The sequence below is a fragment of the Coregonus lavaretus genome (assembly GCF_964263955.1).
Source record: "Coregonus lavaretus genome assembly, chromosome: 19".
Lineage (NCBI taxonomy): Eukaryota > Metazoa > Chordata > Actinopteri > Salmoniformes > Salmonidae > Coregonus > Coregonus lavaretus.
Window position 1 is genome coordinate 20,953,399 of NC_140006.1, and position 72,089 is coordinate 21,025,487.

A 72,089-nucleotide genomic window follows, 5' to 3' on the forward strand; every position below is an offset into this window, starting at 1 on the left:
GTGTGTGTGGTGTGTTTGATACCATTCCAGACATTACCATGAGCCCGTCCTCCCCAATTAAGGTGCCACCTGTGATCTGTACCTTCAGTGTCAGAAATGGGTTGTGCTGAGTAGTGACATACTGAACCTCTCGGTAGCAGCAATACATCATGCAGGTGTATAGCCTACTGGAAATGGAAAACAATACTAAATAAATGTGCGCAGGCTGGTCTCATAGGGCGTTTCTCGTTTGGGCAAAAGTCTGTCCTCCATCCTTACTCCTCCGATTAGTGGTGGAGGAGTGTGTCATTGGGTGTTTGAGTGGTAAAGCGAAAGTAGCCGACTGTAGATTGAATGTCCACATCACTACAGCCTGCAGTGTATTTCTTTAATTCTCAACCTTTATGTTGCTTTTGTCAGTAAGCATGTAAAGAATAGAATTTGATTCAATCACATAAAGGACAAAACACTCACTGTACAGAAAAGGATTAGACTACATGTACATGAGTTCACATAAGTTAGTCGGTAAACAACATGCCAAGCAATATGCCAAGCAGTCAAATGAAATTGGTATTAACCCCACGACTGGTATCTGGGGTACTTGCTCATTAAGGGACAGTTTCCCGGACACAGATTAAGCCTTAACTCCAAACCTCACCCCTACTACACACTGAAGTAGTAGCATGAGCAGTAGGTTTACTAGACGGCATCTTAACTGTAACTTTAGCTTTTTTTATCTGACCTTCAGCGACAGTAGTCCATCCAATATTCTCATTAACTTCTTTCCTAATTGTTGCTGGCGTCATCGGATTCAAACTCGACATCTTCATTCATCGTCCTCAATCCTGGATAGACATAACCATTAGCATCCACATCACTTTCACTATCGGATACACTATCAGAGGCCATGCACCCTCCATTACTCTCAACCATTTAACCTAACTCCTAACCCTAACCTTAAGCCTAACCTTGTATAACGTGAACGTCTAGCAACCCATAGGTTGCATGTTCGAATCTCATCACAGACAACTTTAGTATTTTAGCTAATTTGCAAATGTGCAACTACTTCCTACTTTTTAGCTACTTTGCAACTATTTAGCATGTTAGCTAATCCTTCCCCTAACCTTAACCCTTTAACCTAACTCCTAACCATAACCTTAACCTTAACCCCTAACCCTAATCCCTAGCCTAGCTAACATTAGCCACCAAGCTTTGCTACCCGACACAAGCCCGACAGGCCCAGACATTATACATTTTACATTTTAGTCATTTAGCAGACGCTCTTATCCAGAGCGACTTACAGTTAGTGAATACATATTTTTTTATACTGGCCCCCCCGTGGGAATCGAACCCACAACCCTGGCGTTGCAAACGCCATGCTATATCAACTGAGCTACATCCCTTCCGGCCATTCCCTCCCCTACCCTGGACGACGCTGGGCCAATTGTGCGCCGCCCATGAGTCTCCCGGTCGCGGCCGGCTGCGACAGAGCCTGGATACAGGGGTTATACATAGGGTTAGCGCCAGGTAGAGCCTGTTTTTTCATCAATAACCAGGGTACAGGCAGGACTCCGGTATCACTAAATTGATCACTGACATTTTGAAGCTGAACCATTTGCACATGCTCTGCTGTGCAGTAAGTACAGGCATATCTGACTAAGATCATAACATTGAAGTGCTTCAACCTCGTCAAATATAAGACATGAGAGATTATTTCACAGAAAATAATAATGTTCCTTGAGTTTTGTCGGAGTTTAGAGTGACGAAAAGTAGCTAACAGCTAACTGCTCTCTTATGTCTCTTCATTGAACAGAGCAGCCCAAGCGGAGCCGTTGCTATGGATACTCACAGACTCAGAGCGCCATGAGCAGAGCGCATGCAGAGCGAGCTGCACGCAGGGAGCGAGTGACAGACAGAGAGGAGCAGCTTACTAAGATTTCAGGCAGGGCCGGCCTTAAATTTGGCAGAAGCAATCGGGCCTGGGTAGGGTAGGGCCTGAATGTCGTGGGCATGGGTAGGGCTCGGTTTAAAATTCATGCCCATGCAGGGCTCTAGTTAGCATTAGCCACCTAGCCACCTACCTAACATTAGACACAACAAATTGGAATTCGTAACATATCATACATATTACAAATTCGTAACATATTGTATGAATCGTAATTTGTAACATACATACGAAATGGATGATGGACATCCACAAATTAATAAATACCATACCAAAGATAAAATATCATACTAATTTGAGAGTCTCAGTTCTCATTTACTATGTCTACCCCTGAGTCCAGGTTGATGTTCGTCCCAATGACTGTATGGTGCATCCTGAGTTTACATATAAAATAACATATATTTTCTTATATAGAAAATACAATTTGTAAGAAAATCTTCCTCTGTGCGACATGCATTCTGTTATGCTTTCTGGCCTTGCTAAACATGGTAACCATTTACTGTAGCTGTCAAAAAATAATGGTGTATATACCCATTTAAAAAGATCACACAGTCTATTATGACTTTTCCCCTTATTAGAATGCTATATCAAATCTTTCCTCCTCTGTGGACTTTAAATATTCATTGCCATTGTGACCCTTTTCCTGGGGTTTAGTCTCATAACAGTCCAGTAACTGCTGTAACCCAGAGGCATATGCATTTTCATCACTGCACTACTGTTGCAGTAGCATAATGTTCTCCACGAGAGAGCAGCATTGTTACATTATGTGCTACAAAAAGACCAGCCCCTTTTGATAATTTTTTTTTGCTAGAGAATACTCTTTCTTCTATGATGGGAGTGAACAGCTCCCAGACTCTCAGGATCTGCAGTGTGGCAGATAGCCTGGTCTTGGATGTGTTTGTACTGCTTTGCTAACTCCTATGGTTGTTGTGACCAAAGGAGTTGGCAAGAGAGCACAGACAGATCTGGGACCAGGCTAGGTGGCAGAGGCTTCAGGTGTGGTTCTTCTCCTCCCAATCAGTGAAACCTCTTATAACCTGTTTCAGATGGTTTTTACACCAATCCAGCCTCTGGCATAATCAGTGCACTCCCGGCAGTGACTCCTGGCTCTAAGACCTCTCAGGAGATGTGGAATGCAGAAAACATGAATATTTCATAAAGGCAGGCACTCAAGCAATAAAAAGCTACACTGACATGGTGATGCAGTCCCTTCAGAAAGTATTCATACCCCTTGACTTATTCCACATTTTGTTGTGTTACTGCCTGAATTCAAAAAGGATGAAATTTATCTTTTTTCTCTCACCCATCTACACACAATACCCAATGTAAGTGAAAACGTTTTTAGAAATTCTTGCAAATGTATTGAAAATTAAATACAGAAATAAATAATTTGCATAAGTATTCAACCTTCTGAGTCAATACTTTGTAGAAGCACCTTTGGCATCGATTACAGCTGTGAGTCTTTCTGGGTAAGTCTCTAAGAAATTCCCACACCTGGATTGTGCAACATTTGCCCATTATTCTTTTCAAAATTCTTCAAGCTCTGTCAAATTGGTTGTTGATCACTGCTAGACAACCATTTAAAGGCCTTTCCATAGATTTTCAAGTAGGTTTAAGTCAAAACTGTAACTCGGCCACTCAGGAACATTCACTGTCTTCTTAGTAAGCAACTCCAGTTTAGATTTGGCCTTGTGTTTTAGGTTATTGCTCTGCTGAAAAGGGAATTAATCTCCCAGTGTCTGGTGGAAAGCAGACTGAACCAGGTTTTCCTCTAGGATTTTGCCTGTGCTTAGCTCCATTTCATTTCCTTTTTATCCTGAGAAAACTCCCCAGTCAACAATTACAAGCATACCCATAATATGATGTAGCCACCACTATACTTGAAAATATGGAGAGTGGTACTCAGTAATGTGTTGTATTGGATTTGCCCCAAACATAACACTGTGTTCAGGACAAAAAGTTAATTGCTTGCCACATTCGGTGCAGTATTACTTTAGTAACAGGATGCATGTTTTGGAATATTTTATTTTTTTACAGGCTTCCTTCTTTCCACTCTGTCAATTAGGTTAGTATTGTGGAGTAACTACAATGTTGTTGATCCATCCTCAGTTTTCTCCTATCACAGCCATTAAACTCTGTACCTGTTTTAAAGTCACCATTGGCCTCATGGTGAAATCCCATAGCAGTTTCCTTCCTCTCCGGCAACAGAGTTAGGAAGGACGCCTGTATCTTTGTAGTGACTAGGTGTATTGATGCAATACCTTCACCATGCTCAAAGGCATATTCAATGTCTGTTTTGTTTATTTACCCATCTACCAATAGGTGCCCTTCTTTGCGAGGCATTAGAAAACCTCCCTCGTCCTTGTGTTTAAATCTGTGTTTGAAATTCACTGCTCGACTGAGGGACCTTACAGATAATATGTGTGGGGTACAGTGATTGGGTAGTCATTCAGAAATCAGGTTAAACACTATTATTGCACACAGAGTGAGTCCATGCAACTTATTAGGTGACTTGTTAAGCACATTTTTACTCCTGAACTTATTTAGGCTTGTCATAACCAAGGGGTTGAATATTTTTTATTAATTTATTAAAAAAATTAAAAACATAATTCCAATTTGACATTATGGGGTATTGTGTGTAGGCCAGTTACCAAAAAATCTCAATTTAATCCATTTTAAATTCAAGCTGTACGACAACAAAATGTTAAAAAGTCAAGGGGTGGTAATACTTTCTGAAGGCACTGTATATCTAGCTAGAGTTATTGAGGGGGGGGGGGGGGGGAACAGTATTAGTGGACAAAATTAATTACTCAATCTAAAATTCCATAGTCCAAAGGTTTTTATTAATGGTGTTCACAACCAAAGGAAATTGATATTCAAAAATGCTCAAGTCAAAAGTTGTGACCATAATCGTACATACATTTACCATATTGTTGAGATGACATTTTGCCTTTGGAAATGAATACAGCTCATACTATTTTGGGCATCTCGGTCTGAGTGAAGTCTGACTGGGTTCCTTGACCAGATACATTTTTCCCCCATCCCATCCCAACACCAAGGTCATTTGAAACACATTGGTCTCCACTGAACACTTGGACACATAGACTTTCCTTCTTGTCCTTGGTATGACCAAGTGAGTGTTGAACACACCGATATGCAAATGAGAATGATGGTGCAAAAAAGAGCCAAGTCTCATACAGTTGATGTTGGAAGTTTACATACACCTTAGCCAAATACATTTAAACTGAGTTTTTCACAATTCCTGACATTTAATCCTAGTAAGAATGTCCTGTTTTAGGTCAGTTAGGATCACCACTTTATTTTAAGAATGTGAAATGTCAAAATAATAGTAGAGAGAATGATTTATTTCAGCTTTTATTTATTTCATCACATTTCCAGTGGGTCAGAAGTTTACATACACTCAATTAGTATTTGGTAGCATTGCCTTTAACTTGGGTCAAACGTGTCGGGTAGCCTTCCACAAGCTTCCCACAATAAGTTGGGTGAATTTTGGCCCATTCCTCCTGACAGAGCTGGTGTAACTGAGTCAGGTTTGTAGGCCTCCTTGTTCGCACACGCTTTTTCAGTTCTGCCCACAAATGTTCTATAGGATTGAGGTCAGGGCTTTGTGATGGCCACTCCAATACCTTGACTTTGTTGTCCTTAAGCCATTTTGCCACAACTTTGGAAGTATGCTTGGGGTCATTGTCCATTTGGAAGACCCATTTGTGACCAAGCTTTAACTTCCTGACTGATGTCTTGAGATGTTGCTTCAATATATCCACATAATTTTCCTTCCTCATGATGCCATCTATTTTGTGAAGTGCACCAGTCCCTCCTGCAGCAAAGCACCCCCGCAGCATGCTGCTGCCACCCCTGTGCTTCACGGTTGGGATGGTGTTCTTCGGCTTGCAAGGTACCCCCTTTTCCTCCAAATATAATGATGGTCATTATGGCCAAACAGTTATATTTTTCATTCATCAGACCAGAGGACTTTTCTCCAAAAAGTACGATCTTTGTCCCCATGTGCAGTTGCACAGTCTGGCTTTTTTATGGTGGTTTTGGAGCAGTGGCTTCTTCCTTGCTGAGTGGCCTTTCAGGTTATGTCGATTTAGGACTTGTTTAACTGTGGATATAGATACTTTTGTACCTGTTTCCTCCAGCATCTTCACAAGGTCCTTTGCTGTTGTTCTGGGATTGGTTTGCACTTTTCGCACCAAAGTACCAAGGAAATTGATATTCAAAAACGCTCTAGTCAAAAGTTGTGACCATAATCGTACATACATTCCTGAGCAGTATGATGGCTGCGTGGTCCCATGGTGTTTATACTTGTGTACTATTGTTAGTACAGATGAACGTGGTACCTTCAGGCGTTTGGAAATAGCTCCCAAGGATGAACCAGACTTGTGGAGGTCTACAAAATATGTTCTGAGGTCTTGGCTGATTTATTTTGATTATCCCATGATGTCAAGCAAAGAGGCACTGAGTTTGAAGGTAGGCCTTGAAATATATCCACAGGTACACCTCCAATTGACTAAAATGATGTCAATTAGCCTATCAGAAGCTTCTAAAGCCATGACATCATTTTCTGGAATTTTCCAAGCTGTTTAAAGGCACAGTCAACTTAGTGTATGTAAACTGCTGACCCACTGGAATTGTGATACAGTGAATTATAAGTGAAATAATCTGTCTGTAAACAATTGTTGGAAAAATTACTTGTGTCATGGACAAAGTAGATGTCCTAACCGACTTGCCAAAACTATAGTTTGTTAACAAGACATTTGTGGAGTGGTTGAAAAACTAGTTTTAATGACTCCAACCTAAGTGAATGTAAACTTTCGACTTCAACTGTAAGTGTTTAAAAACCAAAGCCTATCATTGAGAGCTCCTCTAAACTGCTTGGAAATATAACACACTGCACTCCCCTTTAAATATTTCTTATGAAGTTGTTAAACCAACGCCCTTCAGTACTTATGGAGAGTCTATGAGAAGACAGCACAGCATTCCCCAGTGGAGACACTAGTCAAACTCAACTGCATGGTTTACACAGCCATTAACAATATAGTTCACATTGGTCTTTCATGTTGGAAAAAAAGCCTAAGTGTCTGTAAATGCGATACTAACTTCTCCAAGGCATTTAACTATTTTGGTGTTATGGTTAGCGTACTTGCCTTGGGGACCCGGGTTCAATCCCCACAGTGGATGTACCTACTTCCACCGCTTCCTGCACACATAGCCTCTGTGTAACATTCTAGTACATAGCTCCCAATGCCAGGCTTCTAGTGTTGTTAGAGACTGGCTGGCTAGTGAAAGTGACTTCAATAAACACACAACAGGCACACATCAAATCCACCTGCCTGTACATCCTCCACAAGATGCTGACGAGAGGTTTGATATTATGTGATTAGTCTGAACTGCAAGCCAGGCTGAGTAGCAGGAGATGGTGTATTGCAGGGGTGTCTAACTCATTCCATGGAGGGCCTAGTGTCTGCTGGTTTTTGTTTTTTCATTTCAATTAAGTCCTAGACAACCAGGTGAGGAGAGTTCCTTACTAATCAGTGACCTTACTTCATCAATCAAGTACAAGGGAGAAGCAAAAACCCACAGACACTCGGCCCTCCGTGCAATAACAGTTGCTATCAGACAGCTGAACAGCAGTAGAAGTGCTTTTGTTGCTCTGTGCAGCTAGCTAGGCTACATCTGTAAATCTCCCAGAATATGGGTTTCTCTACCAAGTAATGAGCACAGAAATCAGTCCACCATATCTGTCTCAACTCCTGAATAGTATTAGTCTGCTGATATACCTGCTTCATCTACTGAATGGTGCAGTGGGGATGGGTTGAGGTGCAGAGCGAGAAATGTGGTCCTACTCTGTTTCTGTGGAGTAGTCTGGTAGTTTAGTGTTTCTGTTCCTGCTGTAGTGTGTCATTGGCAGTCTAATACAGCAGGTGCAGAGGTCCAAGGATGTGGACGGTATTGACATGGAAATTAATATTCACCCACTACTCCACCACCAGGGACACGAGAGGGAGAGAGAGAGAGAGAGAGAAAGAGAGAGAGGGGTGTGTGGGGGGAGACATGACAGATCCGTAGACGTGTAGATATAAGGGAGAATGATGAGGGAGGGAAAGAGACAGGAAGCGATATAAAGGGAGGAACAAATCAAAATAACATTTTGTTGGTCACATACACATATTTAGCAGATGTTATTGCGGGTGTAGCGAAATGCTTATGTTACAAGCTCCAACAGTACAGTAAAATATGACAATACACAACAACATTTACATTTACGTCATTTAGCAGACGCTCTTATCCAGAGCGACTTACAAATTGGTGCATTCAACTTATGATAGCCAGTGGGACAACCACTTTTTTTTTTTTTTTTTTATGAGGGGGGTTGGGCGGGGGTAGAATGATTACTTTTATACTATTCCAGGTATTCCTTAAAGAGGTAGGGTTTCAAGTGTCTCCGGAAGGTGGTCAGTGCCTCCGCTGTTCTGGCGTCATGGGGGAGCTTGTTCCACCATTGGGGTGCCAGAGCAGCGAATAGCTTTGACTGGGCTGAGCGGGAACTATGCTTCCGTAGAGGTAGGGGGGCTAGCAGGCCAGAGGTGGATGAACATAGTGCCCTCATTTGGGTGTAGGGTCTGATCAGAGCCTGAAGGTAACGAGGTGCCGTTCCCCTCACAGCTCCGTAGGCAAGCACCATGGTCTTGTAGTAGATGCGAGCCTCAACTGGAAGCCAGTGGAGTGTGCGGAGGAGCGGGGTGACATGAGAGAATTTGGGAAGGTTGAACACCAGACGGGCTGCAGCGTTCTGGATTAGTTGTAGGGGTTTAATGGCACAGGCAGGGAGCCCAGCCAACAGCAAGTTGCAGTAATCCAGACAGGAGATGACAAGTGCCTGGATTAGGACCTGTGCCGCTTTCTGTGTAAGGTAGGGTCGTACTCTGCGAATGTTGTAGAGCATGAACCTGCAGGATCGGGTCACCGCTTTGATGTTAGCGGAGAACGACAGGGTGTTGTCCAGGGTCACGCCAAGGTTCTTTGCACTCTGGGAGGAGGACACAATGGAGTTGTCAACCCTGATGGCGAGATCATGGAGCTGGCAGTCCTTCCCCGGGAGGAAGAGCAGCTCCGTCTTGCCGAGGTTCAGCTTGAGGTGGTGATCGGACATCCACACTGATATGTCTGCCAGACATGCAGAGATGTGATTCGCCACCTGGTTATCAGAAGGGGGAAAGGAGAAAATTAATTGTGTGTCGTCTGCGTAGCAATGATAGGAGAGACCATGTGAGGATATGACAGAGCCAAGTGACTTGGTGTATAGAGAGAATAGGATAGGGCCTAGAACAGAGCCCTGGGGGACACCAGTGGTGAGAGCACGTGGTGCGGAGACAGATTCTCGCCACGCCACCTGGTAGGAGCGACCTGTCAGGTAGGACGCAATCCAAGAGTGAGCAACGCCGGAGATGCCCAACTCGGAGAGGGTGGAGAGGAGGATCTGATGGTTCACAGTATCAAAGGCAGCAGATAGGTCTAGAAGGATAAGAGCAGAGGAGAGAGAGTTAGCTTTAGCAGTGCGGAGAGCCTCCGTGACACAGAGAAGAGCAGTCTCAGTTGAATGACCAGTCTTGAAACCTGACTGGTTTGGATCAAGAAGGTCATTCTGAGAGAGATAGCAGGAGAGTTGGCTAGAGACGGCACGCTCAAGAGTTTTGGAGAGAAAAGAAAGAAGGGATACTGGTCTGTAGTTGTTGACATCGGAGGGATCGAGTGTAGGTTTTTTGAGGAGGGGTGCAACTCTCGCTCTCTTGAAGACGGATGGGACATGGCCAGCGGTCAAGGATGAGTTGATGAGCGAGGTGAGGTAAGGGAGAAGGTCTCCGGAAATGGTCTGGAGAAGAGAGGAGGGGATAGGGTCAAGCGGGCAGGTTGTTGGGTGGCCGGCTGTCACAAGTCGCAAGATTTCATCTGGAAAGAGAGGGGAGAAAGAAGTCAAAGCATAGGGTAGGGCAGTGTGAGCAGGACCAGCAGTGTCATTTGACTTAATAAATGAGGATTGGATGTCGTCAACCTTCTTTTCAAAATGGTTGACGAAGTCATCCACAGAGAGGGAGGAGGGAGGGTGAGGAGGAGGAGGAGGATTCAGCAGGGAGGAGAAGGTGGCAAAGAGCTTCCTAGTGTTAGAGGCAGAGGCTTGAAATATAGAGTGGTAGAAAGTGGCTTTAGCAGCAGAAACAGAGGAAGAAAATGTAGAGAAGAGGGAGTGAAAAGATGACAGGTCCGCAGGGAGTCTAGTTTTCCTCCATTTCCGCTCGGCTGCCAGGAGCCCTGTTCTGTGAGCTCGCAATGAGTCATCAAGCCACGGAGCAGGAGGGGAGGACTGAGTGGGCCGGGAGGATAGGGGACATAGAGAGTCAAAAGATGCAGAAAGGGAGGAGAGGAGGGTTGAGGAGGCAGAATCAGGACATCGGAGGGAGAAGGATTTAGCAGAGGGAAGAGATGATAGGATGGAAGAGGAGAGAGTAGCGGGGAAGAGAGAGCGAAGGTTGCGTCAAAGGCAGACGTAGGGAGGTTAAAGTCACCCAGAACTGTGAGGGGTGAGCCATCCTCAGGAAAGGAACTTATCAAGGCGTCAAGCTCATTGATAAACTCTCCAAGGGAACCTGGAGGGCGATAAATGATAAGGATTTTAAGCTTGAATGGGCTAGTGACTGTGACAGCATGGAATTCAAATGAGGAGATAGACAGATGGGTCAGGGGGAAAAGAGAGAATGTCCACTTGGGAGAGATGAGGATTCCTGTGCCACCGCCGCACTGACCAGATGCTCTCGGGGTATGCAAGAACACATGATCAGACGAGGAAAGAGCAGTAGGAGTAGCAGTGTTTTCTGTGGTAATCCATGTTTCCGTCAGCGCCAAGAAGTCGAGGGATTGGAGGGTAGCATAGGCTGAGATGAACTCTGCCTTGTTGGCCGCAGAACGGCAGTTCCAGAGGCTGCCGGAGACCTGGAACTCCACGTGGGTCGTGCGTGCAGGGACCACCAGATTAGAGTGGCAGCAGCCACGCGGTGTGAAGCGTTTGTATGGCCTGTACAGAGAGGAGAGAACAGGGATAGATAGACACATAGTTGACAGGCTACAGAAAAGGCTACAATAATGCAAAGGAGATCGGAATGAAATTAACTAAACATCTGGGAAAGCGAGAGAGCGGGTCCAACTTCCACTTTAGAAATTATAATTGTTGTAAACTACAGAAGGTTCAATGTTTTCACACAATCTCTCTATATATATATACACAGTTCATTCGGAAAGTATTCAGACCCCTTGACTTTTTCCACATTTTGTTACTTTACAGCCTTATTCTAACATTGATTAAATAAAATACAAATATCATCAATATACACACAATACCCCATAATGGCAAAGAGAAAACAGGTTATAAGACATTTTTGCAAATGTATTAAAAATAAAAAACTGAAATACCTTATTTACATAAGTATTGAGACCCTTTGCTATGAGACTCGAAATTGAGCTCAGGTGCATCCTTTCCATTGATCATCCTTGAGATGTTTCTACAACTTGATTGGAGTCCACCTGTGGTAAATTCAATTGATTGGACATGATTTGGCAAGGCACATGACTGTCTATATAAGGTCCCACAGAGACACGGCGGTTGGAACCAAAAATCTCCAATTTGGACCAAAGGACACATTTCCACCGGTCTAATGTCCATTGCTCGTGTTTCTTGGCCCAAGCAAGTCTCTTCTTCTTATTGGTCTCCTTTAGTAGTGGTTTCTTTGCAGCAATTCGACCATGAATGCCTGATTCACAGTCTCCTCTGAACAGTTGATGTTGAGATGTGTCTGTTACTTGAACTCTGTGAAGCATTTATTTGGGCTGCAATTTCTGAGGCTGGTAACTCTAATGAACTTATCCTCTGCAGCAGAGATAACTCTGGGTCTTCCATTCCTGTGGCGGTCCTCATGAGAGACAGTTTCATCATAGCGCTTGATGGTTTTTGCGACTGCACTTGAAGAAACTTTCAAAGTTCTTGAAATGTTCCATATTGACTGACCTTCATGTCTTAAAGTAATGATGGACTGTCGTTTCTCTTTGCATATTTGAGCTGTTCTTACCATAATATTTGGTATTTTACCAAATAGGGCTATCTTCTGTATACCCCCCCCCCCCCCCCCCCCCCACCTTGTCACAACACAACTGATTGCCTCAAACGCATTTAATAAGGCAACCTGTTAATTGAAATGCATTCCAGGTGAACTACCTCATGAAGCTGGTTGAGAGAATGCCAAGAGTGTGGTTACTACATGATTCCATATGTGTTATTTCATAGTTTTGATGTCTTCACTATTATTCTACAATGTAGAAAATAGTAAAAATAAAGAAACACTCCTTGAATGAGTAGGTGTTCTAAAACTTTTGACCGGTAGTTTAGCTAGAGTAATGAAGCAAGGTCTTACAGGGGAGAGGGAATGGTTCCAATCCTAATTCACGTGCAGTGAAGTATAAACCCTACAGTCAGGGCCTCCGTGGGGAATTGTTGGACATATGCAGCTCTTTGAAATAACAAACATGTATTTTTTTCTCATTCCAATTCAGGCTTTGTTAGCAGATCATACAATATACTCTGAAAGGTAGAATTCAAAATCTTTGCTCTGTGAGTTCATATTAATCTAGAATGAGGCCTGTGAGTTTAATATCCAAATAAATAGTATGTCAAACCTGCACTTCTGAGTTTGATATTCCTCCAGATAGACTGTTCTTCCTTCCTGCATCTGTTCTCAGTGTACCGTTGCTATGTGGGCACTGAGACGAGAGAGAGCAAACACACCACCACTGAGTTGAGCACAGCAACAACACTCACCGGTAGGCTGACGGCTTGGCAGCAGCTTGGCAGCAGCTTGGCACACGATGGCCCTCTGGGAGATGCATAACAGGTAGGTCTCTCTCTAGCTAGGTCTCTCTCTCTCTCCCTCACACACACACACACACACACTTGCTCTGTGTATCTATAAATCTCTAATTTGTAACTCTCTAGCTACCGCTGCTCTCCTTGTTGTCTACTCCCTCTCTCTATCTCTCTCTCTTGCTCTCCCTCTATCCCCCCCTCTCTCTCCCTCTTTTTTTTGTGAATGGATTGCTGGTTCCCAGAGCTCAGTCGTTCCCTCTGGCCTGTGATGACTCAGTCGAAGTTTAAAAGCTATACATGCAGCTCTGCTCTGGATCTCATGGGTGGGTGGCATTGATTTATGTAACTGCTTACACCCAGGAGTTTTCATGGGCGACAGAGCACTCTGCTAAGTCCCAACCACAATTATGCTAATTGCACAGGACTCCAGTTCCCGAGGGTCCCAGGGAGAACAAGGCAGAGGGGGGAGACACGGAGGGGGTGGGGGATAGGGGGGTGGCAGACGGCTGTAACTGCTCCCAATTTAATGCTGACACAGCTCTACAACACAATGTAAAGTATCGAGCAATTTCAACCTTGCTTGGTGGAAGTGAAGTAGTAGTGTGTGTGGAATTCCAGATCAGTATACTGCCTGCCCTGATTCATGCATTGCTCCAGGTAAGAGCGTCATATGCAAAAATGAATATAACATTAAGCACTTAATCCAACCTCTATTGCCTTTTACTACACCCACTCATTTCCTCTTCCTATAGCCTACTGGTCAGGCTTAATGTGGACTTACATAACTGTCTGAATGGTGGGTACATCATTTCCCGTAATGATCTGTCTTAATAGGGGAGCCACACAAACCACCACCTCAAATATGTCCCATTCTCATTGGCTGCTCTAGTTCTGCCCCATTGAAAACACATCTGCCCACTGGGCACAACACATCATTTCAAAGTGGATAATTGGGTAATATTTGGTTGAGACGTTGATCAATGACATTACATACTATCTTCACTCACTCAAAAAGTTAGTTGAATTTCCAATGTGTTATCTGTATGCTTTCAACCACCTAAAAGCACAACCAAATTCCAATGAGAAATCTGATTTATACAACAGATGAATGTGTTATCACTGTGCTTCATCTAATAGCAGACCTGGATTGCAGTAGAGATTACATTAAAAGTACATAGTGCAAGTGATGAATTATATTTGAGATACTGCACAGATTATTACAGTAACTGTGAAGATCTCCACAGACCTGCAACAACCTATGTCTGCTATCTTGAACATGTAACATTCTCGCTTTATATGATTACATAAGAATAAATGTGTAGTTACAGTAACCTCAAAATGTGGTCATGGATTTGTTTTTAAAAATGTACCCCCCTTTTTTCAATCTTGTCTCATCGCTGCAACTCCCCAACAGACTCGGGAGGCAAAGTATTGCGTCGCCAGAAAACATGACCCACCAAGCCGCGCTTCTTAACACCCGCCCGCTTAACCCGGAAGCCAACTGCACCAATGTGTTGGTGGAAACACCGTTCAACCGACGACCGAGGTCAGCCTGCAGGCGCCTGACCTACCACAAGGAGTCGCTAGAGCTCGATGAGCCAAGTAAAGCCCCCCCCGGCCGAACCCTCCCCTAACCCGGACGACGCTGGGCCAATTGTGTGCCGCCCTATGGGACTCCCGGTCACGGCAGGTTGTGATACAGCCTGGGGTGGAACCCGGGTCTGTAGTGACTCCTCTAGCACTGCCTTAGACCGCTGCGCCACTTGAGAGGCCCTAGTTATTCATTTTTAGGTTGAAATATACATACAATTGTAAGAAAGCCTTAAAGGCTATTTGCTGTATTACAAAATGTATATTGAATTGTGTTTGGTTGACAACACAACCAAATATCAACATTTAAAGGAGATGTATCTACTGCTTGGATAGTTCCATCTGAGCCACTGGCTTAATCCCATTCTTTCACTTTTATTTTTGGTTGAGTTGGAGACATGAATTCAACATATCATTAACATCTCGACATGTTAATAGGCTATTTGTTGTATTTCAGAGGTTTATCTTCTGCTTGGATAGTTCCATCTGTGCAACTGACTTTAATTCCAGTTTGTCTACAAATTAATAATTGATATGTTGGATTCACATCTCCATCTCAACCAAAAATCGAAGTTAAAGAATAGGACTAAGTAAAATAAATTCAAACTTTAAATGCACATTAAATAAAGTTGGATTTGATTTAGTCCTATTCTTTAACTTAGATTTTTGGTTGAGATGTAGACGTGTATCCAACCTACAGTTGAAGTCTTAGCCAAATACATTTCAACTCAGTTTTTCCACAATTCTTGACATTTAATCCTAGTAAAAATTCCCTGTCTTAGGTCAGTGAAATGTCAGAATAATAATAGAGAGAATGATTTATTTAAGCTTTTATTTATTTCATCACATTCCCAGTGGGTCAGAAGTTTACATACACTCAATTAGTATTTGGTAGCATTGCCTTTAAATTGTTTAACTTGGTTCAAACGTTTCGGGTAGCCTTCCACAAGCTTCCCACAATAAATTGGGTGAATTTTGGCCCATTCCTCCTAACAGAGCTGGTATAACTGAGTCAGGTTTGTAGGCCTCCTTGCTCGCACACGCTTTTTCAGTTCTGCCCACAAATGTTCTATAGGATTGAGGTCAGGGCTTTGTGATGGCCACTCCTATACCTTGACTTTGTTGTCCTTAAGCCATTTTGCCACAACTTGGGGTCATTGTCCATTTGGAAGACCCATTTGTGACCAAGCTTTAACTTCCTGACTGATGTCTTGAGATGTTGCTTCAATATATCCACAACATTTTCCTTCCTCATGATACCATCTATTTTGTGAAGTGCACCAGTCCCTCCTGCAGCAAAGCACCCCTACAGCAGGATGCTGCCACCCCCGTGCTTCACGGTTGGGATGTTGTTCTTCGGCTTGCAAGGCACCCCCTTTTTCCTCCAAACATAACGATGGTCATTATGGCCAAACAGTTCTATTTTTGTTTCATCAGACCAGAGGACTTCTCTCCAAAAAATATGATTTTTGTCCCCATGTGCAGTTGCAAACCGTAGTCTGGCTTTTTTATGGCGGTTTTGGAGCTTCTTCCTTGCTGAGCGGCCTTTCAGGTTATGTCGATATAGGACTTGTTTTACTGTGGATATAGATACTTTTGTACCTTTTTCCTCCAGCATCTTCACAAGGTCCTTTGCTGTTGTTCTGGGATTGATTTGCACTTTTCGCACCAAAGTATGTTCATCTCTAGGAGACAGAACGCGTCTCCTTCCTGAGCGGTATGACGGCTGCGTGGTCCCATGGTGTTTATACTTGCGTACTATTGTTTGTACAGATGAACGTGGTACCTTCAGGCATTTGGAAATTGCTCCCAAGGATGAACCAGACTTGTGGTCTACAATTTTTTTTTCTGAGGTCTTGGCTGATTTCTTTGGATTTTCCCATGATGTCAAGCAAAGAGGCACTGAGTTTGAAGGTAGGCCTTGAAATACATCCGCAGGTAACCTCCAATTGACTCAAATGATGTCAATTAGCCTATCAGAAGCTGTTTAAAGGCACAGTCAACTTATTATGTAAACGTCTGACCCACTGGAATTGTGAGACAGTGAATTATAAGTGAAATAATCTGTCTGTAAACAATTGTTGGAAAAATTACTTATGTCATGCACAAAGTAGATGTCCTAACCGACTTGCCAAAACTATAGTTTGTTAAAAAGAAATTAGTTGGAGTGGTTGAAAAAACGAGTTTTAATGACTCCAACTTAAGTGTATGTAAACTTCCGACTTCAACTGTATAAATTATTCATTAGTAGACTAACTGGAATTAAAGCCAGACTAAGTCTGTGGCACAGATGGAACTATTCAAGCAGTAGATACATATCCTTCAAAATGTTGATATTTGGTTGTGTTGACAACAAAACACAATTCAATATCACTAAATATCATTACAGATCTCTTGACAATCATTCTCACGATAGCACATTGGTAATAGTCAGTAACAAGTAGCTAAACAGGGCTGGACTTGGTTAAAACTGTGGATGGGAGACCAAGGGGTAGCTGTAGATAGATCATTTCTCCAGTAGGAGGTGCTTCCCAGACTTTTTTTCTTCTGATAGTGGATATAATCAGAAGAAAAAATTCAACATATATTAAACAAGGTTTGTCTATGGTGAAATTTGGTTACCATGATGGCATAAACCCGTGGTTGAAATTTCACCCTCAAAACAACAGTTTACGTTTATGACATTTTTCAAATCCAATGTATTTTCCACAGATTCCACATCACAATACGTTGACAGATGACGTTGAAACAATGTTGATTCAACCAGTTTGTGCCCAGTGCTTGGAATCTACTCTTTGGTCTGCATGGGCTAAATGTGGGTTCCAGTGTCATGGTTCAGACAAGACAGGGTCTGGATTCAATCAAACCATGGCTACCATGGTAATACCCATGACTATCCATCCACACGTGTCTTATTCTTACCCAGAAGCATCTACCTGTAAGAGTACTGTACCTGTAAAAAATAATGAAGCAATTTCACAATGGTAAAAAAAAAGTGTAAATACTGCAGTGTAGCTTTGACTGATTGGATGCCAAGGTTACTGCTGTACACTACACTCTTAGATAAAAGGGTTCCAAAAGGGTTCTTTGGCTGTCCCCTTAGGAGAACCCTTTTGGGTTCCAGGTAGAACCCTTTTATGTTACATGTAGAACCCTCTGTGGAAAGGGTTCTACATGGAATCCAAAAGAGTTCTATCTGGAACCAAAATGGTTCTACCTGGAACCAAAAAGGGTTCTTCAAAGGGTTCTCCTATGCGGACAGCCGAATAACCCTTTTAGGTTCTAGGTAGCACCTTTTTTTCTAAGAGAGTATTGCATTGAGAGAGTTCTGTCTGCGAGCTCTCCTCTGCCTGTCAGCAGAAATATCATAAAGAGCTGGTGGTGTGCAGTGGGAACAGTAGTGCGATACTACCAACAAGCAGTTATGCCATTCCCTCCGCATTGTTTCACAACAATGCTGCCTGCCTGCACCAACTCCAACAGAGATAAATTCACTGCGCTCCACCGGGCTTTCTGCAGATTGAATAAAATAAAAGGAAAAGAGTGTAGGAAAAGAGACACTGCACTCCTCCACCTACTCCAGGCAGCATATTGGCTTTTGGCAGTGGTGGAGCTGTCATTGGGATTCAACCCCTCCTATCCCCCCACCGTCCCCCCCCTACCCCCTTACCCAACGTTCTTCCACACTGACTATAAATATGATTAATAACCTCATTGTCACGCAGCTTTCCCCAGCTTGGAGAGCTTTTGCAGAATGCATTATTTCACATGGGGGATGGGGGGTGGGGGGTACGTGGAAAGCATATTACAGCTAGTCATTCCCACACTTCAGGAGAGAGAGGGGGAGGGCGATAGAGGGACAGAGAGAAAAAGAGACAGAGAGAGAAAGAGAGAGAGAGAAAATAAGTGCAATCTCTCCAGGCCTTTCATGGTTGACATCTGCCTGTCTCCTTCTTTCATCTGAAGTGGAGGATGATGGGAGATCTCCTAGTCAGGTGGTTGGTTCTGAGGGTTGAAAGGAATCGTAGCACCATTAGTTGCCTCAGTGCAGCACAGCTATACAGCTATTTTCAATATAATATTCATGTTTTATTCTGAGATTTATGATACAGTATGGTACAACCTGTGCTGATCCAAATGGATTGGTATAAGAATAAGTGTGTTGCATGTTTGTAAAATGTGAGTGTGCGTGTGCGTGTATGTGTGTGTGTGTGTGTGTTGAGGGTGTAATCTCTTGCCACTTTGTTGAACATGCTTTATAATAGTCTTGTGTATTGTTGCCAAACAGCTAACACACTGCAGGTTCAGCAGAGTCCATCCTGGCACCACGCCAAAGCAATCAATCTCAGATGCACTGCACCTTAACTGGAACAGAATCGGCACGTTAAGACTGACGACTGACTGCAAACGCTCCCAGACAATCTTGACCTTGCAAACACCTCCAGAATATATGTTTGAATTTGTACTGGGGCTAAAAAAGAAGGATGCTAATCTTATCCGGTTGTGGTAGGAGTCGAAATGTAAAGGGTCATTAAACTCCTTAATCCTTATGTGGTCCTCTGTAGCTCAATTGGTAGAGCATGGCGCTTGTAACGCCAGGGTAGTGGGTTCGATCCCCGGGACCACCCATACGTAAAAATGTATGCACACATGACTGTAAGTCACTTTGGATATTATTATATTATTATTAAACTGGTGGTAAACTCAAACTGTCATCTCTGTTAAAGGCATAGTTAAGTAGACACCCATGTCCAGGATGCAATGACTACTGGGTCGTTCTTGAATTGAGGTGGCATTTGCGTCCCTTGACTTTGCAACCATGAAAGATACTCTAAAATTAAAACATTTGTTTATATTGAACTGTTTATCAATGATAAAACATAATCATAGTCCTTTATACTGCAACATTTTATGTTTATGCATTATTTAAAGTACTTAGGGTAAGCAAATTGACTTGTCCCAGTAGTGTAGTTACATGTTTTGGGGATTTAGAGATATATATTATTATCTATTATTTTGAATGCTAGAAAGTGAACAAAAGTATTGAATATATTGTATAGAGATCAATAAAAACAAATAAGGCTTTTTAAAAAACAATTTATAATGTCTGACCCTCAGTTTTATGTCACTGGTGTTACCGCCTTGAAAATCACTCATTACAAAGATGGAATGACCTTGAGTATTCCTTCCAGTGTTTTCAGGGGAGGAGTCTATATTAAACACAATTATTTGCTAATTACACCCTTTTAGTCTGTAGAAAATGTCAGGATTCCATAGACAATTTGGTGTGTTTAAATCCAGTGTCACTTGGTGTTACTCAATTACTCAAGGGAAATAACATTGTTAGCCAAATTATTAATCATCTAACTTTAGTAAATTATTTTTAAAGGGTTAAGGACTTTAGATTTGCGCATCTGTGGCATCCTTTTAAGAAAATCCTCAATAACCAAACATCTCTCATAGGTGTTACCATCATTGGTGTTACTACTCCTACTGGTGGCACAATGTTATCATAATGGTCAAATATATTTAAAGTCATTAATCTGCCATATTAGTTGATGTAGAATGGGAAGATGTACCAAAATGCCGCCTCAATTCAACAACCGCCCTACTACAGTGCATTCGGAAAGTATTCAGACCCTTTGACTTTTTCCACATTTTGTTACGTTACAGCCTTATTCTAAAATGGATTAAATAAAACATTTTCCTCATCAATCTACACACAATACCCCATAATGATGAAGTGAAAACAGGTTCTTAAATATATATTTCTGTGAATATATATTTAAAAATATATATATTTTAAAAAATACTTAAGTACTTAAGTATTTACATAAGTATTCAGACCCTTTGCTATGAGACTTGAAATTGAGCTCAGGAGCATCCTGTTTCCATTGATTATCCTTGAGATGTTTCTACAACTTGATTGGAGTCCAGCTGTGGTAAATTCAATTGATTGGACATGATTTGGAAATGCCTGTCTATATAAGATCCCACAGTTGACAGTGTATGTCCAAGCCATGAGGTCGAAGGAATTGTCCGTAGAGCACCGAGACAGGATTGTGTCGAGGCACAGATCTGGGGAAGGGTACCAAAAACATTCTGCAGCATTGAAGGTCCCCAAAGAACACAGTGGCCTCCATCATTCTTAAATGAAAGGAGTTTGGAACCACCAAGACTCTTCCTAGAGCTGTCTGCCCGGCCAAACTGATCAATCGGGGGAGAATGGCCTTGGTCAGTGGGTGACCAAGAACCTGATGGTTACTCTGACAGAGCTCCAGAGTTCCTCTGTGGAGATGGGAGAAGCTTCCAGAAGGACAACCATCTCTGCAGCACTCCACCAATCAGACCTTTATGGTAGATTGGCCAGACAGAAGCCACTCCTCAGTAAAAGGCACATGACAGCCCGCTTGGAGTTTGCCAAAAGGCACCTTAAGGACTCTCAGACCATGAGAAACAAGATTCTCTGGTCTGATGAAACCAAGATTGAACTCTTTGGCCTGAATGCCAAGCATCATATCTGGAGGAAACCTGGCTGTGGGGATGTTTTTCAGCGGCAGGAACTGGGAGACTAGTCAGGATCGAGGGAAAGATGAACGGAGCAAAGTACAGAGAGATCCCTGATGAAAACCTGCTCCAGAGCGCTCAGGACCTCAGACTAGGGCGAAGGTTCACCTTCCAACAGGACAACAACCCTAAGCACACAGCCAAGACAACGCAGGAGTGGCTTCGGGACAAGTCTCTGAATGTCCTTGAGTGGCCCAGCCAGAGCCCGGACTTGAACCCGATCGAACATCTCTGGAGAGATCTGAAAATAGCTGTGCAGCGACGCTCCCCATCCAACCTGATAGAGCTTGAAAGGATCGGCAGAGAAGAATGGGAGAAACTCCCCAAATACAGGTGTGCCAAGCTTGTAGCGTCATACCCAAAAGACTTGAGGCTGTAATCGCTGCCAAACGTGCTTCAACAAAGTACTTAGTAAAGGGTCTGAATACTTATGTAAATGTGATATTTCAGTTTATAAAATGTTTAATAAATTAGCAACAATTTCAACAACAACAAAATTGCTTTGTCTTTATGGGGTATTGGGTGTAGATTAATGAGGGGGAAAAAACTATTTAATCAATTTTAGAATATGGCTTTAACGTAACAAAATGTGGAAAAAATGAAGGGGTCTGAATACTTTCCGAATGCACCGTATATGAAACCCTTCCCGGCAGTGAGGCAGTCAGACTAACCAGGCACACGCGAAGTGTATGACGTAGAGGAGATAGATCCGCTCAGGGTAGACCAGAGACGGCCTCAAATAGAGATCAAATACAGGCAGCCTTAAAACTGGGAGTGGATCTTGTCTGGTCTGGTCTGGCCGGTGGTTATGTGATGTGCTTCCCTCTGACACACTATCATTTCCCCAGAAAGGCCCAGGTGAGACAGGAAGATAGAGGGTGGCGTTGGATGGGCTCTGTCCTGCCGCCCTCCACCATCCGTCTGGCTGTATTGATTGTACTCTCTGGGACAGGAGTGATTACAGAGAGCAGGAGGGAGGGAGGGGGGGAGGGAGGGAGGGAGGGAGAAAGAAGCAGGGAAGGAGGGAGGGAGAGAACTCAACATTACTGTCCCTCAACTGCAATATGCTACTGCAATGGGCTTGTAATGCTTATACACTTATACCAGGCATCTGGGAATTGGAAAGAATGTTCCCGTAACATTGTAAAGAGGTTGTCCGAAATTTTGGTGCTGAGGAAAGGAGTCATGTGTTAAATGGAGTGTGTGTGTGTGTGCATGCTTGCGTGAATGTGTTGCATATTTGAGTGTGTTTGTGAGCGTGTACTGCATGTGTATGTGTATGAAACTAGCTTCAAATTCATGTCCCCTGCAGCCCATACAGGCTATTTACATTCAGCCCATGTCCTTTAATGGAGATCTAGCCATCAGTGTCCCCTGTCCCACGCCTCAGTCTGCACACACAGCATTCAGCTGCCCAGGACAGGATAACTAACTACTGCACAGTAGGCCACCCCTGTAAAATGCACAGTGTATCACAGACATTACATTACAAGATAAACCAAATACTGTGTAAGACAGATCAACAATGAGGATAGCCATCCTATATGGAGTGTACAAAAGATGTGATTAAACTAAACCAAAAACAGATCAAATTTAATCACACACAGATGAAAGGCTCCACTGTCTGATTTGATTTTTTTCACAATACTAGTGAAGTGGTATTCAAAGCGGGGGAACTGCAGTGGGGTCGCCAAAATGTGCAACCGCAATATGTTACTTTTTGGGCGACCGACAAAATTCACATAGAAATGTGAGTTATAGATCTGTCATTCTCATTTAAATTCTTAGAAGCAGTAGATCTGTTCTATGTGCACTATTTCTATGCTTCACATTTGATACTTTTTTTTTTTTTGCCTCTTTTACTTTTGGTTTTGTACACCAGCTTCAAACAGCTGAAAATACAATATTTTTGATTATGGAAAATATATTTCATAGCACTATACTTGCTTGTTTTGTCACATAAACTGAAATTAGGCTAAATATTAGAATTTTTGCGGGAAATGGCGGAGCAATTTCTGCATAGTGCATCTTTAAGAGTACAGATTATTGTATGGGACAATATACAAACATTTTTGAGAAAGATAATTTGATTGAGTAAATGTACTTATTCGTTTTAATAAGGGGTCCCCAGAAATTCTGGTAGAAAAAAAGAGGGTTCCTGCTGAAAAAGGTTGAATACCACTGCTGTAGGGGTCAACAGTCAAAGCTACAGTATACCAAATATGTCTGTCACACAAATGCACTCGCACGCGCACACACGCACACACAGAGAAAGTATACATCTCTTTCCATCTGACCTCATTTTAGAGAGCCAAAGAGCACCACTCACAAAGGTAAGGTTCATGCCTTCCACAAAACACTGTAACAGCCATCTGAAGGGAGCACTGACAACCAGTACATCTGAACTTAAAACACACTGTGTGACTGTGTGTGTGAGATAGAGAGGCAAAGGAGGGCTTCAGTAAGTGAAAATGTTTGAGAAAAGATGACAGTATGCTAGAGTTTGACAGAGAATGAATGAGGAGAAATAGAGGGGAGTGTGTATAAGGAAGGGAGAGGTGTGTGTGTGTCTGTATGTGTGTGTGTGTGAGAGAGTGTGTGTGTCTGTGTGTGACAGGGAGATAACAGATGTGACTGTTGTTAAGCTGTGCCTGAGTGATGAGCAAACGAAACAAACTAATCTAATGAGAGAGCTGCTGGACTGACGAGCAGGCAGGCAACACACACAACACACACACACACCGTCGCGCACACACACACAGATATCGTTGCAAGCACACGCATGCACCCACGCACACAAACATGCACGCAAACACGCATGCAAGCATGCACACACACACACACACACACACAAACACACACACGGCTCTCACCCAAACATTCACTTCGCAGCCTGCCATACTAATCCTTCATTTGCTTGTACTGGATTCTATTCATTCTGTGTTTGTGTGCACAGTGTGAAATGGAAGTGTCAACCAGCTTCTCTGGTTAGCAGTAATTTCCTGTTGGGATGGTTGATTGAAATCCTGGCTTCACCTTGAGTTAAGTAGTCTGACAGATGTAGTTCCAATCGCTCAAAGCAGAGCCATGTATAGCTTAGAGATACATCCGTACATGATACATACTCCTTTGGAATGGTCACCTGCTGCTCTGACAAACCTCCAAGAGGGTGGCATTGTTGGGATTTTCGACCGTCCCATAGGGCTCTGGTCAAATGTGGTGCACTATTTAGGGAATAGGGTGCCATTTAGGACTCACCTGTACAGCATCACATCACTGGGTGCTTCATAACAGTGAGAGACAACCGGGCTTAGCCTAGCTGCTGTTTCTAACAACAACAGAAACCTCCACTTTATTAAAGATGAACTCACATGGCAGCCAGCAGCATGACTCAGCTCAGGTTAATCTAATCAAAGAGACCAATCAAATTAGCCACACAATGCTAAACAGGCCAATTCAATATACCTACAGTACGTCTTGTCATCCTCAGCCCTTACTGTACTCACCCCTGATTCAATTATGGGGTAATTCCTATCATAAAGTAATTGGATGCTATGGTGCTATAGCCTTGCAGGACTGGGCTAGCCTCATAGCAGAGACTACATGAGCCTACTGTATGTGACCCTGGGAGAACAGGGATCCAAATGTTTCAGCAGTTTCAGTTCAGAGTACAGAATAGAATTGCACATGCTGGTTTCTTCAAGCCATACATGAAAAATCGTTATTATGTTGACCCGGGATCAACACGTTCATCAGCCAGTCAGACAATAGAGTGCCTTTGGAACTGTGTCCTCAGATAATTGTACTGTTGTCCTCTCAGAATGTTGTGTCTGTTGGAGTTTGTGTGTGTGCGTCTATGAGTGTGTGATATCTGACACCATATTGTGATCTGTGGTGTCTGGCGCAGACAGATTTGTGGTCATATACAGTGGAATATAGATTAGCAGAATGCTTCAGGCCTATTCCAAGAATCATGTAGGTGCTGGTGGGGTATAGTGCAGCTGTCAGTAGTGCTGGTCCCCATTCTCCTGGCCCCTTTCCACTAAGGCCACCTCCCAATACTGGCAAAAGGAGGACTGAGACATGCAAAGTCATAACCCTCCCAGAATGCTCCCCTCCACGGGCCGACAGGCTCATTAGAACAGGTTCTGGTTACCTCAGGGCTCATCTGGGCCAAATGGCTTGGTGACCTTGTTTCCACATAACAGCTCTACTTGGCCTCCTGCTGGCCTCACACCACATGGAAACACTCTGTTTCTGTCTTGCTCTGTTTCCCTTTCTCTCTCTCTTTTCATCTCTTTCTACCTCCCTCCATCATTCTCTCCCCACCTCTCTCTCTATTTGTCTCTTCTCTCTCTCGCTCTATCTCTCCCTTCCTCCTTCTCCCTCTCTCTCTCCCTCCCTCATGGCACACCCATATTACAATAGACATAATCAGGGAAAGCATTTAGCCTACCTGATGTGATTGGGGTCACTGTTTTAGAAGAGTGAGGGTAAAGTAACCTGCTCCAACTCATTCGTTACAGATCATAGTAAAACATGTTTTAGGGCAAGTCAAAACACAAGATAGTAGACATTTCCAAAATACATCAATAGCCTGCAAAGTATTTATTTCCAAAACTATGCAAAGGACTACAAGCTGGTGTGCAATATTGTGTGTTAACCAACAACACAGTAAAGCCAATCTTAACACCATCGGGACTGATGCTGCAGTTTAGTCACAGCAGAATTCACAGTGTGGGTGTGACTGGAAAAACAAATGCAATTCGCCTGGATGAGGGATGGATGATGATCAAATCAGAAATGTAGCAATCTGGTTTGGTTTAACAAAGTAGAGCAGATTAAGACAAAACAAGCACCTAAAAGAAAACAATCAAATAATTTACCTTAAGTTATTCGAAGTCTTTCCACGTACGCAACTGACGGGCAAACTTGCCTATCTAGCAGTTTCAGCACCACAGCACAGTGGCCAGCCAGCTCCGGCCGCGTGAAAGAAGCACCGCAAGACTACTGAACTGATGCATTGACTATTTATCAACTAAAACCGTGCAAAAGGCTCCGACACTATCTATTTATGAACATATTCATCATGGCAATCATCCAATCCCACATACATTATTTTGCATGATAACGAAATAAGAATAACTAGGGTATTTGATTGGAAGGCTACATTTGGCTGCATTTGGTTCAGGCTGTATACTATTACAATGCAAAACATATGAATGTCTCGTGGGATAACAACTGACTCAGCCCGAAATATGCTAAGTCACCATGGTAACAAGGAATGCAATACACCTAGGCGCGCAGAGGGGAGCAATTTGTGCACGTTTCCCACAAGCCATAAACAAAATCTAATCATCATCCAATACATTAATAGTATCTTACACTGTATGTAATAATGTGGATGTAGCTAACATACATCGGTGCTTTAACAGTCAACACCAATCTGTTCTCTGTCAGGGATCTATCCGGTGTGGCCTAATCCTGAACACCTTGCTGGTGACTACGATCACGTTGGGGCTCAGATTGCCATTCGAATGCTTCTCTATTATGTAACTGAATTGAATTAATACCTAATGCCGTTCTCTCACGAAATCAAATCTCACACGTTGAACAATAACCATAAATCTTGTTCTTCTTCTTACATAACCTAATCGCAAATGATCAATTCGCTGATCAGACAATTCGATTGATATTATAAACTTGTCCAAAATGCTACCAAAATTGCAAATGACGAAAAACCAAAGTTCCACATTACAGGCTACATGCACTAGAGCCCACTGGCAATAGTGCAGATCGAGCACAGTCTCAGTAAAAAAAATACTATCAAATATAATGATGTGTTACAAAACCGTTAGTTTACAATAGGCTAGTAAGGTTAGGTGCAGTTGCTTTATCGGCTACGCTCTGAAAACCAATGGCCAAACGTGAGAAGCAACCTACCTGTGTGCAGGTTGAAGGAAACTCTGGCTTCGGCGAGGTAAGGGGTATCGCTCTTGGACCGGACTCTCCTGATCGGCCGGCGGTCTACATGGTCCTCCGGAGAAGCCGCCATCAATTTGAGCAGCGTCCAGTGACGACTTGCGTGTTGGGACAGACACAGAGCCACGGCCGCTCACGAGGAGGTACTGATGGGGAGGGAAAAAATTGAATGAGGAGAGACGGGAGAGGGAGATGTGACTTTTGAAGCGAGGTGGAGCCGCTACTACAAAGCTCCTTAACCCAACAGCAGACAGATGGGAATGAGAATGGAATAGAGGCAAAAAATAATTTATAATCAAGTAAATGGCCTACATTTTCAAAATAGCCTATCCAATGCCGACTTGTGGAGTTAAATTATAAATATAGGCTCCTGTATGGATGTATCAGCAAGTGGATAGAAAGAAAGAAAGAAAGAAAGAAAGAAAGAAAGAAAGAAAGAAAGAAAGAAAGAAAGAAAGAAAGAAAGAAAGAAAGAAAGAACACAAATCTTGTCTGAGGTCGAGAGAGATAAAAAAAAAAAAAAATTACACCACCAGAGGGCACTATAAACTAAAGTAGCCTACAACTTTCCCCTCAGTAGTGGATTTTGGAGCGGAATCTTCAATGCTTTGCGACAGCAAGGGAGTCTTTACGGGTTTTCAAATTAAATACAGTAAGAAAAGTAAACAAACTTTGCCTCGCCATCTGGTAACTGCTGGGTATGTATGAACTCGAGTTATTCTGAACAAGGCAATTCAATGTAGTGATCGTTGTACAACTTATTTGCCTGCATGTAACATTTTTATCCTGACATTTGGAATTTAGCTACTTTTAGAATTCAAGATGGCTCTTCTTTATGTCCCTGTTTTCAAAGTTTTAGAAATGTAGGCTGTCGTTGAGGAAATTATATATTTATTTATTCAATACTCCGTTCAACATTTTTATAGAAATATTTGATTTACGAGCCACAGCTGATTTGAATGAGTTTGCTCAATGACAATCAACTTGTAAAACTTATTGTGTAGACTGTGCTGGTTGGGACACGTTGTAGCCTAAACACCATTCAGAATGCAAAAGCCTATGCCCACGCAAAACGTGTTGTTCAAATGCAAGCCTGTCATGCACAACAAGTAAATATTTATATAGCAGCCAGTTGACATTGATCAGGCACTGGTGACAATTCTCATTCCCACATTCAAACAACTAAATGACAGGATGAGGGTACATGTATAAATGACCGTGGCCTTAAGAGTTTATGAATGCAAATGTGTAATTATATAGTTTGTCCATCTGACTTCCAAGGAAGTCAGAAAATAATTATCCTAACTTTCTGTCTTCTCTTACAGAGCTGTAGTGACAATGATTCTTCGACATCTAGTTTCAATTGGACTTGGTCCTCGCGTGACTTCTCCAGTGACACGTGGGCCTTTGGTAGAGATGACCAGGTCTGCCAGTTCAGGTAAGGTCCTACCACATGCATGATCTGAATTCAGAAGTTCCTCCTTTCCTACTGGCATGTAGTGCTCTCCATACATTGGCTTGACATTCTAGTGTTAAATAGTAGGCCTAGGCTGCTGCTGCTGAGTGAACAGTCTTAAGCCCGTGGATAAATTCCCCCCCAAAAAAATAAATAAATAAATACATTTGGTTGGGCATCAGCAGTTTTTCTATTGTTATGTCAGTCACTGACAGTCACTCAATTAGCCCATGTCAGCTAAACATTTTTAGATTGCTAATTTAGTCTAGCCAGCTGTCTAAACTTGTAGTAATCATGGTCGAATTACCAACCAGGGGGCCCCAATTGATTTTGTTAGTCACTCTCACTCAGCTATCATATTCAAAACTGCAAACATTTCTCTCTGCCCCATGGCAAAATGAGTAAAATTGCATGAAATGTGTTATAAAATTGCTAAATCTTCTCTCCGCCCCATGGCAAAATGTATAGAATTGCTGGAAATTAACTCTAAAACATTTTTTTTTTATTTCCGCTGTCAAGAGTGGGGCCGAGAAAATGTTTTGTTCCCAAGGTGGGCGGGGCGGGCCCCCCCAACAACATTTTACTTGGGGCCCCCAAAAGGCTAGGGCTGGCTCTGACTGCATGTGTGGGTTTGCAGACCCGCGAGCCACTGCGGCCCCTCATGATGATTTCAGGTTTTTGTGGCACCCCACCCCGTCAATGTTTCCCATCCCTGCTCTAATGGCTCTTGTTAATGTATTAATTTTTCTCTTCTGTAGATATGTCAGAATTCCGAAATATCTTCTCTAAAGCCAGGCACATAGCCATCATTACTGGGGCAGGTGTGAGTGCAGAGAGTGGGGTGCCTACCTTTAGGGGTGCTGCGGGCTACTGGAGGAAATGGCAGTCTCAGGTAATGTAAAACAGACATATATAGACCTACAGGCTTTAATTTCACAATCTTGTCATGCTCATGGACACACAGACATTTACATAATTGTTGACTTCGGCGATGTCATTTACAAATTAGCCTCCAACACTCTACTCAGCAAATTGGATGTAGTCTATCACAGTGCCATCCGTTTTGTCACCAAAGCCTCATATACTACCCACCATTGTGACCTGTATGCTCTTGTTGGCTGGCCCTCACTACATATTAATCGCCAAACCCACTGGCTCCAGGTCATCTATAAATCATTGCTAGGCAAATCCCCGTCTTACCTTAGCTCACTGGTCACCATAGCAACACCCACCCATAGTCTGCGCTCCAGCAGGTATATCTCACTGGTCATCCCCAAAGCCAACACCTCCTTTGGCCGCCATTCCTTCCAGTTCTCTGCTGCCAATGACTGGAACGAACTGCAAAAATCTCTGAAGCTAGAGACTCTTATATCCCTCACTAACTTTAAACGTCAGTTGTCAGAGCAGCTTACCGATCACTGCACCTGTACACAGCCATTCTGAAATTATCCCACCCAACTACCTCATCCCCATATTGTTATTTATTTTTGCTAATTTGCACCCCAGTATCTCTATTTGCACATCATCTTTTGCACATCTATCATTCCAGTGTTAATACGAAATTGTAACTATTTTGCACTATGGCCTATTTATTTCCTTACCTCCATAACTTACTACATTCGCACACACTGTATATATATTTTCTGTTGTATTTTTGACTTTATGTTTTGTTTACCCCATATGTAACTCTGTGTTGTTGTTTTTATCGCACTGCTTTGCTTTATCTTGGCCAGGTCGCAGTTGTAAATGAGAACTTGTTCTCAACTGGCTTACCTGGTTAAATAAAGGTGAAATAAAAAAAAATAAAAAAAAATAATGCTATAAACACTCCCCTCCATATGTATTTGGACAGTGAAGCTACAATTTTACATTTGACTCTATACTCCAACATTTTGGATATGACATCAAATATTTCATATGAGCCGTCAGTACAGAATGTTACCTTTTATTCTGTTTTACCGTTTAGAAATGAAAGCACTTTATATATGTAGTCCCCCCATTTGAAGAAGTCATAAGTAATTGGACAAATTCACTTATAGGGTATTAAAGTAGTCAAACATTTTGTGTTTGGTCCCATATTCCTAGCATTCAATGACTACATCAAGTTTGTGACTACAAACTCGTTGGATGCATTTGCAGTTTGTTTGGTTGTGTTTTTGATTATGTTTTGCCCAATTGGAACTGAATGGGAAATGATGACTAGAGTCATTTTCTTTCTAAGTGAATAAATAAGATGTTTCTGAACAATTAAGAAAAATCATGAATGAATAATGATACAAGAAAGTTACAAAGGCTACAACAAAACATGCTTACCTCTCACGATGACCAATAGCAGAGTAATTTAGCTTTTTATGGGAGGTATGATATTTGTCCGTCTCACTCATCATCATTCACAATTCATTTAATTCATGACCGTGACCACACTCTTCGAGGGTGTCTCAGGGGGAGTTGGGATATGCAAAAAACACATTTCCAATTCACACATGCATGTACAATTTTTACCATAACACATGGGCTTGAGTGTATTATTGCTTTTATGCAATGGGTTACCAGCATTAAAAAGCAAGATTATTTCCCGAACCGTACATTTTTCCACAAAACGTGGTGTTACATTCACTAACACTGGTTGTCAATTGCAATTTTAGGCGTTCTCTGATCGTTAGTTCTATTCGTATTGACTGCCATGTAAAGCAAAACTACCCAAGTGTTGGTTTATAGTTCTAGAACTTTGTAGGTTGCTATGGCAAAAAAAAAGCTGCATTTCATTTCATTTGACCTGTTTTCTATTGACATTTCTTTGTATATATCCATAAAAATTATGCCAGCTGATTCATGATTTCGAGTGGCTGAGAAAAGCTATCTGTCTTGTCTCGACTCCCGACACATTCATTACTATGGGACAGCTAGAGATCGAATTTCAATATTGAAACAATGTTGCAAATGTCGAAGAGAAAGATGGCAAGGTTTATACAAATCTCCGCTGTTGAAAATCAAATGCTAGTCTAAAATAAATGGGAGATAATGTCTCGACGCTTTTAATAATGAAGCTCAAGATTATAAATTGCCTGGCTGGGCTGATGAGACAGTGGATTGCGCAGTGAGATGGAACAGAGTAAATTGGCATTTCAACGTCATAGTTTTAACCGGTGGTAACTTCTGGAATAGACACCGGCTGTAATGCGGTTTTAACCAATCAGCATCCAGGATTAGACCCACCCGTTGTATAATGTCTAGTATATCATGGGCAGGATAGACTCTATGGGAATTCCAAACTACCCGTTGTATAAACACTTGTACATGTGTGAAATAGGACAAATATAAGCGCCCACCAAATTATTATTATTGTCACTTACAATAAAAGTGACTCCAAAATTACACAATGCATTATTCACCATTGACTTTCTAATGGACAAAACATAATCCCAAACAGAACCAAAGCTGTAAATGCATCCAACAAGTTTGTAGTCACAAGCTTTATGTTGTCATTGTGACATTCTGTACTGTCGCCTTATATGAAACATTTGATCTCAAATCCAAAATGCTGGAGTATAGAGCCACATTTAAAATGTTAGCTACACTGTCCAAGTACATAAGGAGGGGAGTGTCCTCCCGTATCAATGGATTTGTCATGACAACAACAATGAGGAGGGGGGAGGGTTACTTGTGTAACCACGGTTACTGTGTGCGGTTCCCAGGGAGAGCTAAGGAGCTGCAGCCAGTATCAGTTAATCTAAGTAGGACAGTCTCATTAGAGATTCACTTTGAGAGAGAGAGAATCAAAACAAACCTTCAAGTTGTGTTTGTTCCATCCTGTGCCCCCAAGTGTTTATTTATGGGAGCTTGTTCACACTGTTAAATATGTGAAAATGTCATGTTTATTTTGTTCCTTTTTTCCCTGAGATCTCTAAATCTACAACTCAACGTGCCTTGCTGTTCTCTGCTCTAACTTTGACCCAGTCCTCCCACCTGCTCTTTACCTAGTCACATATTCTCATCCAGCCTGCCCCTAACACTGTAGACTTATCCCATCCATCTCCACCCTGACCCCTTAGACTCTACCTCCTTGCCCTGTGAACTTTGACCCCTAACCCTCCCCACCCATGTCCTTGTCCATCTCTGTCCACAGGACATAGCCACCCCTGAGGCCTTCTTTCGGAACCCTTCCCTGGTGTGGGAGTTCTACCACTACCGACGTGAAGTGATGCTGAGTAAGGGGCCCAATGCAGCCCACCTGGCCATTGCAGAGTGTGAGGCCCGGCTGAGGAAGCAGGGCCGCTCTGTCGTAGTCATCACCCAGGTCATAGACGATTTGCACCGCCAGGCCGGATCCAGACATGTCCTCAAGATCCACGGTGAGAGGGCTGGGGCTGGGAGAGGGCTAGGTGGGCCTTTGAGAGGGCTGGGAAGGGCTGGGCAGCAGGGATTGGTTCAGACAAGGCCACAGGCAAAAATGTTTTAGAAAGAAGGCACTGTTTCAAGAGAGGCTCCATTGTTAATAAGTAAGCTCAGAAGATGTACTCAAATAATTAGCCCTTGCTCTAGTGGTGGTTGTCAAAAGTTGAACATAAGATAACTTGGACAAATGTTGTCATTATCAGCATGTTTTTGAGAGACTTCTCCAAAGTGTCTGGATGGTGCTCAGTTCTGTTTTCCTCCCCTGTAAATCATCAGGAAGTCTGTTTGAGACGCGCTGTGTGAGCTGTGGACATGTGGCTGTGAACCAGAGCAGTCCAATATGTGCTGCCCTAGAGGGGAAAGGGTAAGCAGCACTACAGCCCCTCAGTAAAGTACAATCACCTGCTCAGGCGAATGTTCTACATTGAATGTATAACTTGACTTTTAGAAAAATTGTTGTATTCATTTGTTCCACAGTTCTCCTGACCCAGATACCAGTGATGCCAAGATTCCCCCAGAGGAGCTGCCAAGGTAGGTGGGGATTAGTTTGGTTCTGTCTATCTTTTGACATCTTTTTTGTACAAAAGTCTACCACAGAAAATCCAAGCCACAGTGATAAAATATTTTCCACATGGTGGCAGTAGAGTATTATTTGCTTTTAACTTGACCTCTTCTCAATCCTAGGTAACCATACACCTGTTATGTGTGATGTTTGCCTGCATGTGACTGATGATGTCATCCCTTGGTGGTTTTATGTGCAGGTGTGAGAAGAGTGACTGTCATGGTCTGCTCAGGCCCAATGTGACCTGGTTCGGGGAAACTCTAGACTCACACGTCTTGACCAAGGTGGAGACGGTGCTGGACACCTGTGATCTGTGTCTGGTGGTGAGTTGGCCTCATAGTTGCTGGAGATCTTGTTGTTGCTATGTATCTCAATCTTTATCTTTAGAAAATGTCTTCTTTATATACACACTTTAGTATGTAATGAGATTTTGTAATACACTGTAGAGACAGAGCCTGATATAAATCACCACACACCTGAAACTGATGTTCAGACCAATGTATAGTATACATATATTTCTCCTAAATGGCTTTGCTGGTGCCTATGCCCTCTATCTGCCCCCAGGTTGGCACCTCCTCCATAGTGTACCCGGCAGCCATGTTTGCCCCCCAGGTGGCGTCCAGGGGCGTGCCAGTAGCAGAGTTCAACATTGACACCACCTCTGAGACCACACGCTTCACGTAAGTCACATCCTACCACTATTAGAAAATTACATGTTTTTGTTGTAATAAAAGTTTATTTTGGGATTTTCAATTACTTTTTTTGATGTAAAAAACACAAATACAAATCAATTTTGTGAAGTCAAATAGTCATTTTTTAAAAAGTCAAACGGGATATGTTTAATCAAATAGGGATTCTTCATCTAAACAGAGCCTGATAAAATGTGTTTTATTCATGATTCTACTGCATCACACAGTTTGTAAGGTTTGAAATCAGTCAGCGTTATTAGCTCTTTGGTCTTAGATCTGATATGATCAGATGTGTGTCAGTTATTTGCACAACAGGGAAATTAAGAACCAAACATCTTGAAGTCCTTTGTAACACTTCCTTAGGGAGACACTGGTGAGCATTTCTCAGATTTCTCCTTTTATCCTTGCTTTGTCGGGTATTTGGTGTGTGTGTGTGTGTGTGTGTGTGTGGTGCTGATGTACAGGTACCATTTCCAGGGCCCGTGTGGGGCCACGCTACCCCTGGCGTTGGCGCGTCACGAGTCTGAAGACATCTGAGAGTCAAGGGGCGGGGTCTGATGGGGTACGACCTCTGGGGCTCCTCCCATATCCACTCCGGGCTGTTCGATTCCACAGTGATTATTCCCTTATCCAAAAACCGTGCCTTAAGACACTTTCAAACAGGAATTCTTGGTGGAGGGAGTTCTGCTGTCTGCAACAGAAGACTGAATAGTAGAGAGGGGTAGTCTTACTGGATACTTGATACTTGTTAGGTTAACTAAACTGGAACTGAGATGTTATGTGTTATTGTCTCTTCTTGAAAGGCAGAAAAGTGCATATTCAGCTGAAATAAGGAGAGGTATTCTGAAGTATTTCTTGATAAAGAATGGGCAAATGTTTTTTCTTCTCCACAGAGGTTTGAGGGTATCATTTCTTTATATATCATAATAGAATAATAATACATGCCATTTAGCAGACGCGTTTATCCAAAGCGACTTACAGTCATCTGTGCATACATTTCTCTCTCTCACTGTTAATTCAGTATATTTCAGATGTACAGGCTTTGCTGGTTGCTCTGTGTGTGTGGCATTAATGAGGTCAGTGCACATGCTGTACATACTACACATACACACACACACACATTATATAACATGCTGATGTAGCTCATGAGATCAGATCATATTATTTTTTATAGCATACCGTAATATAATCATATACCTGAATGCTTTTCTTACTCTCTATGGAGGACATTTTGACACCATTTCCCTTGTGAACTGTATTAACTACAACCCAGTACAATACCTAATCCATGTGCCTGGCCAGCTGTTTACAGAACCTTGGCCAAATACACACAACCATGACCAAATACATGCTTTGAACCTCAAGTACATAGCAAGGTCACAGAGAGAGAGTCAGTTCACTGAACTGGCTATTGCTGAGCCTGCCCTATTGTATTCCCGTCCCTATACCCTATTTACCATATCAATATCTATCAGTAGTTATACTGTGGTTATATGGCATGAGAATGTGTTAAAGTGATACTTCAGGATGAAGCCCTTTATCTACTTCCCCAGAGTAAGATGAACTCGTGGATACAAATGTTATGTCTCTGCATACAGTTTGAAGGAAGTTACTAACTATCGTTAGTGCAATTGCTATCTAGCGTTAGCACAATGACTGGAAATCTATGGTAACTGCTTGCATGCTAGTAGATACCATACACTTCCAGTCATTGCGCTAACACTAGTTAGCATTCGCGCACGAAACTACCTCTAACTTCCTTCATACTGCATGCAGAGACATACAAATGGTATCCATGAGTTCATCTGATTCCGGGGAAGTTGATAAAATCATTGCCAAAATCCCAAAGTATCCCTTTAACATTTATAATGTGTATTACTCATTGAATAGATTGTTTTGCCTAATCACGCACAATAACTCTGTTGTTGGAAATGTTGTATGCCGAACCAAGTATGTACTTGATTGTATTTGTACTTTTTTACAACTACTGCTAGCTACTTTAGGTGTTTTTGCTTTAATGCAACGTGATGAGATCTTATGCAATGCTTCAAAATATAATACTGTCAACAACATTATGAATTCATTTGCATTACTTTTGTAATTTTATCTCTCTCACAATTGTATCATTACTGCAGTTTTCTCAGTGCACTGTCTTCATAATAGGCTATAAGTAATTGGGGGAGTTTGAGTTCCCAAAGCTAACAGTAGATGCCAGTATGTAGACTGTAGATTCAATAAAAAACTACTCTGAGCAGACAGAGTAGCCAGGAGAGTCTGCAGTCAGTCAGTCAGGCTATCTCTTACTTAGTATGCATGGGTGAGAGGAAATATAGATTTGTGTTCTTCTGGGACAATGTTTTGCTTTGCTCAAGGTGAAGTTAACACTAGCAGTATTTCGGTAGATAGCAAAACCAGGGAGCTCATTTGGACCATCATAATGTTGTAAAATAAAAGCTAATGTAGGTGTGAACTACTTGCCACATTGACTGCAGAATCATCGTCCTTGAATGACCCTGTTTAAGCTATTTTAGTTATTTATCTGGTCCTCTATGTATTCTCAAATTACTCTCCATTTGTATTGATCTATTGAGTGAGTGAGAAACCTAGTGAAACCAGAGAGAGCGTGAGGTGGAGGCATGACTATGGGGAGAGGATTTGGCTGCTAAGGTCCAAGCAGGACATACCTCTCTTACAACACAAGGTCAAAGGTAAAACATCATACAGAGGACAGGACCTCACTTAGAATGTATTATAGAAAACATCCACAAAGATGGGAAAAGAGAGACCACGGTAAACATCCCAAAATAATGCAGGCATGTTTACTCAGAGGTGGGTCTGCCTGGCTCCTTAATGTTGATTGGTTGTTGATGGCTGAGGTTAGTACATATTGTGTGAGACAGTCTCCATCTGTTTCAAGGTCTGAATCTGTTCTTATAGGCCTGGTTGACAAGAGGAGAGGGGAAGGAGAGACTGACAGGGAGGTTACCTGAGCACTGTGTGTATGTGTGTGTGTGCTTGCATGTGTGTGTGTCCCAGTTTGTGTGTCCCAGTGTTTGTCTATGTACCCCAGTGTGAATGTCCAGACTTAATGACATGAGTCCCCAGTGTTAATGAGAGGGGAGAGGTTATTATGAATCAATAAGAGAGCTGAAGTTCCACGCTAATTCGTGTAAAACACACAGTTATGATGGCAGAAACTGACATACTGTGTGTATTAGGATGTCATGGAGATGTCAGTGAGGATTGGGAGGTTATTACTATGTCTGTGCATAAGGCATTTCTAATTCATTCGTGAGATTTTGAAATAGCTAAATCTGACAGATTTACAGAAATGTTGATTATTTAGCATTGTCCCTGTGAAATAAACTTAATCAATAATAATGTCGTTGTAGGCCTACTGGTCCGTAGTCCCTACACGTCAATCTGTTCATCCGAACAGGCAGGCTGTAACCTCGAACAGACTGTGTGAGTGTGTGCGCGAGTGTGTGAGCGAGGAGTCATGCAGGGCCAGCTCATATCATGCCCACCATGCACCCAGCGCTCTCATCAAATTAGCGTCTGACACACACAGGCAACCAAGGGAAGCAAACACACAATAAACACATACATCAGAACCCTGTTTAGAATCATCTCGTCCAAAAATACCCCATCCCATTTCCCATTCATTAAGGAATAATTCCCTTTTCTTCATGGCTTCTCTCTGCTTCATTTCTTTACCCACAATTAAAGGCCAAATTACATCCTCCTTCTGGCAGCCATATTGAATCTCCTACTATAATGTTCATTATCATTGATCATTATCATCATAACCTTTCTCCTACTCTCCTTATCTTTTTCCTTAGATGTTTTCTTATCCTCTGCCTTCTATAAACAGTGTGTCTAATGTCAGGAGTGAGGTGAAATTTGTTTTTCACATCATAAAAATAACCCATGAAATAGACTAGAGGATTAGATTCTTCTTGCGTTGATAGATATAGGATGATATAGTCATTTTAAGCCTCAATTGAGCAGGCCTGCTGGAGTGTGAGTGGTGATATTGGCAGTGACTGGAGGTCATACAAGAATGCAGGAGAGTGGGATAAGGGAGGGATGAGATGGTAGATGTGTAAAGGTCCCTGTCTGACCCAGCAGCCTGCAGGTTAATAGAGCCATCATCATTGGTATCAGTTCTGCAAATATCCCTGCGTCTCTTTGAACGATAAAGTAGATTGACCAGGAGACCGGCTGAAGTGTGTGTGTTGTGTGTGAGAGTTAGAAAAAAAAAGTGAGACAAACTGAGCATGTTGAATCTGGTGAAGTGACTTGATGACGTATCTATTTGGAGTGTTTGCGTTTTGAAATGGTTGAAGGTGGCATTTGGGGTCGGTGGAGTGTGTGTGAGAGTGTGTGTGAGTGTGTACTTCAGAGTGTATGTCTTTGCCAGGGATTGGTAAGGAGGGGGGAACACTCATGTTTCTCTTTATGCAGACTGACAGGACTGTCAGAGCTATCCAGGTCAGCAAAAATACCCCATGATTATAACCTATTCAAAGACCATGGTAGCTTAGTAAAAATAGATATGATTTGGATCACCTACAAGACAAACTGTGACTGTGTAAAAAAGAGTATTTCAACATTACTGTGAAGAGAGAGATCTGGTGCATGAAGTGAGGTGTCTTGTCCCTGCCTGCCCAGATGCTTGTCCCTGTATTGGGCTGATGCTAGGGGTTCTGGGTAGTGAGGCTGATTGGGAGGGAGTTGTTTTTAAGACTGAGAATGGGGCTCAGGTGCAGGCTAATCGCATCTAAAGCTAGGCTAATTAGGATCAAGGCTAGCGGCCACGGTCACCTGATTATTGATCATGGCCACAGGCCCTGGCCTGCCTGAGAGCCCAGTCTGAACACTCACAGAATAAGATCAGGACACACACATGAAAGGAACCAATATGTAAAGTACCAGTCAAAAGTTTGGACACACCTACTCATTCCAGGGCTTTTCTTTATTTTTACTATTTTCTACATTGTTAAACAAATCAAAATATATTTTATATTTGAGATTCTTCAAATGGCCACCTTTTGCCTTGATGACAGATTTGCACACTCTTGGCATTCTCTCAACCAGCTTCATGAGATAGTCACCTGGAATGCATTTCAATTAACAGGTGTGCCTTGTTAAAAGTTAATGTGTGGAATTTGTGGAATTTATTTCCTTATTAATGTGTTTGAGCCAATCAGTTGTGTTGTGACAAGGTGGGGGGGGGGGGGGGGGGGGTATACAGAAGATAGCCCTATTTGGTAAAAGACCAAGTCCATATTATGGCAAGAACAGCTCAAATAAGCAAAGAGAAAGGACAGTCCATCATTACTTTAAGACATGAATGTCAGTCAATACGGAACATTTCAAGAACTTTGAAAGTTTCTTCAAGTGCAGTCGCAAAAACCATCAAGCGCTATGATGAAACTGGCTCTCATGAGGACCGCCACAGCAATGGAAGACCCAGAGTTACCTCTGCTGCAGAGGATATGTTCATTAGCGTTACCAGTCTCAGAAATTGCAGCCCAAATAAATGCTTCATAGAGTTCACACATCTCAACATCAACTTTTCAGAGGGGACTGTGTGAATCAGGCCTTCATGGTCGAATTGCTGCAACCACTACTAAAGGACACCAATAAGAAAGAGAGACCTGCTTGGACCAAGAAACATGAGCAATGGACATTAGACCGATGGAAATGTGTCCTTTTGTCTGGAGTCCAAATTTGAGATTTTTGGTTCAAACCACCGTGTCATTGTGAGATGCAGTGTGGGTGAACGGATGATCTCTGCATGTGTAGTTCCCACCGTAAAGCATGGAGGAGGAGGTGTTATGGCACATGGGCACACACACATGGTGGCTGGCCTCTCCCAGATTACTTGGCGTATCAGCAGCATTAAGAGGATTCCACAGTGGGAATAGGGCTCCTGGCTATTGATTCAACCTAAGCTAGAGTACACACACACACACAAATGTGTGTCTTGGAGCCTTTTATGTCTACTGGGTTTTGATCATTAGCACTTCATAGCGCTTGAAAAGTACTCATACAAGTCCTCATAATATTTTTAAAATGTCACATGCGCCGAATACAACGGTGTAGACTTAAGTTAAATGCTTGCTTACGAGCCCTTCCCAACGATGCAGAGTTAAAACAATTATAATATAAATAGCAACACAAGATAAATAAAATACAGAAGAATGGAGCTAGATACAAGGAGTTCCAGTACCAGGTCAATGTGCAGGGGTATGAGGTATTTGAGGTAGATACACTACATGACCAAAGTATGTGGACAGCTGCTCGTCGAACATCTCATTCCAAAATCATGGGCATTAATATGAAGTTGGTGCCCCGTTTGCTGCTTTAATAGCCTCCACTCTTCTGGGAAGGCTTTCCACTAGATGTTGGAACATTGCTGCGAGGACTTGCTTCCATTCAGTCTCAAGAGCATTAGTAAGGTCGGGCACTTATTGCATTGAGCCATTATTGCATTGAACTCCCTTCCATTTCTGTATGGACCTCGATTTGTGCATGGGGGGGGCATTGTCATGCTAAAACAAGAAAGGGCCTTCCCCAAACTGTTGCCACAAAGTTGGAACCACAGAATTGTCTAGAATGTAATTGTATGCTGTAGCGTTAACATTTCCCTTCACTGGAACTAAGGGGCCTGAACCATGATGTGTCCGTCGGACTGCCAGATGGTGAAGCATGATTCGTCACTCCAGAGAACGCGTTTCCACTGCTCCAGAGTCCAATGGCGGAGAGCTTTACACCACTCCAGCCAACACTTGGCATTGCGCATGGTGATCTTAGGCTTGTGTGCGGCTGCTCGGCCATGGAAACCCATTTCATGAAGCTCCCGACGAACAGTTAATGTGCTGACATTGCTTCCAGAGGCAGCTTGGTTTGGAACTCGGTAGTGAGTGTTGCAACCGAGGACAGACAATTTTTACACGCTACGCGCTTCAGCACTCGGCGGTCGTCGTTCTGTGAGCTTCTGTGGCCTACCACGTTGAGGCTGAGCCATTGTTGCTCCTAGATGTTTCCACTTCACAATAACAACACTTACAGTCTCTCCCGAGTCTCTCCCGAGTGGCGCAGTGGTCTAAGGCACTGCATCGCAGTGCTAGCTGTGCCATTAGAGATCCTGGTTTGAATCCAGGCTTTGTCATAGCCGGCCATGACCGGGAGACCCATGGGGCGGCGCACAATTGGCCCAGCATCGTCCAGGGTAGGGGAGGGAATGGCCGGCAGGGATGTAGCTCAGTTGGTAGAGCATGGCGTTTGCAACGCCAGGTTTGTGGGTTTGACTCCCATAGGGGGCCAGTATAAAAAAGAATGTATGCACTCACTAACTGTAAGTCGCTCTGGATAAGAGCGTCTGCTAAATAGCTTAAATGTTAAATGTAAATGTTGACCAGGGCAGCTCTAGCAGGGCAGAAATTTTACGAACTGACTTGTTGGAAAAGTGGCATCCTGTGACGATGTCACGTTGAAAGTCACTGAGCTCTTCAGTAAGGCCATTCTACTGCCAATGTTTGTCTATGGAGATTGCATGGCTGTGTGCTCAAATTTTATACACCTGTCAGCAACGGGTGTGGCTGAAATATCAGAATCCACTAATTTGAAGGGGTGTCCACATACTTTTGTATATTTAGTGTATCTACATGAAGGCAGGGTAAAGTGATTAGGCATCAGGATATATAATAATAAGAGTAAGTTAAAGAACAGAGTAGCAGCAGCATATGATGAGTGTAAAAGTTTGTGTGATGTTGGTATGTGTTATGTGTGTGTGAGTATGTAGTGAATGTGTGTGTGGGTTTTGTGTGAGTGTCAGAATAGTGTGTGTGTGCGAGTGTGTATATAGTGTGCATAGAGTCAGTGCAAGATAGGGACAGTGCAGATTGTCCGGGTAACCATTAATTAACTTTTTAGCAGTCTTATGGCTATTTAGCAGTCTTTTGGCTTGGGGGTAGAAGCTGTCTCGGAGCCTGTTGGTCCGTGAGCCGATGCTCTGGTACCGTTTGCCGGACGGTAGCAGAGTGAACAGTTTATGTCTTGGGTGGCTGGAGTCTTTGGCAATATTTCGGGCCTTCCTCTGACACTGCCTGATATAGAGGTCCTGGATGGCAGGGAGGGTGGTGCATTTGCCATACCAGCGGTGATGCAGCCAGTCAAGATGCTCTCGATGGTAGAGCTGTAGAACTTTTTGAGGATCCGAGGGCACATGCCAAATCTTTTCAGCCTCTTGAGGGGGAAGAGGCACTGTCGTGCCCTCTTCACGACTGTGCAGGTTAGTGTGGAACATGTTAAGTCCTTAAGGATGTGGATGCCAAGGAACTTGAAGCTCTCGACCCGTTCCACTACAGCCCCGTCGATGTGGATGGGGGCGTGCTCTCTCTTTCTCCTGTACTCCACGATCAGCTCCTTGGTCTTACTGACGTTAAAGGAGAGGTTGTTGTCATGGCACCACAATGCCAAGTCTCTGACCTCCTCCCTGTAGGCTCATCGCCGTCGGTGATCAGGCCTACCACCATCGTGTTGTCAGAAAACTTGATGATGGTGTTGGAGTCGTGCGTGGCTTTGCAGTCGAGGGTAAACAGGGAGTACCCTCACCACCAGGTTTGGAGGGGACTATGGTGTTGAACGCTGAGCTGTAGTCTATGAACAGCATTCTCACATAGTTATTTCCCCTCTTGTCCAGGTGGGAGAGGGCAGTGTGAAGTGCAATTGAGATTGCGTCATCTGTGGGGCGGTATGCGAATTGGAGTGGTTCCAGGGTGTCTGGGATGATGGTGTTGATGTGTGTCATGACCAGCCTTTCAAAGCACTCCATAATGTGAGTGCTACAGGGTGATAGTCATTTAGGCAGGTTACCTTGGAGTTATTTGGAACAGGGACAATGGTGGTCAGCTTGAAACATGTTGGGATTACAGACTGGGGCAAGGAGAGATTGAAAATGTCTGAAGACACTTGCCAGCTGGTCTGCACATGCTTTGAGAACACACCCTGGTATTCCATCTGGCTCGGTGGCCTTGCGAGTGTTAACCTGTTAAAACATGTTTTAAACAGGTAAAGTCCTCATACAAGTCCTCATAGGTAAAGAAGTTAATATGTTATATTCTAGCAACAGGAAATAGCCTGCTGCTTTGGGGTCTAGAATGCACACACTGATGTAGAATAGGCCCAATTTAATAACCCCAGTTTTCTGGCTGATACTCCAGATTGGGTTTTTGGACTGAAATCCTCAAGGAAATAACTAATCTGTAGTTTGTTAAGAGGAACAGCAATTACTCTGGAAAGAAAAACTGCTGCTATTTTTATCCCATCTAGCGTATGTTCGTAAATGTGTGCTTTGGGCATTCGTAAATTCAGAGCATTGTCAGATTGCCCGTTTGTAAATTCAGAGCGGTTCGCTCTCGGAGCGTTCAGAGTGCACACTGGACGCTCTGGCCAAGGAGTAGGGTTGTTCCGAGCGTTATTACCTCACAACAGCAGTCAAGCACCCAAGCTAACTGGCTAAAGTTGGTTAGCTTGATAGCTACTTCCAGACACTTGAGAGAAAACCTCACTCTGATCATTTTACTCGCCCTAGCAGAGCTGGTTAGGCTGTTGTCATGTTATCTAGAGCACTGGTGACTGTAACTGTGCTGCTGGCAACAATCGAATTACGTTTTGGGCTAACGTTTACTGACACCGGTCATATTCAGCGGGTGTTGCATGGTCGTAAATTAATCAGTTATTCTGCGCTCTGGCACACTCAGACAAGAGTGCTCTGAAATCGTAGTAGATAGCCAGAGTGAATTTACGAGCGCACTCCTAAGCTCTTTAGCGAGTCACTTTGTTTACACACTGATTTCCTTCATGGTAACCTAAATTAATGAATCTATAAATAAATAGATAAAATAAATAAACAAGCAGGCTCACATACTAAAAATGTATGCACTCCCTGTATGGAAAGTCGCTTTATGAATATTACAGCTGGCAGTGTGACTGCTACTCCTGGGCCTGTATTTTTAAAGCATTTTAGTGTAGGAGTGTCTATACCAGGGTTCTTCAATTCCGGTCCTGGAGGGCCGAAACACTTCTGTTTTTTATTTCTACCTGGTAGTTAATTGCACTCACCTGGTGTCCCAGGTCTGAATTAGCCCCTGATTAGAAGGAGAGGATGAAAAACAGAGGTGTTTCGGCCCTCCAGGACCGGAATTGAAGAACCCTGGTCTATACCAATAGGTGCCCTTCTTTGCGAGGCATTGGAAAACCTCCCTGGTCTTTATGGTTGAATCTGTGTTTGAAAATCACTGCTCAATTGAGGGACCTTACAGATAATTGTATGTGTGGGGTACAGAGATGAGGTAGTCACTTAACAATCATGTTAAATACTATTATTGCAAACAAAAGGTGTGATGGTCCGCACTCAAGAAGATGTCGCATAAAACTTACTTCATTTTTCATTATTTTTTAAATAAATATTTCAAACATTACAAGCCCGATTCCGCCAATTTTGTTGAATAGGGAAAAAATAATGTATGATTTCTCATATTTTTATCATTTGTACTTGAGTTTGTGTCCTCAAAAGTGACTACGCCTCAGCAATGCCTAACTATTTTTACCAGAAAAGTGAGATTGTAATCTTTTTTGCAGTACAAGCTTTACTAGATATTATTTATGGCCCTCTCATGATAATTACTTTTCGGTATGTCTATTTAGGTGGAAATCTACATTTTGACATTACATTTAGCAGTTTAAATATACCCATTTAGAATATTGGTAAACCTGCTGTATCTAATCACTATCACAAGTGTAACGTCACAAACTAATGTGATGATATGTGGCAGTCAGCACCATAGATAAAATACCCCTAGCCAATGCTGAAGTACATAATGAATATGGTTATCTTTAACGCGTACACACACACAAAGACCATCGTGCTCTCTCAGAAGCTTGGCTGGCGCGTAAAACCCGTGAATTCAAACAAACAAAAGATGTCACATAAAGCTTACTTCATTTTACTGTTTTTATTATTGTCAATGCAGTGAAAATAAAATATAAAATTGATGCCAAGCTATTAAGAATGGCATGCGTGTGTGGGTGTATGCGTTAAAGAAGAGAACCGTATTCATAATATACACTACCTGGCCAAAAGTATGTGGACACCTGCGCATCGAACATCTCATTCCAAAATCATGGGCATTAATATGGAGTTGGTCCCCCCTTTGCTGCTATAACATCCTCCACTCTTCTGGAAGGCTTTCCACTAGATGTTGGAACATTGCTGCAGGGACTTGCTTCTATTCAGCCACAAGAGCATTAGTGAGGTCGGGCACTGATGTTTGGCGATTAGGCCTTGCTCGCAGTCGGCGTTCCAATTCATCCCAAAGGATTTCGATTGGGTTGAGGTTCAGAGCTCTGTGCAGGCAGTCTGACGGACAATTCTTGGTTTGGCAGATGCCAGGAGAACACTACCTGCCCGAATGCATAGTGCAAACTGTAAGGTTTGGTGGAGGAGGAATAATGGTCTGGGGCTGTTTTTCAGGGATCGGGCTAGGCCCCTTAGTTCTAGTGAAGTGAAATTTTAATGACATTCTAGACGATTCTGTGCTACCAATTTTATGGCAACAGTTTGGGGAAGGTCCTTTCCTGTTTCAGCATGACAATGCTCCCGTGCACAAAAGCGAGGTCCATACAGAAATGGTTTGTCGATGATCGGTGTGGAAAAACATGACTGGCCTGCACAAAGCCCTGACCTCAACCCCATCGAACACCTTTGGGATGAATTGGAACGCCGACTGCGGGCCTAATTGTCCAACATCAGTGCCCGACCTCACTAATGCTCTTGTGGCTGAATTAAATCAAATCCCTGCAGCAATGTTCCAACATCTACTGGAAAGCCTTCCCAGAAAAGTGGAGGCTGTTATGACAGCAAAGGGGGGACCAACTCCATATTAATGCCCATGATTTTGGAATGAGATGTTCAACTAGCAGGTGTCCACATACTTTTGGTCATGTAGTGTATCTACAGCTTTCCCTTTGGTCTCCCATCCAGGGGTTTAACCAAGCCCTGCCATGATATTTGTCACTGACTATTACCAATGTGCTATCGTGAGAAGGATTGTTGAGCAATCTCCACTTACAAACTAAATATATTCACTGTTGGTTGCTATTGAAGTGATTCCAAAGGGTAGTTTTAACAGAGCAAATGAAACGTGACCATACTTTATACCTCATATATCATCAATGATGCTATTTAAGCCTAAAGTATTCATATCCCTTGATTTATTCCACATTTTGAAATATATATATTTTCTCACCCATCTACACAAAATACCCCATAATGACAAAGTGAAAACATGTTTTTGGAATTGTTTGCAAATTTATTGAAAATGAAATACATAAATATCTCATTTACATAAGTATTCACACCCCTGAGTCAATACATGGTAGAATCACCTTTGGCACTGATTACAGCTGTGAGTATTTCTAGGTAAGTCTCTAAGAGCTTTGCATACCTGGAATGTGCAATATTTGCACATTATTCTTTTTAAAATCCTTTAAGCTCTGTGAAGTTGGTTGTTGATCATTGCTAGACAGCCATTTTCTTGCCATATATTTTCAAGCCGATTTAGGTCAAAACTGTAACTAGGCTACTCAGGAACATTCAATGTCGTCTTGGTAAGCAACTCCAGTGTATATTTGGCCTTGTATTTTAGGTTATTGTCCTGCTGAAATTTGAATTTCTCATCCAGTGTCTGTTGGAAATGATTTTGCCTGTGCTTAGCTCTTTTTGCAGTTTTAGTTTAGTGCCTTATTGGAAACAGGATGCATGTTTTGGAATATTTGTGTTCTATACAGGCTTCCTTCTTTTCACTCTGTCATTTAGGTTAGTATTGTGGAGTAACTACAGTGTCCATCCTCAGTTTTCTCCCATCACACCCATTCAACTCTGTAACTGTTTAAAAATCACAATTGGCCTCATGGTAAAATCCCTGAGCAGTTTCCTCCCTCTCCGGCAGCTGAGTTAGGAAGGATGCCTGTATCTTTGTAGTGACTGGGTGTATTAATACACCATCCAAAGTATAATGAATAACTTCACCATGCTCAAAGGGATATTTAATGTCTGCTTTTTTTTACCCATCTACCAATAGGCATTGCGAGGCATTGGAAAACCTCCCTGGTCTTTGTGGTTGAATCTGTGTTTGAAATTCACTGCTCAACTGAGGGACCTTACACAGGCATTGGAAAACCTCCCTGGTCTTTGTGGTTGAATCTGTGTTTGAAATTCACTGCTCAACTGAGGGACCTTACACATAATTGTATATGTGGGGTACAGAAATGAGGTGGTCATTTAAAATCATGTTAAACACTATTACTGCGCACAGAGTGAGTCCATGCAACTTACAATATGTGACTTGTTAAGCACATTTTTACTCCTGGACTTTTTAGGCTTGCCATAACAAAGGGGTTGCATATGTATTGACTCAAGACATTTCAGCTTTTCATTTTTAATGAATATTTTTTTTTAAATCTAAAAACATAATTCCACTTTGACATTATGGGGTATTGTGTGTAGGACAGTGACAAAAAAAAATCTCAAATTAATCCATTTTAAATTCAGACTGTAACACAACTAAATGTGAAAAAAAGGTCAAGGGGTGAGAATACTTTCTGAAGGCACTGTGTAGCATTTGCAAAGTCATTAACAGCCATTGTTTCAATTCAACCAGAATTCAACAAAAAATAGACACAATAGGCCTAGTGTTTCAAGCTCTGGTTGAGTTCAACTGTAATGATATTTAGTGATATTGAATTGTGTTTGGTTGTAAGCAAAAACAAATATAAACATTTGAAGGAGATGTATCCTTTCTTTGGATTGTTCCATCTGTGCCACTGACTTAGTCTGGCTTTGATTCCAGTTTGTCTACAAATTAATAAATTATATGTTGGATTCAAATCTCCATTACGACCAAAAATCTAAGGTAAAGAATAAAACAGATCTAGAACAATGGACTGATCTCCCTATTTCATGGATTGGTAAAATCCGCCTTATCAAAATGAATATACTAATTCTGGAATGCTTATTTTAATGATAACTAAGAAACTACAGCTAGAACTGGAGAGACCTCTCAATGTATACTGAACAAAAATATAAACACAACATGTAAAGTGTTGGTCCCATGTTTCATGAGCTGAAATAAAAGATCCCAGAAATGTTCCATACGCACAAAAAGCTTATTTCTATCATATTCTGTGCACAAAGTTGTTTACATCCCTGTTAGTGAGCATTTCTCCTTTGCCAAGATAATCCATCCACCTAACAGGTGTGGCATATCAAGAAGCTGATTAAACAGCATGATCATTACACAGGTGCTTCTTGTGCCGGGGACAATAAAAGGCCACTCTTAAATGTGCAGTTTTGTCACACAACACAATGCCACAGATGTCTCAAGTTTAGACAGAGCGTGCAATTGGCATGGTGACTGCTGGAATGTCCACCATAGTTGTTTCCAGAACATTTAATCTTCATTTCTCGACCATAAGCCGCCTCCAACATCGTTTTAGAGAATTTGGCAGTACGTCCAACCGGCTTCACAACTGCAGACCGTGTGTAACCATGCCAGCCCAGGACCTCCACATCCGGCTTCTTCACCTGCGGGATCGTCTGAGACCAGCCATCCGAACAGCTGATAAAACTGTGGGTTTGCACAACCGAAGAATTTCTCCACAAACTGTCAGAAACTGTCTCAGGGAAGCTAATCTGCGTGCTTGTTGTCCTCACCTGGGTCTTGACCTGACTGCAGTTTGGCGTCATAACTGACTTCAGTGGGCAAATGCTCACCTTTTATGGCCACTGGCATGCTGGAGAAGTGTGCTCTTCACGGATGAATCCCGGTTTCAACTGTACCGGGCATATGGCGTCATATGGGCGAGCGGTTTGCTGATGTCAACATTGTGAACAGAGTGCCCCATGGTGGCTGTGGGGTTATGGTATGGGCAGGCATAAGCTACGGAAAATGAACACAATTGCATTTTATTGATGGCAATTTGAATGCACAGATATACCGTGATGAGATCCTGAGACCCGTTGTCGTGCCATTTATCTGCCGCCATCGACTCGTGTTATAGCATGATAATGCATGGCCCCATGTCGCAAGGATCTGTACACAATTCCTGGAAGCTGAAAATGTCCCGGTTATTCCATGGTGTGCATACTCACCAGACATACAGGATGTCACCCATTGAGCATGTTTGGGATGCTCTGGATGGAGGTGTACGACAGTGTGTTTCAGTTCCCGCCAATATCCAGCAACTTTGAACAGCAATTGAAGAGGAGTGGGACAACATTCCACAGGGCACAATCAACAGCCTGATCAACTCTAATCAAAGGAGATGTGTCGCGCTGCATGAGGCAAATGGTGGTCACACCAGATACTGACTGGTTTCTGATCCACGCCCCTACTTTTTTTTTTTTAAGGTATCTGTGACCAAGATATGCATATCTGTATTCCCAGTCATGTGAAATCCATAGATTAGGGCCTTATGAATTTATTTCAGTTGACTGATTTCCTTATGAACTGTAACTCAGTAAAATCTTTGAAATTGTTGCATGTTGCCTTTATATTTTTGTTCAGTGTACTTTATATGGCTGGTGAAGAAAACCCAGAATGAGAATTAAAACATCTCAACTACCACTGAAGAGAGGTGGCCTGGCTGTACCAAATATTATGTTCTACAATTGGGCCTGCCATGCAAGAATTGTATCTCAATGCCTTCATGACTACCTGGACGGGGTCACAAACAATGTAGATGTGTGGTGTTGTGCTCTATTCTCCATGCTGAGTTTGCTTACCAGTGATCTTCCTAAACTCCTTTCAGAGATCAGGCAGAACATCATTGTTGGCAGCACAATACGAATATGGCATGATATATCAAAGTATACAGGGAGAAAGGAGACTCGTACCAATAATATAAAACAAGGCCTTTCCTCCCAGGTATTGAGAGTGGTATCTTTGACTCATGGCACACCAGAGGGGTGAAGATAGTGAATGATCTATTCCAGGATAAAGTGTTCATGTCTTTCCAACAGATTCAAACTAAAAATGGTATCCCCAGGTAAGCACTTTTGGGGATTTCTACAGATTCTTAATTTTATTTCCTCTTTAAAGTTTTCTCCTTCTCCAAATATTGACTTTATGAGCTCTGTAGAGCACTGTCTCCTTAAGTATAGAAACAAGACAAAGTTCCTCTTTCATTTTTATGCAATTCTTTACATGTTAAACCCAGACTGCATAGAGAAATGCCGGGGCGGCAGGTAGCTTAGTGGTTAAGAGCGTTGTGCCAGTAACCGAAAGGTCGCTGGTTCTAATCCCGAGCCGACTAGGTGAAAAATCTGTCGATGTTCCCTTGAGCAAGGCACTTAACCCTAATTGCTCCTGTAAGTCGCTCTGGACAAGAGCATCTGCTAAAGGACTAAAATGTTAAATGTTTTTAAAAAACAAAAGAGCACTGTCCTAGAGGAATAATGGACTAAAGCTACAGGATCAATTCCATAAATACTACTTTCTCGTGCAATAGGCTCATATAAACCCAGTTTAAAATCTTACATAGGCTCTATTTAAACCCTCAGACAGAGCAAGTTCGGCCCACAGATCTTCCCCCATTTGCTCTAAATGCCAAACAGGCATTGGGTCTTACTTTCACTGTTTCTGGGCTTGCCCAAATATTGAGTTTTACTTGAATACAATCTCTATTGAATTGAGCATTATGTTCAATTCAAGAATTTACAAAAGACTCAGGATTATTTTTACTCAATGTACATCGTGATATGATCGAACAACAACTTTTGGAAAAGCTGCTTTTGTTGGCAAGGAAATTACTTTTTTGTAAATGGGTTGACAACACACCACCTACTGTAACAATGTGGTACAGATAAATATTTAGGATTCTCCCTTTGGAGAGGCTGTGGAAGCCACTTATCGACCAAGTTCCGGAGGAGCTTGCCGATATCCTGTCCAGGGGTTTGAATGGTATGTAGGCCATTCAAACCGGGGGGTTTGGCCCGGGGGGGTTACGTGTTTTTGTTTCTGCCTTAGCGCTGACACACTTTAGTCAGCCAATCAAAAGATGGAAAACTTTGGAGTCCTGTGTAGCTCAGTTGGTAGAGCATGGTGCTTGCAACGCCAGGGTTGTGGGTTCGATTCCCATGGGGGACCAGTACGGGGGAAAAATATGAAAATGTAGGAGCCTCTGCCAAATGACTAAAATGTAGAACGTAATAAATTGGTTGGTGGAGACTGGGTGTGTTGGTGCTGGGGTGGGTATGGGGGAGCTCACATTCACATGGATACAGTATGTAGTTATAGAACTGTCATTCAAATTGATAGCAATTCTGATATGTTCTAGGTGTGCTATTTCTATGCTTCCTGTTCTTATGTTTTGTTTTTGTACACCTGCTTCAAACAGCTGAAAATATGTGGTTATTTCACAGCGGTTTAGATGGTACAATGATTCTCTACACAATGACTGCTTGTTTTGCCACATAAACTGAAATTAGGCAAACTATTCGAATTTTAGCAACCAGGAAATGGTGGAGCGATTTCTGCATATTGCACCTTTTAACTTGTTAACTAGTTATATGTTGGATTCACTTCACTAACTCAACCAAAAGTTAAAGAATGGGATTAAGCCAGTGGCTCAGATGGAACTATCCAAGCAATAGATACCACTCCTTTAAATGTTGATATTTGGTTGCATTGTCAACCAAACACAATTCAATATTAATTGTAATACAGTACCAGAGTATGAGTCATAACACCCACAAAACCGTGTAGGCCTACCCTGGCATGACATTTTGATAACTGTGTAAATCTCTCTAGGACAAGGTTAAAGAATATCAATATATTCGCCTGTATTTACCCCCCCCCCCCCCCAAATTTTTTTTTTTAAACAAATAATGAAATGCTAATTAGCTGCTAATAAGGCTATCATAAAGAACTACAAATGCCATGATGATCTGGACAAGAATGCTGAATCGTGGCAACGGTAAGAATCTCTGGATTAACTATCTAATGTTAGCTAAATGTAGTAATTAATAAATAGGCTGCATTTCTTTAAATGGACAATTATGTGAACTGTCTTGTGCATGTTTTAAATTGACACAATACCTGTTAGCAAAGGTGTCAGCTAGAGATTATGTGCATGAGCTTGCAGGGATTTGTAGTTTTGCCTGATGTCTACTTTGATGCTAATTATCATTTTCGAATCTGAGAGTAAATAGAGCCGAATATATTGATAAAAGTCACCTTGTCCGAGAGAGATTTACATGGTTATCAAAACGTCATGCCAGGGTAAGCCTACACGAAACACAGACCTTATTTGAAGTGTTTCTAAAATCCCCTATGGGAAAAATGAATGGTGGAAAAACGATTGGGACCATTTCCCTGTTTGACCGCTAGGATTTATGGGCATTATGACACCTCCACTGTGGGCCTCTATACAGTAAATAGCCTAAATCTTATGTAACATTCAACCTTATAATGAGTAACACATCCATGGCCACATTTCGAGTTTAGTGTAACTATAAATGTATTCTTATGTAATCATATAAAGTGTGCGTGTTCAAGATAGCATGCATAGGTCGTCGCAGGTCTGTGGAGATCTTCACAATTGCTGTAATAATCTGTGCAGTATCTCAAATGGCAATCCAGGTAATTTGGTTCTGCTATTAGATGAAGCACAGTTATAACACATTAATCTGTTGTATAAATAAACAAAATATCTGACATTGAATTCTCATTTGAACTGTGTGTGTTTTTTGTGTGTTTTTTTTAGGTTTGCTGTGCTTTTAAATAGTTGAAAGCGCAGTGATAGACATTTGGGTGACAACTAAACCAGAAATATGACATTGTTTTTCCACTGGAATTTGGTTGTGCTTTTAGATGGTTGAGAGCATAATGATAACGCATTTGAAATTCAACTAACCTTCGGCTCTTTTTGAGTGGGTGAATATAGGTTGTGATCTCATTGATCAACATCTTAACAAAATATTACCCAATTATCCACGTTGAAATTACTTGGTGTGCCCAGTGGGTAATGACAGTACAAGATTGGCACCATTTCATATAACTGATGACAGAGCATTTTCTGCCAAGCATCCTCTGAATGCAATGCACAGACACCATTCAAATGCCTGCTGACTCATTACAATTTCAGCTTTAAGAACAAGGTGATTTCGATAAAGTGGTGTTGTTTCAATTCTACGAAATGATTTTGTATTTTTTCATGTTAAGAGCTCTAAATCCATCTAAGAACATCACAATGAGATGAGACGGCATTTACTGCAATCAATCGCTAGTCTCCCGTTTCATGTGCCATATTGTAAACTGAGCTGCGAGGTTCACAACCAGGGGAGTTCGATCATTTGGGTCGATAGGCCAGAAAATGTGATGTGTCGCTCCCTATGCAAATGAGGTATCAGATTTCACATACTGCATCTCAGATAAGAGGGGAGAAAGGCATTTAAAGCTGGACAACCAGAGCTGTCACGGAGTGCACAGTAGTTTATGTTGCGCCGCTCACCGAGCGCTCTGTACACAAAACATTTGGTCGGAACCGGTCCAGAACCGCTCAGACATCCCCTAAATAGGGGACTTAAATGTTTAAGAATTGATGGTTGTTCTTATTCTGGCTCGATTGAGATTGTTCTCTTCATCTCAGGTATACAGTATATTGAATCAACCGTATTGTACAGTGCATTCAGAAAGTATTCAGACCCCTTGACTTTTTCCACATTTTGTTACGTTACAGCCTTATTCTAAAATGGATTAAATACGTTTTTTCCCTCATCAATCTACACACAATACTCCATAATGACAAAGCGAAAACAGGTTTCTAGAAATGTTTGCAAATGTATTACAAATAAAAACAGAAATACCTTATTTACATAAGTATTCAGACCCTTTGCAATGACACTCGAAATTGAGCTCAAGTGCATCCTGTTTCCATTGATCATCCTTGATGTTTCTAAAACTTGATTGGAGTCCCCCTGTGGTAAATTCAATTGATTGGACGTGATTTGGAAAGGCACACACCTGTCTATATTAGGTCCCACAGTTGACAGTGCATGTCAGAGCAAAATCCAAGCCATGAGGTCAAAGGAATTGTCCGTAGAGCTCCGAAAAAGGATTGTGTTGAGGCACAGATCTGGGGAAGGGTACCCCAAAATGTCTGCAGCATTGAAGGTCCCCAAGAACACAGTGGCCTCCATCATTCTTAAACTCTTCCTAGAGCTTGCCGCCCAGCCAAACTGAGCAATCGGGGGAGAAGGGCCTTGGTCAGGGAGGTGACCAAGAACCCAATGGTCACTCTGACAGAGCTCCAGAGTTCCTCTGTGGAGATGGGAGAACCTTCCAAAAGGACAACCATCTCTGCAGCACTCCACCAATCAGGCCTTTATGGTAGAGTGGCCAAACAGAAGCCACTCCTCAGTAAAATGCACATGAAAGCCTGCTTGGAGATGAACGGAGCAAAGTACAGAGAGAGCCTTGATGAAAACCTGCTCCAGAGCGCTCAGGACCTCAGACTGGAGCGATGGTTCACCTTCCAAAAGGACAACGAACCTAAGCACACAGCCAAGACAACGGAGGAGTGCCTTCGGGAAAAGTCTCTATATGTCCTTATGTAGCCCAGCCAGAGCCCAGACCTGAACACGATCAATCATCTCTGGAGAGACCTGAAAATAGCTGTGCAGCGACGCTCCCCATCCAACCTGACAGAGCTTGAGAGGATCTGCAGAGAAGAATGGGAGAAACTCCCCAAATACAGGTGAGCCAAGCTTGTAGCGTTATACTCAAAAAGACTTGAGGCTGTAATCTCTGCCAAAGGTGCTTCAACAAAGTACTGAGTAAAGGGTCTGAATAGTTATGTAAAAGTGATATTTAAATTTTTCATAAATTACCTATTTTTCATAAAAAACCTATTTTTGCTTTGTCATTACAGGGTATTGTTTGTAGATTGATGATAAATAATAATAATAAATAGAATAAGGCTGTAACGTAACAAAATGTGGAAAAAGTCAAAGGGTCTGAATACTTTCTGAATGCACTATATATTAAATCGCAATTAAGTTATTGTCACGGTTCAGACAGACGACCAGAGGACCACAATTGCGTCACACCAGAAAGTTTATTAAACTTAAGGGAAAAGGGAAGTAGGGAGTGAATGAAGGCTCCAGGGGTAACAGGGATCCCGTCCAATGCGCTGGGTCTGTGCCCCCCCCAGTGGCAGCGATGCGTCCTATGAAGCCGGTGGTGGGTGGTCCAGAAGTCCTGGGGGGGGGGAGACACAGACACAACAGGGCGGAATGAAACCAGGCAGCAGTACAGTTCAAGGGAAATCCAAAATACGTAGTAGCAAGGCAGAAGGCTGGTCAGAGTTACCGGGATTGAAGAGTAGTCAGGAGTCGTAATGGCAGAAGCAGGTCTGGATCTCCTGAGGCAGAAGAGTATCCAAAAAACAGGCAGGTCCGGGGTCACAAAACCAGGGTGAGCCAGAAGCGCGAGCAAACAGGTTCCGGGTGTGAGCTTTGCAGACGATCTGACACCGGAGAGCTGAAAGACAGGGCCTTAAATACTGGGAGAGGTAGTGGGTAATGCAGCGCAGCTGGCAGAGTAATTAGAGCAGAGCAGAGCAGGGACAGGTGGAGCTAGTTAGGCTGAGTAGAGAGAGTGGTGAGCAGAGTGGAAGAAAATTAAGGTGGTAACCCGGTGGAGTGAGAGGCCCATGACAGAACCCCCCCCCCAAGGGACGGCCCCAGAAGTCCCAAGAGCAACACCACGCCGGGCGGGAGGAGGGGAGCCGGAGGAGGGCTAGAACTCCTCCGAACGGTCCGAGTGAACGTCCTCATCCTCGGAGGAAGCCGGAGGGCCGTGGTCGGGAGATGGGACAGGTCCCGAGACAGGATCAGGCACAGGACAGGAAGCCGAGCGGGCCGGACGGTTAGGGACCCCTCTGGGGCGGCCCCTACGGATTGCAGGTTGATCAGGATGCCGTTGGTGGAAAGCGGTGATGAGAGTCCTATCCACAATCCGACTAGCTGGCACCCAGGTCCTTTCCTCAGGTCCATAGCCCTCCCAGTCAATGAGGTACTGGAGACCCCTACCCCTCCGTCTGGACCGAAGCAGGCGGCGGACGGTGTAAACCAGACCACCATCGACGAGCCGTGGAGGAGGAGGACCAGGCGCAGCAGGGACCAGCGGACTCTCATGGATGGGCTTAATCTTAGACACATGGAAAGTGGGGTGCACCCTCAGGGAATTAGGCAGTTGGAGCCGGACAGCAGTTGGGCTAATCACTCTTATGATAGGGAATGGGCCAATGAACCGAGGTGCCAGCTTCTGCGACTCCACCCTGAGTGGCAGGTTCTTCGATGACAACCACACCCTTTGACCAACATGGTAGGTGGGAGCAGGAATTCTCCGACGGTTGGCCCCGGTAGTGTAGCTGGCAACGGATCTGAGGAGTGTGGCTCGGGCTTGTGACCAGGTGCGGCGACATCGACGGGCAAAAGCAAGTGCAGATGGGCAAGTAACCTCCTCTTCCTGGCTCGCAAATAGAGGAGGCTGGTATCCATAAACACATTGGAAAGGGGACATACCGATGGCAGAGCAGGTCAGAGAATTGTGTGCGTACTCCACCCATGTCAATTGCTGCGACCAGGAGTGGGGGTTGCGTGAAGTCATGCATCGCAGTGCCTTCTCGAGCTCCTGATTAGCCCGCTCTGACTGCCCATTGGATTGGGGATGGAATCCGGAAGTCAGACTGACTGTGGCTCCCAGCAGGTGACAGAACTCCTTCCAAAAAGCGGAGGAGAATTGTGGACCACGGTCAGAAACTACATCCTTTGGCAGCCCGTGGATCCGGAAGACGTGTTCCAGGACCACCTGGGCGGTCTCCTTGGCGGTTGGGAGCTTGGGGAGGGGAATGAAGTGTGCCATCTTGCTGAAACGGTCAACGATGGTGAGAATGACGGTCATGCCACTTGAAGGGGGCAGCCCCGTGACAAAGTCAAGGGCGATGTGAGACCAGGGACGTCTGGGCACAGGCAGGGGCTGCAGCAATCCGGCTGGGGGCTGGCAGGACGACTTGTGTTGGTTGCAGATGGGGCAGGCTTGGACGAATTCCCGTACATCCTTCCTCAGAGAGGGCCACCAGAACCTCTGGGCGAGCAGGTTGTAAGTGCGGGTGGAGCCAGGGTGACAAGCTAGGCGGGAGTCATGTCCCCACTGAACGACCTGGGACCTCAGGTCTTCGGGGACAAAAAGGCGGTCAGCTGGGCAAGTGCTGGGACCTGGCTGGTTACGGAGAGCCTCCAGCACCTGTTCCTCAACAGCCCAGGTCAGAGCTGCAACGATGCAGGGACTTGGCAGAATCGACACAGGGTCCTTGGAGGGGGTGTCATCCTTCTGGAATTGACGGGAGAGGGCGTCTGGCTTGGTGTTGCGTGATCCAGGCCGGTATGACAGAGTGAAATTAAACCTGGTGAAGAACAGGGCCCAGCGGGACTGCCTGGAGTTCAACCGTTTGGCCGTGCGGATGTACTCCAAGTTCTTATGATCGGTCCAAACGAGAAATGGAATGGTGGACCCCTCCAGCCAGTGACGCCACTCCTCCAAGGCAAGCTTCACAGCCAGCAGCTCACGGTTCCCTATGTCGTAATTGCACTCAGAGGGGGACAACCGACGTGAGAAAAAGGCACAGGGATGGAGCTTCCTATCCTCCGCAGCCCACTGAGAAATCACAGCACCAACTCCCACATCCGAGGCGTCCACCTCCACAATGAATTGCCGGTCCACATCAGGCATCTGGAGGATGGGAGCGGAGGTGAACCTCACCTTGAGGGTACTGAAGGCTTTGTCGGCTGCTGGGGTCCAGGTGAAGGGTTGCTTGGTGCTGGTTAGAGCAGTGAGAGGGGCAGCAACGGTACTGTAGTTCCGGATAAACTTCCTATAGAAGTTAGCAAACCCCAGAAACTGTTGCAGCTTCTTTCTGTTCTCCGGAACTGGCCATGAAGTGACTGCTGATACTTTGGCAGGATCCATTTGGATACTTCCCTCTGCCACTATGTACCCCAGGAAGGCCACTGTCTTGACGTGAAACTCACATTTCTCTGCCTTGGCGTAGAGGGAATTCTCCAGAAGACGATGAAGGACTTGCTGGACATGGCGGGTGTGTTCCGACAGGTCTCTGGAGTAGATTAAGATGTCATCCAGGTAAACGAAGACAAACTTGTTTAACATGTCCCGCAGTACATCATTCACTAGAGCCTGGAACACAGCAGGAGCATTGGTGAGGCCAAAAGGCATAACCAGATACTCGTAGTGGCCTGTTGGTGTATTGAATGCGGTTTTCCATTCATCTCCCTCCCGGATCCGCACTAGGTGGTAAGCGTTTCTGAGATCCAACTTGGTAAAAACAGTGGCTCCCTGGAGCAACTCAAAAGCAGAGGTGAGCAGAGGCAGAGGGTAACGGTTTTTCACTGTGATGTCGTTGAGTCCCCTGTAGTCGATGCAGGGGCGAAGAGATCCGTCCTTCTTCCCCACAAAGAAGAAGCCAGCACCAGCAGGAGATGAAGATGAACGGATTAATCCTGCGGACAGAGAGCCATTGATGTAGTCCTCCATGGACCTTCTTTCAGGAGCAGACAACGAATAAAGACGACCCTTTGGAGGAGCTGTTCCAGGGAGGAGGTCGATGGCACAGTCGTACGGTCGGTGAGGGGGCAGAGATGTGGCTCTTGCTTTGTTAAACACCTCTCTGAGACCATGGTAGCATTCTGGGACATTGGAGAGGTCAGGAGCGGAGTTAGTAGGTACTGGCCGAGGGGGTAGTGCGGCAGCAAGCAGGCAGGTTCGGTGGCAGTCCTCTCCCCACTCCCTGATCACCCCGGTCACCCAGTCGAGCTGAGGGTTGTGCCGGCGGAGCCATGGGTAACCCAGGATGAGGGGTTGGCCTGGAGAGGGGAGCAGGTGAAACTGGATAGTTTCTTGATGGTTTCCGGACAGACCCATCGAGACCGGGGCCGTGACATGAGTGACCGATCCGAGTAAGTGTCCGTCCAGTGCCCGGGCAGGAATAGGAGGTGTCAAACGGAGGTTCTCCAGTCCCAGTTGGCGTGCCAGCTTGATGTCCATTATGTTGGCTTCGGCGCCAGAATCCACCAGAGCAGCCAGGGTGTGAGTTGAGTCAGAGAGGCGGAGGTGAACTTGCAGCAGGGGTTTGCGGTCGGAGGACTGGATGGTCATTGAACTCAACCGGACTCCCCCTATGCCCGGTGAGCTTCGGCCCTTTAAAGGGCAGGTTACCACCCGATGTCCATCACCTCCACAATAGAGGCAGAGGTTTGAGGTGAAGCGGCGCTGGCGCTCTGCAGGAGTGAGGGAGGCTCGCCCAATCTCCATAGGCTCAGACTGATCAAGCTGACCTGGGTGAGTGGCAGTAGATGACAGGAGCCCAGTCGGATCTCTCCGAATGCCGGTAGTAGGTGGACCTTGGCGCCCCCTCTCACGACGACGGGTCTGTATCCTTCTGTCGATCCTGACAGTCAGTGCGATGGCTTCATCAAGAGTGGAAGGCAGTTCATGGGAGACCAACTCGTCCTTGATATAGTCAGCCAAACTATGGAAGAACGCGTCCACCAACGATGGTGTGTTCCAAGAACTTCGTCTAGCCAGGGTTCGGAAGTCGATGGAATGGTCTGCGACTGTACGTCTGCCTTGTCGAATACTGAACAGTTCACGAGACGCCTCTGCGGTGGGTGAATCCAGGTCAAACACCTTCAGCATCTCCTCAGCAAACAGGTCGAAGGTTGCACATGCGGGGGTTTGACGTTCGAACTCTGCTGTTCCCCAGAGTCGAGCTCGGCCCGTCAGGTGAGTGATGGCATACCCAACTTTAGCCCCCTCCGTGGCGAAGGTCCTTGGCTGCAAGGAGAACTGAAGTCGGCAGCTAGTCAGGAATGGCCGGACCTGGGTTGAATCACCGTTGAACCGCTCGGGGTTTCCAATCTTGGGTTCCGGAGCAGCGGCTGCAATGACCGGGGCAGGTAACTCGGGGGCTGGGCTGGTGGGCAGACTGGCTGGGGTAAGGTTGGTGAGGAGTTGAATGATCATGGCGAGTTGTTGTTGCTGCTGCTGGAACTGCTGCTCATGCTCATCGGTTTCCATGTCGGGGAAAGTGTGCGCTGAGTCCATAATGGTCAGATCGTACTGTCACGGTTCAGACAGACGACCAGAGGACCACAATTGCGTCACACCAGAAAGTTTATTAAACTTAAGGGAAAAGGGAAGTAGGGAGTGAATGAAGGCTCCAGGGGTAACAGGGATCCCGTCCAATGCGCTGGGTCTGTGCCCCCCCCAGTGGCAGCGATGCGTCCTATGAAGCCGGTGGTGGGTGGTCCAGAAGTCCTGGGGGGGGGGGAGACACAGACACAACAGGGCGGAATGAAACCAGGCAGCAGTACAGTTCAAGGGAAATCCAAAATACGTAGTAGCAAGGCAGAAGGCTGGTCAGAGTTACCGGGATTGAAGAGTAGTCAGGAGTCGTAATGGCAGAAGCAGGTCTGGATCTCCTGAGGCAGAAGAGTATCCAAAAAACAGGCAGGTCCGGGGTCACAAAACCAGGGTGAGCCAGAAGCGCGAGCAAACAGGTTCCGGGTGTGAGCTTTGCAGACGATCTGACACCGGAGAGCTGAAAGACAGGGCCTTAAATACTGGGAGAGGTAGTGGGTAATGCAGCGCAGCTGGCAGAGTAATTAGAGCAGAGCAGAGCAGGGACAGGTGGAGCTAGTTAGGCTGAGTAGAGAGAGTGGTGAGCAGAGTGGAAGAAAATTAAGGTGGTAACCCGGTGGAGTGAGAGGCCCATGACAGTTATGTGAACTGTAACACTCTTCCGATGGTACTTGAAGTGTTTGTTATCACTGTTCCGTGTTATCACAGATACTGAATCAGTGTTCAGCAGTCACATACCCTTAATTAGCTAATGACAGGATATACATTTCAGACAAAAGTTTGGAGCATCTAAAATGTACATTAGCAAAGGTTTGAAGACACATTTTGACTGACATTTTCATTTTATATTTACCCCTTTACATTTCACGGTTGTGTTATGGGTGAGTCTAATATTATGGAAATGTCATCATTTATAATACAGTAGCCTAGGCTCCTGGTTGTTTTAAAAATCTGTCTCTGATATAATGACAGTTCGGTTTTAATCTCTTGAGTTTGGCTTTTAGAGCACTTTGTCACGCATGGCTGAATCATGTTGCTTTTCCTCTGCCTTTGTGAAATATTGTGCTCTCTCTATGTTCATATGGGCCATTCACTGTTACTAATGTGACAGATGGAACCAAAACAAAAGTGGTTTTACTCACCACCTTCTAATAGTGGCTGCCATCAGCTGGTTTGCACTATGCTTCAGGCCCTCGCTCTCTCTCAAGCATGGCTTCTCTGTTTCATTAGGATGGTGTTGAGAAAAGCTGTCTGAGATTACACCAGAGCTGTGTCCCAAATGGCACCCTATTCCCTATAGTACATTACTTTTAACCAGAGCCATTTGGGCCCTAGTCAAAGGTACTAGGTAGGGAATAGTTTGCTATTTTAGACATAGCCTAGCTCTGCCTCTATCACGCCCGAACACCAATGGGACCTGCATGCAACTCTGCTATAATCACTGATGATCACTTGATGACAGATAGCATAAACACAGATTTAGCCGAGGGTAAAATGTACATACAAGATTTTGGTCATAGCTTTTTGCTTGGTATTCTGTTTCCTTGTTTATTCCTGCCTGTGTGTGCATGCGTGTGTGAGCCTACCCTATTGCGGGGGATGTTTTTAGTGTCAGCTTGAGGGACTGTGACAGGCAGCTCAAACAACCAGTCGGTCAGAAATACAAAGGTTTTCTCAGAAGGAGTTTCTCATGTACAGTGAGGGAAAAAAGTATTTGATCCCCTGCTGATTTTGTATGTTTGCCCACTGACAAAGACATGATCAGTCTATAATTTTAATGGTAGGTTTATTTGAACATTGAGAGACCAGAAAAACGCATGTCAAAAATGTTATAAATTGATTTGCATTTTAATGAGGGAAATAAGTATTTTACCCCTCTGCAAAACATTACTTAGTACTTGGTGGCAAAACCCTTGTTGGCAATCACAGAGGTCAGACGTTTCTTGTAGTTGGCCACCAGGTTTGCTCACATCTCAGGAGGGATTTTGTCCCACTCCTCTTTGCAGATCTTCTCCAAGTCATTAAGGTTTCGAGCCTGACGTTTGGCAACTCGAACCTTCAGCTCCCTCCATAGATTTTCTATGGGATTAAGGTCTGGATTCTGGCTAGGCCACTCCAGGACCTTAATGTGCTTCTGCTTGAGCCACTCCTTTGTTGCCTTGGTCGTGTGTTTTGGGTCATTGTCATGCTGGAATACCGATCCACGACCCATTTTCAATGCCCTGGCTGAGGGAAGGAGGTTCTCACCCAAGATTTGACGGTACATGGCCCCGTCCATCGTCCCTTTGATGCAGTGAAGTTGTCCTGTACCCTTAGCAGAAAAACACATCCAAAGCATAATGTTTCCACCTCCATGTTGACAGTGGGGATGGTGTTCTTGGGGTCATAGGCAGCATTCCTCCTCCTCCAAACACGGCGAGTTGAGTTGATGCCAAAGAGCTCGATTTTGGTCTCATCTGACCACAACACTTTCACCCAGTTCTCCTATGAATCATGTAGATGTTCATTGGCAAACTTCAGACGGGCCTGTATATGTGCTTTCTTGAGCAAGGGGACCTTGCGGGCGCTGCAGGATTTCAGTCCTTCACGCATAGTGTGTTACCAATTGTTTTCTTGGTGACTATGGTCCCAGCTGCCTTGAGATCATTGACAAGATCCTCCTGTGTAGTTCTGGGCTGATTCCTCACCGTTCTCATGACCATTGCAACTCCACGAGGTGAGATCTTGCATGGAGCCCCAGGCCGAGGGAGATTGACAGGTCTTTTGTGTTTCCTCCATTTGCAAATAATCACACCAACTGCTTGGTGATGGTCTTGTAGCCCATTCCAGCCTTGTGTAGATCTACAATCTTGTCCCTGACATCCTTGGAGAGCTCTTTGGTTTTGGCCATGGTGGAGAGTTTGGAATCTGATTGATTGATTGCTTCTGTGGACAGGTGTCTTTTATACAGGTAACAAACGGAGATTAGGAGCACTCCCTTTAAGAGTGTGCTCCTAATCTCAGCTCGTTACCTGTATAAAAGACACCTGGGAGCCAGAAATTCTGATTGAGAGGGGGGTCAAATACTTATTTCCCTCATTAAAATGCAAATCAATTGATAACATTTTTGACATGCATTTTTCTGGATTTTTTGTTGTTATTCTGTCTCTCACTGTTCAAATAAACCTACCATTAAAATTATAGAATGATCATTTCTTTGTCAGTGGGCAAATGTACAAAATCAGCAGGGGATCAAATACTTTTTTCCCTCACTGTATGTCTCTATCCAGGTGCCAATCTCAATTTCTAAACTGACACCAGAAGCAACCTGTTAAATCGTCTGGTAAATGCACAAAACACACAAAGTTTATTTTCACTGACATATATTTTTTTTTAGATACTTCTCTCCCAGTCAGCACCCAGTTTTACATCCATCTACGGAACGCATGGAGATTGTAGCACAGAGTATTTTCTTGATTTTTATTGAGATTGTAATCAGCAGCACACGATCCTGGAACCATAAAGGAATGTTATGTTTCTCCCTGAAATTGGATAGTTTTCTGTCATAGTTTGTGACACATAAAGGAAACCTAAAGTACAGTGGGGGAAAAAAGTATTTAGTCAGCCACCTATTGTGCAAGTTCTCCCACTTAAAAAGATGAGAGAGGCCTGTAATTTTCATCATAGGTACACGTCAACTATGACAGACAAAATGAGAAGAAAAAAATCAAGAAAATCACATTGTAGGATTTTTAATGAATTTATTTGCAAATTATGGTGGAAAATAAGTATTTGGTCAATAACAAAAGTTTCTCAATACTTTGTTATATACCCTTTGTTGGCAATGACACAGGTCAAACGTTTTCTGTAAGTCTTTACAAGGTTTTCACACACTGTTGCTGGTATTTTGGCCCATTCCTCCATGCAGATCTCCTCTAGAGCAGTGATGTTTTGGGGCTGTCGCTGGGCAACACAGACTTTCAACTCCCTCCAAAGATGTTCTATGGGGTTGAGATCTGGAGACTAGCTAGGCCACTCCAGGACCTTGAAATGCTTCTTACGAAGCCACTCCTTCGTTGCCCGGGTGGTGTGTTTGGGCTCATTGTCATGCTGAAAGACTCAGCCACGTTTCATCTTCAATGCCCTTGCTGATGGAAGGTTTTCACTCAAAATCTCACGATACATGGCCCCATTCATTCTTTCCTTTACACGGATCAGTCGTCCTGGTCCCTTTGCAGAAAAACAGCCCCAAAGCATGATGTTTCCACCCCCATGCTTCACAGTAGGTATGGTGTTCTTTGGATGCAACTCAGCATTCTTTGTCCTCCAAACACGACGAGTTGAGTTTTTACTGCAGGATTTGAGTCCCTGGCGGCGCAGTGTGTTACTGATGGTAGGCTTTGTTACTTTGGTCCCAGCTCTCTGCAGGTCATTCACTAGGTCCCCCCGTGTGGTTCTGGGATTTTTGCTCACCGTTCTTGTGATCATTTTGACCCCACGGGTGAGATCTTGCGTGGAGCCCCAGATCGAGGGAGATTATCAGTGGTCTTGTATGTCTTCCATTTCCTAATAATTGCTCCCACAGTTGATTTCTTCAAACCAAGCTGCTTACCTATTGCAGATTCAGTCTTCCCAGCCTGGTGCAGGTCTACAATTTTGTTTCTGGTGTCCTTTGACAGCTCTTTGGTCTTGGCCATAGTGGAGTTTGGAGTGTGACTGTTTGAGGTTGTGGACAGGTGTCTTTTATACTGATAACAAGTTCAAACAGGTGCCATTAATACAGGTAACGAGTGGAGGACAGAGGAGCCTCTTAAAGAAGAAGTTACAGGTCTGTGAGAGCCAGAAATCTTGCTTGTTTGTAGGTGACCAAATACTTATTTTCCACCATAATTTGCAAATAAATTCATTAAAAATCCTACAATGTGATTTTCGGGATTTTTTTTCCTCAATTTGTCTGTCATGGTTGACGTGTACCTATGATGAAAATTACAGGCCTCTCTCATCTTTTTAAGTGGGAGAACTTGCACAATTGGTGGCTGACTAAATACTTTTTTCCCCCACTGTATCTGATCATATTGATCAAAGATCTGTATTAAAGAGATTGCATGAAACCCATTGAAAAGCCAGGACAGCCATTGATGCAATATTCATCAACTGTATACCAGGTATATCAACAACAGATTAATCAGATACTGCTAGCCCACCTCTGTCTGTCTGTCTCTGTCTGTTTTTTTGCTAATCACTGAAGAGAGTGTCTGCCTGGGTGAAATAGGGTTCTGCTTCACGTAGGTATACCTATGGTAGAGGAGAGGAGAGAAAGAAAGACAGATATTAGTGGGAGAGAAACAGAGGAGAAGAGAGGAGGAGTCGGTTTGAGGGAGGACATTTGGAGAGAGCGCTGTGTTCTTGGCCCACTTCCCCTGTGGAGAGACAACAAGTCCAACAGTTGGACAGGTGGCATGGGGATGGTGTGGGGACGGGCAGGACTGACGAGCTGAGACTCTGCCCGGTGGACATGTGGCATCGCCCGCTCCTCGTCTGGGACAGGGAGAGACTGTGTGTGTGTGTGTGTGTGTGTGTGTGTGTGTGTGTGTGTGTGTGTGTGTGGCTGTCATTTCGCCTCTGGCTGATGACTAATCTGGTAATGACTGAGGAGGAGCTACATTCTAAATGCCAAGCGGCTGAATGGGAAGAGGAGATGGAGAGATAGAAGAAAAGAGAGAGGGACAGAGAGAGTGAGAGTAACAGGGAGAGAGAGAAGGATAGAGAGAGAGAGACAGACAGACAGGGTGGCTGCAAAGCCAGCAAGCATTTAAAAGATGAGAGACGTGTTTCTGATTCCTCTGTGTCTGATTCAGACTGATGTTATCTAGATCTTCTGTGTAAAACTTGAGCTTTCATGTTTAATTGCTTTTGACCATGTAATACAGTACACACATACAAGAGTGCAATAGCAGAGGGGGCTGCTTTAAGGAAATGATTCTATTCAATCAGCTAGCTCAGTGCAGTAACCGGATATGGTGTTCATATCATACTGTATTTACACCCTCACTTAGAGATAAATAATATGTATGTTCACAACTGTATCCAATATGGGAGTTTTTTATGTGGATTCACATTGTACAGTATCTTATGGATTCTCTGTGTATTCAATGTGTATGATCTAAAGATAGCAAAACAGTGTAGTGTACTAGAGAGAGAAGAAGGGGAACTGTGGGTTCGGTTTAAAGTGAGCTCTGCATTATTGAGTATTTTTTTGTTCAAGAGAGGAGAGAGACAGAGAAGGAGAATGACAAAGCAATATTTTGGATTCACCCTCCTCTCATGCTCCGACCGCTTGGCTTTTTGCTATTTGCTCCACTTGTGGTCTGGAAACAGGTCAGGGTGTTCAGTCTGCCTCTCCTCACATGACAACTTTAAATGCTCTCCCTCTCTCCCTCCCGCCCGCACTCTTTCTTTCAAACAAACACCCAGGCCTTCAGATATGCACGCACACACACACACACACAATAGTTCACACAATGATTCACACATCCATGATTATTCCTGGTATCTTCCAAACAACTCTCTTCACCTGGCAGAGGTGATATGACTGTCTATATAAAAAGACACCGGTGGTCTCCTCCCTTGTGCATTGCTATTTTTACAGCTGCTCACATATGTGAACGTGTCACTGTTCCTCTAATTGGGCAATGCACACAGTCTGTAAATGGATCAAAATGGATATCATATTATATTGCAATACAATCGTTATACAGCAATTACTTTATTAATAGGCCTGTAGCTGATAAATGTTATACACAGACTTTAATTGTGTTCTGTGCATGGGCCTCTAAGGGCCATACGTGTTTTCATTTGTATACATAAAACTCAGTAGGCTGCTTATGTTTAAGCAAATTCAATTTTCTAAGATATATTCAAGATACTTATTTTTCTGACTTAAACCTACAGTAAATACAGTTTAGCCTACAGAAAGATATGTGCTTTGTGTGGGGACTGTAGTGTTACCTCTCTATGGAGGACCAAATCTGCCATAATTAGAAATATGAATAAATTAATAAATGCACACATAAATAGGTAAATAAATAATTTGATGGACGAATGCACACATAAATGGATAAATAATTATTTAAATAATTAATCCTACTTTCTTTCATTTTATGAATTTATATTATTTCCTCATTTATTTATTTATTCCTCCAATATGATAATGAGGAGGTGTCAAGCAAAAACGTATGTGGGTGGTATCTAACACACATTTACATTTTAGTCATTTAGCAGACGCTCTTATCCTGAGCGACTTACAGTTAGTGAGTGCATACATTTTCATACTGGGCCCCCGTGGGAAACGAACCCACAACCCTGGCGTTACAAGCACCATGCTCTACCAACTGAGCTACAGGGGACACATTGGTTGATCAATGCCACAGCACGTTGCTCGATTGAATTTGCCTGGGCGGCGTTCAGTATGACAGAACGGTGTTCAACAAAGGCCATGTTTCACATTAGCACCCCCCAAGCAATAATGTGTAGTGCATATAGCTACTCTACATGACCAAAAGTATGTGGACACCTGCTCGTTGACCATCTCATTCCAAAGTCATGGGCGTTAATATGGAGTTGGTCGGTCCCCCCTTTGCTGCTATAAAAGCCTCCACTCTTCTGGGAAGGCTTTCCACTAGATGTTGGAACATTGCTGCGGGGACTTTCTTCCATTCAGCCACAAGAGCATTGGGGATCTTAGGCTAGTGTGCAGCTGCTTGGTCATGGAAACCCATTTCACGAAGCTCCCGGCGAACAGTTTGTGTGCCGATGTTGCTTCCAGAGGCAGTTTGGAATTCGGTAGTGAGTGTTGCAACCGAGGACAGACGATTTTTACGCACTACGTTCTTCAGCGCTCGGCGGTCCCGTTCTGTGAGCTTGTGTGGCCTACCACTTCGCGGCTGAGCCGTTGTTGCTATTAGACGTTTACATTTACAGTTGACCGGGGCAGCTCTAGCAGGGCAGACATTTGATGAACCGACTTGTTGCAAAGGTGGCATCCTATGACGGTGTCACGTTGAAAGTCACTGAGCTCCTCACTGACCTCGCCATTCTACTGACAATGTTTGTCTATGGAGATTGCATGGCTGTGTGCTCGATTTTATACTCCCGTCAGCAACGGATATGGCTGAAATAGCCGAATCCACTAATTTGAAGGGGTGTCCACATACTTTTTTGTATATAGTGTATGTTTCAATATGATATGTCACTTTTTGTGTGGAAATTAGAGATAAAATCAATGATATGCTGCTGTGCCGCACGCGCACTATAAAACCACACAAAAATAATAAATGGAACGTTGTCCTTGTTTGACGTAGAAACAGGTGAACAATTTTGGAACACTGAGCCTGGCTGCACCAGGTGGCGGTATTACGATGAATGGGTTGCTTTTGACAATAAGGCACCGGACTACAGCCATATGGTTTTGAACCTAGAAGAAGACCAAGAGACGGGAGTAGGCAAGAACGACTCGAACGGGATTGGCCAGAAAATCATGGTCAACTAACGTTACTGAGTGAGTATCAAGCTAGCTAGCTTTGCTACAACTGATAAAGTCGAGTTGGTAGCTAGCTGTGTTTTACAGCCAGACTCAGTTTTACACTTAGCTAGCTAGATAATAAACTAAAGTGCAATTATCTTGCTAGCTACGATAGCAAAATATCTGTCAGATGGAAAGGAAGCAGGACCATGGCATGTGTCAGAAGCAATGCATGTTGGCTAGCCCATGTTAGCTAATGTAGATCACGTATTAAGCAATAGAGTGGATACTTAATTAATAGGGTTGTCATTGGCTAATTCTCGACATCATCCATCTTTAAGGCAGCATGGTTGCAAAATTAGGTCTAACTACAGTCAAATTAGGAGGAGAATGATGTCATTATGGAATAAGTCACCTATGTGAAGCTGGCCACTATGGATTAGCCATAATAGTGGATTTTGCTTTTCGCCTTAACAATTGTTAGTGAGATGTGACGTGGTGCCATAACATAAATAATAGCTTAGCTATCTATAAATGCACATGTATGCCATGTAATTTGTCATAGCTGTTATCAAAAAATGGCATGCATACTTTTAAATCAGCTCTATTGTTGTCATTTGCATACATGAATGTGAAGTAGGCAAGCTGATACATGAATGCTAAATACTGCAGTGGCGGTCGTTGCCGTTTAAGATGCAAGACAAAAAAAATTTTTATGAGCATGGCCTTATTTCTATTACAGTATATTGGATGACTGCCATTCGTATTCCATTCACCCAGCTCAATGTAACATTGATATGTTTAGGCTACAACCTAGCCTATGAATGAAAGTTTACAACGTAGGTGCACAGGTCAAGAGAAATTTGAGTAATCAAGGTGACAGACATTGACACATTCAATATCGCCTTGCACACTCTTGCCTGCATCTAGCTGATCTAGGGTGTAATCATTTGTCCAACAGTTGCAAATGAGAGTTTCTATTGGACAAATTCAGGTATGTTTATCCCCATTTCATTCTGTTTGCTTCCGTTTAAGAAATGTTTTTCAACAGAATCGGCAGAATGAATACACCATTGATCACACGCACAGTTCACTTTAATAGCAGCCACATACAAACAGCATGATCCCTTTGATCATTGTATAATTCCTTCTTGCATCTACGCGCTCTCCTCCTCACCTTTTCCCTTTGCTTGTGGACTTTAGTGCACAACACATCAGCTGTCTGTGACCAGACGAAAAAACCTTTCCAAGCATAACCGCTACACACAGCCTACATCGTTGTCACCATATTAACGTCATAGTCAATATAGCTACTAGAACTAACGCGTTAGTAAAACCGCTACAATCATGCAGTACAGAGTACAGTCAGCAACAAGCAGTTTAGCAGTTACACCGGTGGGCCCCGGTGGCAATAAATGAATAAAACCAAAATCTTACCTTGACTTGGAAGAGTTCAAGTGTTGGATAGCCATAGCCAGCTAGCTAACATAGCATCCCTCTATGTTTGAGCCGGGTGTTTGAGTAGGCTAAACTAACTAGCTGCATTCGCTAGCTAAGTGGAAAAAAATACAACAAAATATAGCTAGCTCTCTCTCTCTATTCCTTCTCCTTCATTTTTGAAAAAAATAATTTGTTCAACACTGTTCAACTATTGTCTTTCTCTTTCTTTGAGTCAACTACTCACCACATTTTATGCCCTGCAGTACTAGCTAGCTGTAGCTTATGCTTTCAGAACTAGATTAATTATCTGATCCTTTGATTGGGTGGAGCTCTGATAGGTTGGAGGACATCCTCCCGAAGTTGTCATAATTACTGTGTAAGTCTATAGAAGGGGGTGAGAACCACAAGCCTCCTAGGTTTTGTATTGAAGTCAATGTACCCAGAGGAGGACGGAAACTAGCACACTCACTACCTCTCTCCGTCTCTCTCCAGGTGCTGAAGAGATAGAATGGTCCTCCAGAGCCTTATAACCGACTACCTGAGATCTCTCCAGAGCACAGAGAAGTAAGCTACACTCATAACAGTATATTATAATAGTATGCACTATGTACTATGTAAGCCTCCTTCGCTATGGCAATCTGCCTGTGTGACAACATAGTATATTTTCATGGGCCACTGGTCGGATTGGATTTTTTGCCAAAACTTATGCTCTCTCCTCTCTCAGACTTTTATCAAAACTAACATGTCCATCCCTCTATTCCCAGGTGAGTCTGCTGGGCTACAGAACTTTAGAGCAGCACATACAAAAGCTGACAACAGGGTGGCAGGTTATCTGCAGACAGTTCCCTGAAGAAGGATGCAACTATCAAGGTTTTCAAAGGCTACATTTTGGGAATGACCAAATGCAATAAAATGTTGTAAACTCAGCAAAAAAAGAAACGTCCTCTCACTGTCAACTGCGTTTATTTTCAGCAAACTTAACATGTGTAAATATTTGTATGAACATAACAAGATTCAACAACTGAGACATAAACTGAAGTTCCACAGACATGTGACTAACAGAAATGTAATAATGTGTCCCTGAACAAAGGGCGGGTCAAAATCAAAAGGAACAGTCAGTATCTGGTGTGGCCAGCAGCTGCATTAAGTACTGCAGTGCATCTCCTCCTCATTGACTGCACCAGATTTGCCAGTTCTTGCTGTGAGAGGTTACCCCACTATTCCATCAAGGGACCTGCATGTTCCCAGACATTTCTGGGGGGAATGGCCCTAGCCCTCACCCTCCGATCCAACAGGTCCCAGACGTGCTCAATGGGATTGAGATCCGGGCTCTTTGCTGGCCATGGCAGAACACTGTCATTCCTGTCTTGCAGGAAATCACGCACAGAACGAGCAGTATGGCTGGTGGCATTGTCATGCTGGAGGGTCATGTCAGGATGAGCCTGCAGGAAGGGTACCACGAGGGAGGAGGATGTCTTCCCTGTAACGCATAGTGTTGTGATTGCCTGCAATGACAACAAGCTCAGTCTGATGATGCTGTGACACACCACCCCAGACCATGACGGACCCTCCACCTACAAATCGATCCCACTCCAGAGTACAGGCCTCGGTGTAACGCGAATCCGACCATCACCCCTGGTGAGACAAAATCGCGACTCGTCAGTGAAGAGTACTTTTTGCCAGTCCTGTCTGGTCCAGCGACGGTGGGTTTGTGCCCATAGGCGACGTTGTTGCCGGTGATGTCTGATGAGGACTTGCCT

At 43.5% G+C, this 72,089-nt stretch overlaps 1 protein-coding gene and 1 long non-coding RNA gene across 2 annotated transcripts; both read left to right on the forward strand.

The window, feature by feature from the left end:
• The first annotated feature begins 27,590 nt into the window (after positions 1-27,590).
• Positions 27,591-36,170, forward strand: LOC311147057 (NAD-dependent protein deacylase sirtuin-5A, mitochondrial-like). The gene is made up of 9 exons (XM_084183670.1): positions 27,591-27,694; positions 28,322-28,434; positions 29,211-29,344; positions 32,579-32,804; positions 33,124-33,211; positions 33,325-33,378; positions 33,609-33,732; positions 33,974-34,089; positions 34,563-36,170. The coding sequence occupies exons 1-9, from the start codon at positions 27,600-27,602 to the stop codon at positions 34,633-34,635; spliced, it is 1,023 nt and encodes a 340-aa protein (XP_084039796.1). The 5' UTR covers positions 27,591-27,599; the 3' UTR covers positions 34,636-36,170.
• Positions 36,171-68,862: 32,692 nt separating this feature from the next.
• Positions 68,863-71,202, forward strand: LOC311146649. Its single transcript, XR_014614701.1, has 3 exons — positions 68,863-68,925; positions 70,822-70,893; positions 71,094-71,202. It is a non-coding gene; the product is annotated as an uncharacterized lncRNA (long non-coding RNA).
• Positions 71,203-72,089: the final 887 nt, after the last annotated feature.

Bases quoted from the DNA above. Each gene is read 5' to 3' on its own strand.
- LOC311147057 (XM_084183670.1), top strand. From the start codon at position 27,600: ATGCTTTGCGACAGCAAGGGAGTCTTTACGGGTTTTCAAATTAAATAC. The intron at 28,435-29,210 runs GTAAGGTCCTAC...TCTCTTCTGTAG, and splicing joins GACCAGGTCTGCCAGTTCAG to ATATGTCAGAATTCCGAAAT. The intron at 33,212-33,324 runs GTAAGCAGCACT...TTTGTTCCACAG, and splicing joins GCTGCCCTAGAGGGGAAAGG to TTCTCCTGACCCAGATACCA.